This window comes from Gobio gobio (genome assembly GCF_949357685.1).
Source record: "Gobio gobio genome assembly, chromosome: 8".
Taxonomy (NCBI): Eukaryota; Metazoa; Chordata; class Actinopteri; order Cypriniformes; family Gobionidae; genus Gobio; species Gobio gobio.
Window position 1 is genome coordinate 12,061,688 of NC_137114.1, and position 72,089 is coordinate 12,133,776.

Sequence of the window (72,089 nt, forward strand, 5' to 3'; positions counted from 1 at the left end):
CATTGGTTCTCACTGAAGCTCAAACGTGCTGCGTAACACGAGAATGAACCTCATTGGTTCTCACTGAAGCTCAAACGTGCTGCGTAACACGAGAAGGAACCTCATTGGTTCTCACTGAAGCTCAAACGTGCTGCGTAACACGAGAAGGAACCTCATTGGTTCTCACTGAAGCTCAAACGTGATGCATAACACAAGAATGAACCTCATTGGATCTCGCTGAATCTCAAACGTGCTGCGTAACACAAGAATGAACCTCATTGGATCTCGCTGAATCTCAAACGTGCTGCGTAACACAAGAATGAACCTCATTGGTTCTCACTGAAGCTCAAACGTGATGCATAACACAAGAATGAACCTCATTGGATCTCGCTGAATCTCAAACGTGCTGTGTAACACGAGAATGAACCTCATTGGTTCTCACTGAAGCTCAAACGTGCTGCGTAACACGAGAATGAACCTCATTGGTTCTCACTGAAGCTCAAACGTGATGCATAACACAAGAATGAACCTCATTGGATCTCACTGAATCTCAAACGTGCTGCGTAACACGAGAATGAACCTCATTGGATCTCGCTTAATCTCAAACGTGCTGCGTAACACGAGAATGAACCTCATTGGTTCTCACTGAAGCTAAACGTGCTGCGTAACACGAGAATGAACCTCATTGGATCTCGCTTAATCTCAAACGTGCTGCGTAACACGAGAATGAACCTCATTGGTTCTCACTGAAGCTAAACGTGCTGTGTAACACAAGAATGAACCTCATTGAATTTGAATTTGAATTTGAATTTTATTTCACACACTTCATCATTTTAAAGACAAAATTAACAATTAACAATAGTTTCAGAAAGGTTATTGTGTGTAAAAAAGGGAAACCCCAAAGAAGCTACTGAAAGCTTTTAGGAGGGGGCCCCTCCTAAAATTTTCTGAAGATTTGATCTCGCTGAATCTCAAACGTGCTGCGTAACACGAGAATGAACCTCATTGGCTCTCACTGAAGCTCAAACGTGATGCATAACACAAGAATGAACCTCATTGGATCTCGCTGAATCTCAAACGTGCTGCGTAACACGAGAATGAACCTCATTGGCTCTCACTGAAGCTCAAACGTGCTGCGTAACACGAGAATGAACCTCATTGGCTCTCACTGAAGCTCAAACGTGATGCATAACATGAGAATGAACCTCATTGGTTCTTGCTGAATCTCAAATGTGATGCATAACATGAGAATGAACCTCATTGGTTCTCGCACTTCAAGCAAACATGCTTGAGATTAGGCTTGTTTGAGATGCGCCTCGCCTCGCCTGAAATTCAGCCGAGACTAGGCGGCTGCAGTGAGGGGAGGAGTGAAAAAAGTGCAGGCAAGCCGGACAGTTCTCTCTTCTCGTAGTGGATCAGACACCTGCGAGATCAAAGGCGGATATCGCGGGATTCACACTCGTGCGCTTTGTTGCTGATAAACTGGATGTAATTAAAGTTCTGTTACTTTTATATGAAAATAAATATTATGAACAAGACACCCAAAGTTGTTGTTATTTATTTCCATTCGAAATACGTGTTTATCAATCATTTTTACTTTAATTAGGCCTACATACATGTTTGTGTATATATATATATATATATATATATATATATATATATTTTTATAAATATGACAACAATCACATAACCCACAGAGAGATCGCCTTTGTTAGAGAGTTTGGGAATATTCACACATAAAAACATGATATCAGAGTTTTAAAATCAAACATTTTGAAAAAGAACCATACATCACGGTTGTTTAAACCAATAAGCATTAAGCTGTGTCGTCAGCAAGTCGTTTCCCATCATGCTTTTGCTCCGCGCAGTCTATGGAGAGCAGCTGCGCTCGACTGCAAAATCCGACACATCCGCCTTTCGCTCGCGAGAGTTTTTTGACATACGTCGGCATGACATCAGAGCAAGGCGGACCGCCCTCGGACACTTTTCTAACCGGCATGCATCTCGCGCTGATCACCGGTGATCGGTTCTGCGCAGATTTCGCTCATCTCAAACAAGCCTTTTCTGTTTACCACAACTGATGTGTACGTTGTTGAATGAATATATGTGAATAAAATCTTCAGAAAATTAGGCTCGATTCATATGGATTAGTTTTACAATCTCGTTTGTCGTGAAGTCTTGTCAAGACAAAAAAAGAACCAGTAGAATATATGATGCAATATATAAAAACACACTTACTTTAGCTGTCAGTGCCATTATGTGAGGATTTTCTGTCCTGCACATCCTCCTTTGCCTTATCAAGTCATCAGTGTATTTGTCCAGTTGACCGATGAATTTTGATGTCAGCAGAACCGTAGTTATACGCATGAACTCCATACCTGAAATAAAGATGAAAAAGGACACGACAGAATAAACTTCACTTTAAACAAGATTACGTGTTATTTTATGCTTTTTGTTGAATCTGAGATTCAATGTTCGTAATTTAATGTATTGAATTTTCTATGTATTTTAAATCAATCTTTGTAGCACACATATCTTTGTAGGTCTAGGAGGTTGTCCACCATACATATGTCTAAAGGTATCTGTAAAAGAAAAATTGTTGTAGTTAGAAACAAAATGCATACTTTTGCTTATGAAATCACAAAGCCAGCATTAAATTTTAGAGAATTATTAGTACTCTCATATAGGCTACCACCATTATGTTTGATCTACAACATAACTGCTCATGTTTTGCCACAGGACAGCAATGCACGGAGCGTTACATTTTCAAAATGTTAAAAAGAGGAAAAACAACATCCAACCATACTGATAGTCTATAGCAAATAATCTCAGACAGTTTGAATACAATTATTTCATATTCATATAAATACAAAACAAAAATCACACCCAGTTCAATTTAATTAGTTATACGTGTAACACTGTCCAATGATGAGGGACTTGTAGCAAAAAAAAGATACTAACGTTATCTTTTATTTATTAGAACCATGTTCAAGTTAAGTTAGAGGACTAAACAAAAATTTGATAGTCAGTGCATTGGTATTAGTATAATACGATATCAACAGCACTAATAACACAAGTATAAACAATGAAAATAGTCAAATAATATACGATGAATACAAATGTAACTTACCTTGCAATGAGCTCTGATGCAAGCTGTTTTTCCATCTGCTCCTGCTGCTTTTTCTTTGCAGGTGCATTACCATAGACACGTCTATGCGCAGTACTGCCACCTACCGACTGGAGTATGGATCGGCATCATTTCCATTTTCCATAAACGAAACTTTATGCAAACCAATTGAATCTGGCTCGTTTCACAGCTAGCTCTATTTAAAACATATTCATAATTTTTAACTGATTAAATCTAATAGTTTTCAGAATTAACTAATTTACATTGACTCTAAGCAATCTAGCTACATACATTTGAAAAAACATATTATTTAAATAAAATCAAAAGGATGCAGATACTTAATTATAAACTATGCCATGATTCATTTTTTTGAGTGCAGATCAAGTGTACTGAATTTTTTATTCCTAAAACACATTACAAAACACTAACAAACCTTATTACACACACAGACATCAAGAATCAGCATTAAAATCTCAACAATGGTGATGTGTGCATTGCAGCATAAAGCATGTCACCATTGTTGAGATTCATATGCTGATACTTGATGTCTGTGTGTGAGAAAAATAAACCTACAATGTATTTATAAGTAAAAAATCAGAATAAGAATTCTGACCTAGGGCATAAAAAAGATTTGTGCGCAAATGTTTTTTATTTATAACACATTGCCATATTTGGTCAGGCATAAGCCAATTGAATGAATCTACTTTTTTGATGCTTTAAGCTAACCTATTCATCTTTGTTTCTAGTTTTCTTTGCAACAAATTAAGTATGGTTAAGTGTTGCAAGGACCACAAACTCACGTTAAAAGTCAAGAGTCAAACTGCCCAACTAAAGGAAACACTGATCACAATTTATGATCACTTATAATCAATAAAACATCAACATCTAAACCTTTGTTAATTCTCAAAAATAACTTCTGCTGAAATCTTGAGATATTTATTGTCTTCTTTTATCTTCAGTTGATTTCAGTTTGTGTGGCTTTAGGTCAGTTGTAGTTGTTGTGTTTCATTTTCTGAGTGCAAGCATGAAATGAACCAAAATCACATTGTAACATTGATTCAATGCCCTTACCATTAATTTTTGGATGAAATAATTTTTTTTTAACATTAATTGCAGGTGCAAACATTTCAACGCAGTTAACATTGACATTAACATTGATTTAACATAGTTTCAATGGTGGCTTGCTGTCGAGGTACAGAGAGAGTCTTTCTGGATATACACAATAAAAGCAACTAAATTTTCGGGTTTAAATGGTGAATTAGACTTTTTTGTAATTTACTTCATTATTCTTGTGTAGGTTTTGGATATGATATATATTACATTTAGTAGGGTACAACAGGGCTTATGCTGCCTTCACGTGCTATCGGAATTATCGTAAATACGAGTTTCCTATGTAAAAATTACACATGAACCCTTTTCAAAATTTGAATACGATGAGCTCGTTATCACGACTTCAGAAGTGGGAATTATCAAATTTCTGATAGCACGTGAAGGCGGCATTAAGACACACCTTAACACCTTTCTTTAGTGCAATGTTCCTTGTAGTCTTTCGTCTCGTTATCTTGTGTATACCCTGTGTACAGTATATAGCCCTTGTGCTTTGTCAGTCGATGTTTGCTGTTGGTGTTGATGGTTCTGTTCCCTGTGTGCTCTCTGTGTTCCTGTTGTTTGTGTTTGTTTCTTCAATAAACCCTTTGCACATAGATCCACCTCGCCTGCCATCTTTTCAGCTCCAGCATCATTACAAATGTGCTTTTCACTCCTCCCATAGTGTATTATTGCAGATTTTTTTTGTTGTTGTATTGAACACTGATGGAGCAACAGATTTTGTGTGAAAATAAATCATAAAAGTTATAAATCTCATAAAAGTAAAACATCTATTGTGGCGAGGGGGGCCTTTTACCCCACACACAGGGTAAAAGGCTCACCAGCATGGCATGAAGTATTGATACAAATAAATACATTAGCTAAAATAATATGTTTTCAATATTATGTAAGTTAATACTTGTTCAAAACAATCACTTTAGCAAAGTTTGCAATATTTTTTGATACATTATTTTTTGTTCAATAAAAATACAGAAACAAAAATTATTTAAAAAAGATTCTGAAAGCATTGAAGAAGAACCCATAATAATATAGATTTACAGTAGTAACAATAAATTATATTTTATTATATGATATGATTAATATTTTGTTTAAATATGATGGTTCATTATAAATATCTCTGGTGGAAACCCAACTTACTATATGATGTTTACCATCTGAATCTAACCATGTCATTCCAACAAATGGAAAAGTCAGCCAGCTGTTTATTATCACGTTAATTATTGTGCCTTTCAAAAAAAAAAAAAATTGAATTAGCTGGAACACAACTGGAAATCATTAAGACCTTTGCCTCAAAATATAATCATTAATTTTAGTGATTCTCATTTGCCACTTAAATCTACAACATTTAAAAAATAAATAAATAAAATATTAGATCAAATTAGCAAATTCATCTTTAAAAGTGGATGCTGGGCAATCTAGTGGTTTAGATGAAAATAAAATTAAAGGCACCTTTTACCCCAGTGCACATTTAGCCCCTTTGTACCTTATATATTCATTTTTTTAAACGCATTGTTTTTTGGGATAATCTTTGATGTTATAATGTTTTTGTTTGATATATTGTGATAATATATTATACATAAAAAAATGTGTATTTGGACAACACTGAGTTTGATTTAAATGTATTTTGAATTTATAGACTTTCTCGATATTGTTAAAAATTTAAATTTTCCTCTTGTAATAATGCTAATGTGGCTATTTCTGATTGATTGCAGTATAAAAGGACTCTGAATATATATAAAATAATAATGGTCACACCCCAAACATGTCAGTGTTTGAAATTGACAACTCTACATTTTTGTTTTTGTTCTACAAATGTGACCCATACATTCATTCTCAAATAGGTTAGATTTTATTATGAAAACCATTGAATGTCCCATATGCTGTCCTTTGAATACATTGTTAATTTCTTTATCTTGTATGCAAAATTCTTTATCCACAAGCAAAATTGGCATGTCTCCTTTAAGCTTTCCTCTTTTTCTTGCTGAATTTAACTATTTTATTTCATCCCTTAGACTTATAAATAATAAAAAAGTATAAAATTGTTGATGCATCATGACAATTTATTCAAAGATATGACAACCTTATTATTATGCTTTTCTTTCTTGTGTGTAATTACATATTTTGATGCATGCAAATCCAGGATATGTATGTTTTTTTTTTTATCATTATGATTGTTCATTGTAAGAGATACAACCATGCTTCATTTCCCTGATCTTGTATTTATGTATCTGCAATAAAAAGAGAAAAACAAGGAAATTGACAACTATAGCTAAACAGGAGGGGCTTTCTAATTATTCTCTTATGAGCTTGGAGCTTATGAGCACCAACAGTTATGCACTGTAAAACCTAACAGTTGTATGTACTAAATAAAAATGAGTTCACTGCACTCAAACATTACCGAATGTTGTGTGGACACAATGACTGAAACAGAACTCAAAATGAATGAGTTATAGAACATTTCTAGTTCCCAGCATGACAATTGAATAATAATTGCATTGTTAAGTGATTAAACAAGTGATAATATCAAATTGGTGGTGACACCTGATGATAATGAGCAGAATCACTGAAGGAAAGAGAAACACAAGAACTACAACTGATCGGCTGATGTAATTATCGTTATTTAATGACTAAATCACTTCTCTCATTCAGAGTCTTATACTCTGGTTGTATGTTTTTTTGTTTTGTTGTATTATTCATAAAATAACCTATGTGATTCTACAGCACAAAATCCAGGATGGTTGCAGAAATCGAACAATATGCAGTATATAAATGAATAAAATTAATGCACAGAAGGTTTTAATCTACAGCCATTCTTGGACACACACAGACATCAAGAATCAGCGTATGAATCTCAACAATGGTGACAATCAAAAAATATATTCAGATAAACAGATCAACTTTGAACATAAAACAAGCTACAAAAACATCACAACAAACAGCAAAAGTAAAAGCAAATAGTAAGAATCAAAGAAAATTAGTCACAATTCAGATGCATAATTTATTCATGCCGCAATGCATGCTGGGACCCATGAGGGAGTTTTGATCGGTGGTATCCAGCATGCACTGCAGGATGAAGCTTTTCATTGATTGTCACCATTGTTGAGATTCATACGCAGATTCTTGATGTGTGTGTCTAACTAAAGCCATAAAATAAAACTGCGCTACAACTTTTGAGAACTGCATGATTTAAAAATTTTGCATATTCAATTTCCACAATAATGATACATGAAAAGCACACCCAGTGCTGTATCTCGTGCTGCTGGATCATGTAGGCACCATTATGAATAATACAAATATTAAGAACACAATACTGCTATAATCAGAGCATGAGACTCTGAGTGAGATCAGTGACTTAAGCCACCACATGATGATTGTACCATCATCACCTAATCACATTTTCTCTAAGCATTTCTTACCATAACAAATGGGCTTTCTAAACACAAAGTTAAAGCAGCCAGAGGAAAAAAAATGAAATTAAATGTTTAAGGGTGAAGAGCCCAACTAAAGAAAAGACTCATCTCCATTATGGTGACATGATGAATGAATGATCAATTAAACTATTATTTTCATTAAAACAGAAATGACAGAAATAAAGTCAGTCTGGTTAGTAATGTGTGAAGCTGGTAATGCTGTTTGTGGAGTTGTTTAATCCTGCTCTGCTGATATATTCAGAGATTTAATGTCATATTTTATCTTCTGTTATTTCATCTAAAGCTGTGGCTTAAATCAATTGTAGTTCTTGTGTTTCTCTTTCCTTCTGTGATACTGCTCATTATCATCAGGTGTTCATAATTAATGATCATTCATCACTTAATTAATCACTTAATTACTCAACTGCAACATATATTAAGAATCATTTAAAAAAAAGTCTATTAGTGTACTCAACTGAAATGAGCTTAGAGTACTCATAACTGTTGGTTTTTAAACTCAAATTATTTGAGGTAATAAGTTTCCTCAAATGTAATGAGTTTGCTTAACTCATTGGGTTTGACTTTGTGTGTGCTATTGTGAGCTAGCAGTAACTAGCAAGTTCTCTGAGTTAATTTAAAGTTTGTTATTTCTGTTGTTTTACTCATTATAGTGAAGTTTTAGCTGTAAAAATTATTTGAATGCAGTGTAAAGCATTACACTATTAAACATAAACATAAAACATTGGATATTAAGAAATATCCTTAGTTTAGTGGACTCAATTAAAATAAGTTCAGAGTACTCATAACTACAGTTTTTCTTTACTTCAATTAAGTTTGTTAAACTCAATTTAATTGAGGTAATCAGTTTCCTCAAAATAAATGAGTTAGCTTAACTTGTTGGGAATTACAGTGTGTAAATACTGTATGTGAGTTGGTTTCCACATGAAAACAAATATATTATAGGCTAATTTTACACAGCACACGAATTCGTTCAAACTGTGGGAGCGAGTTAATTTAGGGCAGTCACACTTGTTGTAACCAAATGATGTGTAAACGGAACCGTGTTTGGCATTGCGAAATTGTTGTTTTTGGATCATTTTTAATGAACGTGCTGCTGCCTTAATGTACAGCCGCTGTCAATGCACAGCGCATTTTCACAGAGAGAAAACTGTGCACCTGCCTACAGCTCTGCGCGGGGCACTTCCCAATTCCAGCTCCCCTTTCTCCTCCTCCTCCTCCTCCTCCTCGTCCTGCTCGCACCGGGTCACTCTCATTAGCCGTGGATCAATGAGCGGTTTTGTCCAGTGGAGTTTCCCACGTCTGTGTGCTCTGCTGGCAGTCGCGTGGCTCTAGTCAAACAGATCAGAGACTAATTCAATAACATCTGCCCGTGGCCGAAAGCCCTCTGACATCTGCTCACATTCACTGCTGGAGGACGCAACGATACAACTATATCAACTATATGGACTTTTATATAATACAAATGCATGTACCAAAGTTGTCTCATGTTTTATATTTTATACAGTTCATTAATTAGACTTTTTTTTGTTTTTGTTTGCCAAACAATGCCTATCTATCTATTATTTATTCCAGCCATATTACTTGAAAGCAACGGTTCAGAGTGCTGGCTCTGTATACCTCTGGGATTGGATTTGGTTTCGTTTGGGTCTATTAAGGACAGGGCATGAATACGCTCTGGGTCTCAGGTGGTTGACTGTAACAGAACACAAATCCTGGGAATGCCGAGCCACCTTGGAAAACCATCTTGGGTTTTCATGTGACACACAAAACGTGTAGTTTCTGTGTGTGGAACGCCTCTAGGCTGGACATCTGTTGTTTGCTTTGAGTGGGCCTATGTGTGTGTGTGTTTGGGGGCTCATGCATTGAATAGAGGCGGTGACCTGTCATTTGTGAGTGATGGGAGCGAGCGTGTGGGAAAATATCTCAGGCAAAGAGCTTGTGCATTGAGATGCTAATGTCCCTCCTATAAATAAAGGGCATGCGCAGCGCGGAGGGCCTTAGAAACACCCAACACTGAGACAGGAGTGAGTGAAACTCGGTCTATACTGCACGAGATCTTCTCAGGAGATGACTGCTACCAACCTCCAACAGAATGCAGGCCAAAGGCACATCAGCGCCAAAGAGGAGAGAAAGGTAATATTGCAGAAAATCACTACAAAATGTTCTTGAGCATATGAAAGGCATAAACTTAACCTACTTTCCTTTTGACTTTTGCTGGTCTTTTGTTCAGCTACGGAAACCCCTCATTGAGAGAAAGAGAAGGGAAAGAATAAATCACTGTCTAGATCAGCTGAGAGAGACGGTAGTTGGTGCTTTTAGGCTTGATGTAAGTTAAAACGCATGTTTTAAAGTTCCTTACATTCTTGCATGTCACAGATTATAGAGCTAAAAATATTTGTTTAGACCAGGTAATCTTTTGGCAGTACCACTAGACTCATCATAAACTTCTTCTGTTTTGAAATATATAAACAGCAGTCGAAGTTAGAGAAGGCTGATATTCTTGAGATGACGGTGAAACATTTGCAGAATATCCAGAGCAATAGAGATTCTGGTAAGTAAATGTCATTTAGCAAAATTTGCAATAGCCATTATTATTTAACAGTGTTTACTGTATGTTTTGTTTAGTTTTGTTTTATTGCATTGAAATTGAAACGTGAAGTTTACCAATTCCAATTTAACCTTTGGCCTGTTCTGGATTACTGTTAAGGATGTATACCATATAGAACACCAAAACCGATTCACTGATTCATTCATTTCATTGGTGATGTCCAGATTAATGATTACAAATATTTTCTCATCATTTTTCTGTCTCCATTCAAGACCCCATTATGGATGCAGAGGCCCAACAGAGGTACAGTACTGGGTATATCCAGTGCATGCAGGAAGTTCACAACCTGCTACTTTCCTGCGACTGGATGGACAAAACCCTGGGGTCCCGCCTACTCAACCACTTGCTCAAATCTCTACCTCGATCAGCTAAGGACCGCCCTCAGCTCCCCAAGAACTCCCCGACTAGTGATGAGTTGCAGAGTCCAAAAACCTGCCCTCCTTCTCCTGTCTTGTACGAGAGGGCCGCCCAGTCTCAAGATCAGTGTTCTACTCCCATGAGAATGAGCCCTCATCTTCTAGACATGTGGAGGCCCTGGTGAAATATGTCATTTACTAGGGTGTCTGCATATGTATGTTTATCCATACAACTTACTTGGACAATTGTATGTATCGCTTTGTACATGTGTCGACCAAGAATGTATGTGTGAAGTATGCCGCCAGTCTCGGTGTGAATTGACACAGTGCAGTGCTGTACACACACAGTTTTCACTGACTGTGGTAGACCCTCCTCTAATATGTATCTTATAGATATGTTTCACTGCACGCGTGTGTGTGAGGTGGATCTAGTCCAGAATAGCTCCCATTTCAGACCCCCGTCTACTTCCTCTCTGAAGTAAAGCTACTGTAGCCTGCATTGTAGAAGGCCCCTATTAATAATAATTTTATTTATTTAATTAACACTATATATTTAATGAAAGAATTTTCAGTGTTAGAAATCTTTTTAAGTTAAACACATTCTTTAGCTGCTAATACTGTGTAGCCTTTGATTCCCTATTGCTTCTATATAAAGTTTTTTTTTAACAATTATTAATAAAGCAGTGGTTTGTAACATATGCAATATTTCTTTTTGTAATATTTACCTATCCACATTCAAATATATCAATCTTTGTAAAAAGACAGTCTTCATAGACATTTTTGGGGAGAGTATTTAAATAAATATCAAAACAATAAAAGATTGCTGCAGGTTTGATTTTTGTATATTGAGATGTTGGAATTGGAGAGTCCAAAAACCTGCACCTGTTAAATGAAAATAGTTTTGATAATTAATGACTCCAATCACCAACACGGTAGTTCCCAGCCAGCACAGTCATGTGGGGCCCATATGGGCGTCACCTGGGCTGTCTAACTGGGGCCCAGCCAGTTTTGTCCTCAGTTTCCATGTAGGCCCCACATGGGCTAGCCCAGATGAACTGAACACTGCTCAGTGTGCACACTACAGGCTGTTAAATGTAACTGAATCAGTGTTGGAGTTAATGAGATAATTAAGTGATTAATAGAGTAAAGACTGAATATTACTGAAGACTCCTGATGATAACAAGCAGAATCACTGAAGGACAGAGAAACACAAAAGACTTCAGACACAACTTCACAAAAGCATTATCAGCTTCCCTTTTTACCTATTAGATTGACTTTCTGTTATCTTAGTTTTTATTGATAATTCCCACTGAGCAAAGGTGTACGTTGAAAAGACGTCCACTGAGGAGCCAGAATGAAAGTTTTTATGACGTCTGTTTTTGACGTGTTCTGCACGTCCGATATAGACATTCATGGAACCTCAAGGTTAAAAACTAGTTCAAATTGTGGACATATTTTCCATTTGTAATTGCAAAGCAACTCACAGAGAGTGTGTGTTTGTCCAGAAATCATGAAAATAAAAGAAACTTAGCTCACACCTTTAGACACTTTAGAAAACGTATCATCTGTAATTCACACATCTTTGGATCGTGAGAGAATCGTGGGATTCAATCCAGATCTTCTTGCTGTGAGGAGACAGTGTTTCCCACTGAGACACTGGTGCTGCCCTTAATCACAGACATAAGACACACTTTGACTATTTCTGTCAGACGTCTACAGAAGCTCTTACTGAGAATTAACAGAGGTTTAGATGTTGATGTTTATGTTTCATTTGAAGTCACCATTGTGGTGGGAAGCGTTTGCTTTAGTTGGGCTCTTGGTCCCCGTATTTGTGTTAGCTTTTCTTTGGCTGCTGTAACTGAGTGTGTGAGAAACACAATAGTTGTGGCTGAGAAAGCAAAGATAAAGTGACGTCAGGTGTTGTCAGCTCCTTGTTGATGACTAAATCATCAGAAGTCTAGAATCTGATGTTATGCTTTTGAGTTTTGTGTTCTTGTTTGGCAAATAATGTGTTTATATACTATAACCTTGTGAATCCACTGTATCGGGACTAATAGCAATAAAATAATCACTTATCCTGAAAGATGATAAAACAGCATGTGCACATTGTTTTGAGAAAATATTTCACATAGTCACACGCAGACATCAAGATTTTGCTTATGATTCACAACAACGGTGACAATCATAACAAAAAAACTTCATGCTGCAATGCATGATGGGTAGCTTCAAAGTACAAAACTCATGCTTGATTGTCACCGTTGTTGTGAATCATATGCAAAATCTTGATGTCTGCGTGTGACTATGTGAAATATTTTCTCAAAACAATGTGCACCTGCTGTTTTATCATCTTTCAGGATGAGTGAATTGTTTTTTTGCTATTGGTGTCGATACAGCAGATTCACAAGGTTATAGTATATAAACAAATTATTATTTGCCGAACAAGAACCTAAAACTCAAAAGCACAACATCAGATTCTAGACTTCTGATGATTCAGTCATCAACAAGGAGCTGACAACACCTGAAGTCACTTTATCTTTGCTTTCTCAGCCATAAGTATTGTGTTTCACACACAGTTATAACATCCAAAGAAAAGCTAACTCAAGTACAGGGACCAAAAGCCCAACTAAAGCAAACGCTTCCCACCACAATGGTGACTTCAAATTCACCATAAATATCAACATCTAAACCTCTGTTAATTCTCAGTAAGAGCTTCTGTAGACGTCTGACAGAAATAGTCAAAGTGTGTCTTATGTCTGTGATTAAGGGCAGCTCCAGTGTCTCAGTGGGAAACACTGTCTCCTCACAGCAAGAAGATCCTGGATTGAATCCCACGATTCTCTCACGATCCAAAGATGTGTGAATTACAGATGCTAAATTGTCTAAAGTGTCCAAAGGTGTGAGCTAAGTTTCTTTTATTTTCATGATTTCTGGACAAACACACACTGTCTGTGAGTTGCTTTGCAATTACAAATGGGAAATATGTCCACAATGAGCACATTCAAACTAGTTTTTAACCTTGAGGTTCCATGAGCGTCTATATCGGACGTGCAGAACACGTCAAAAACAGACGTCATAAAAACTTTCATTCTGGCTCCTCAGTGGACGTCTTTTCAACGTACACCTTTGCTCAGTGGGAATTATCAATAAAAACTAAGATAACAGAAAGTCAATCTAATAGGTAAAAAGGGAAGCTGATAATGCTGTTTGTGAAGTTGTGTCTGAAGTCTTTTGTGTTTTTCTCTGTCCTTCAGTGATTCTGCTTGTTATCATCAGGAGTCTTCAGTAATATTCACTCATTACTCATTAATCACTTAATTATCTCATTAACTCCAACACTGATTCAGTTACATTTAACAGCCTGTAGTGTGCACACTGAGCAGTGTTCAGTTCATCTGGGCTAGCCCATGTGGGGCCTACATGGAAACTGAGGACAAAACTGGCTGGGCCCCAGTTAGACAGCCCAGGTGACGCCCATATGGGCCCCACATGACTGTGCTGGCTGGGTTGTCAAATTAAAGGGATAGTTCACCAGAAAATGAAAATTAGCCCATGATTTACTCACCCTCAAGCCATCCTAGGCGTATATGACTTTCTTCATATATTAAGTTTTTCTAGTTATATTAAAAAATGTCCTGGCTCTTCCAAGCTTTATAATGGCAGTGAATAGTTGTTTCGTTTTTGAAGTCCACAAAAGTGCATCTATCCATCATAAAAGAATGGATACTGGAACTGGAACGCCAGTCTCTCATGAATTGAGATTACAGTTTGTAGTTTTAAATATGGAGATTTTTCTTACACAAATGCATTGCTTCACTTAAGAAGGCCTTTATTAACGTGTGGAGCACTTTAATTATGTATAGATGCACTTTTATGGACGTCAAAACAGAAACAGCCATTCACTGCCATTATAATGCTTGGATTAGCCAGGACATTTTTAATATAACTCTGATTGTTTTCGTCTGAAAGAAGAATGTCATGGCTTGAGGGTGAGTAAATCATGGGCTAATTTTCATTTTTGTGTGAACTAAATAACAGCATCATAAACAGGCTGTTTATTAGGCATTAGGCGTTATTATAAACATTAGGCATAAACAGACCATTATTAACATTTAGAGAGACCCATAACATCTACTTGCCAATGTGTAGAGCATGCAAAGTCATCCTCCACTCCATTATCAAATATTAAGACATACTTAATGTGAAATTCATTGATACTGTCTAAAGACTGTCTTTTCACTTTTTTGGATTGACTGGTTAACTGTACATCAGAAGACAAACCAATAACAAGTAGTCTATATATCTCTCAAATTCCAATTTCATATATTTGTATGCAAATATTAGGTCAGGTCAAACCAGAACACTAATGATATTTTCATATGGTTAATGATATTATATCCTAATCTACACATGCACACATCACTAGAGTTAAAGAGAAACATCATGTGGACCATTTATGACACTTTTGTAGCCTATTAGTTAGGTCTAGTTTAAAGTCGGGGTTTGGTGTCTATTTTTAATTAATTTCTGAGTACAATGTCAAAAATAATAAATGGTAAATGAACTGCATTTATATAGCGCTTTCAACAGACCAATGGCCATCCAAAGCGCTTTACACATTGCCTCACATTCACCCATTTACACACTGATGGCGGTGTCAGCCATGCAAGGCTCATCCAGCTCATCGGGAGCAGCTGGGGTTAGGTGTCTTGCTCATGGACACCTCGACACTTGGTCAGGTGGAACCGGGGATTGAACCACCAACCTTCCGGTTTGTAGACGACCTACATGAACCACTGAGCCCAATACACAATCTACTCAATTAAGTTGTGGCAACAGATCGCAAGCAATATTGTAAATTAAATTCATCAAATAAGAATTGAGTTGGAATTAATCAAATTCATTCCTTAAAATTAAACCATTTAAAATGAATAACTGCAAATAGCACACAATTGACAGCTGAAGGAAAGAAAAACATAAGAATGACTGAACTGATTTCAGATGCCTTAGATGTAATCAAATGAAGAGATATTACATCTCTCTTACAAACTAGACTGACTTTATTTCTGTAATTTGTCAACAGTTCTTTTTGAGAATTAAAGCAGCACTAGGTAGTTTTTGCTCTCGGGGTCCCCCTACAGTTGGGAAACAGTATTGTCCTCTACTACTGTCGTAAACTCTGTCATCCTACATCAGTGGATGCATCGCACATGCATTTATTGACATGATAATCATGATAGCCCTGAACACTGCAGGAGTTCACATGCAGGTGTTCTGCTTATAGATGATTCTGCTTGCGTCGCGTGTGAAATGTCTTCATCCCAGGTACAGTGGCATATGTTTCAGCCTGTCATATGAATATAATTTCATGGGTTTTATTTTTTTCAAACCCCAAATGATCGCGATTCTCACGTTTACAAGCCAGCGTCATTATAGTAGCCTAGTCTATTGGTTACCGTTTTACGGAATCTATATGATCCTTCAATTCAATGTTTGAGTGGTAGGTAATAACCATATATTGTCAATATTATAATGTCAAGCTACCCTAGATGAATCTGCAAATTTGAAAAATCGATTTGCATTATAGCTTGAGGCAAGACAAATAAACCAATATCACAGACATGTTAGGTATCCTAAAATATGATTTTGTACGTCTTATGTATTTACTTGCAAGAATGTAGCCCCTCCTCCTTCAGCTCACGCCAACGAGCAAACGCTGGCCCAATGTTGATCCTCGTCCTGCCTTTAATTCGATCACTTTCTTGTTTCCTCTTTTTGCTTTCCTCCGACAAAACCTTTGCTTTCTTATTTTTCTGTGCTGCTTCGGCCATGACTATAACATTCGGCAAACAAATGATAGTTTGGCTCGCACGTCCGAATTTAAGGAAGTGGGGGTGGTGGTGGAAGTGACGTATATGCCGTAAAGCAGTCAAATTTTGTAGTTCTTTTTTTTCTCGGGTTACTACCCGAAACCCGAAGTTTAAAAGTACGATTAAAAACGATACAGACCCCGTCAGGCTATGGCAGACGTGTCATTCAACCTATTGTAAGTCGATGTATCATCACAAGAGGTTTGAAAATATATTATAAAGGTTGAAAAGTTACCTAGAAGCTGCCCTTCTTCGCGATTCCATTGTTCAAACTTTAGTTAGTGTGTAATGTTGCTGTTAGAGCATAAATAATACCTGTAAAATTATAAAGCTCAAAGTTCAATGCCAAGCGAGATATTTTATTTAACAGAAGTTCCCTTTCAAAGCCTACAGCGAACGGCTGGCTTGAACTACATCCTGGTACTTCCTTCTTTAATTACGTCAGTAGAGCAGTAGAACAGACTAACCTCCGCCCACAAAGAAACGCGAAAAAGGGGGCGCGGTCTTGTTGCTGTCCCACGTGGAGAAGCGGACGGTCGCGTGGAGAAAAGGAACTGTTGCGTTGAGTGTGTTTATCGCCATGTCATCGAGACGCTGTTATTTTCATCCAGGAGTCAAATCACCTTTGTTTGGCTTTCCCAGGGACGCTGTAGAGATTATTGAACGCATACATCTCCCCGTTAAGAGGCGTGACCTTTCCAACGTGCGCTAAGCTGCTGTCAAATTACAACACAGGAACCGCTTTCACGTGCGCTAAGCTGTGGTCGAATCACAGCACAGGAACCGCTTGCACAATCAGAACTCGTTACGTGTTTCTGAAGGAGGGACTTTATAGAACAAGGAAATCACCAGCCGTTTTTAGGACGGTGAGAACAGCGGTATACAGATAAGTAAATAGTGTGAAAAATACTGTGTTTTTTTACACGCGAAACATGAACACGTGTTATATTGCACACTGTAAACAATCAAAGCTTCAAAAAAACACGAAGAACGGGACCTTTAACAGAGGTTTAGATGTTTATTTTTTATTGAAAATATTTGGTCACCATTATGGTGATTAGTGTTTCGTTTACTTGGGCTGCTTGACTGTTGATTTTTTCAGCCTTACTGTAAAAAATTATTGTGATTTTAATGGTATTTTACTGTAAAATTCTACGGTGAAATACAGTTAATTGATCAACAGAAAGTTTCCGTACTTTATATGGTGAATAACTGTAATAGATTTAACTTTACATTTCGTTTCATTTTACAGTAAAATAGCATTAAATTTACAGTTATTAGAAGTGAAAAAGAATAAGTCATTGTGTAATTTACAATGAAAACCTGTAAATTGACATTCCCAGAATTTCCTGCGTGACACTTCGCATTTGATGTATTTTCATTGCAATAACTATGTTTCTTCTTTGTTTTTTCTAATCACTTATGTACATTAGGGTTTTATGTTACATCTGATATTGTTAAATTAATGTTTATTGCATTTTTTAAATTTCATGTGTTTTACCATGATGGTGTTTAGTGTTTGTGTGAATGACACTGAGCACCTTCTATATATTAGTATTGTCCTCTTAAAAGCTGCTTGTGATGAGCTTTAATTCATCACATGATTCTCATCTCCACTGTGATTGGTGGTTGTCCGAATATATCAAAGGTACATAACAGATATTAGTATTTCAATAGGTTGGTAATTCAACATTACTTCAGTTAATGAAATATGTTTTTTTACCGTAAATTGTTTACATTGTAAACATAATCATTACAATATAAACCTTTAAATTATACGGTTTTTAACTGTAAAATAAATTTAAAAATGTAACCGTAATTATTACATTATAAACCTTTAAATTATATGGTGCTGTCCCTAAAAACCTAAAACGTTACTGCCGTATTTTTTACGGTAAAGTTCTGGCAACCACAGCTGCTGGTTTTTTACCGTATATTTTACGGGGATTTTTTTTACAGTTTTTGTTTGTGATTAATAGTCTTATGGAACTCATTTGTTTAATTCTAACCCAATTTCGAACTTATATGTTACATTTTATTAATAATATTGCTTGTAATCTGTTGCCACAATTTTATTTAGTAGATATTGTTGAGCCTCTCTTCCACCATGATCACGATGTGTCCTTTGTTAGGCCTATATGTTTCTATTTTTATTTAACTTTCAAACATTTCATCACTAATCAAATTTTTTATTTATTTATAAATTTGTAGTTGGTTTGATTATTTTGTATTTGTGAAATATCTAAATTGAACGTTCGAACTAGGATAAATGAATTATTGTAAATTCATTGCTAAAGTATTATGCGTTAATGAGAATTTGGTGGGACAATTGTGCTTAATTGTCAGAAGAATAATCCCAAAAAAAATCTTCATGGTCCATGGTTCATGGTTTTCATGGTTTCATGGCTAATTGTTTTCTATTTAATGTTGTTTGATATATTTTTTTGGTTTGTTATTATTTTGGATTGAACTGTTACCTGGAGAGCTTTTCGTAATAGTCATGATGAATGTTGAACGTTGTCTATTCTGTAGTCAGTCAGTCGAGAGCACCATCGGGCGCCAGAGGAACAGTTGGACACCTGTCGCCCCCCCCCCCCCCCCCCTCTCCTTAGTCTATTCTATTCAACCCTGACTGCCGCGTGCAGCTGCCAACTGACGGCATTACGTTACATCCGCGCGACCCCTCGACCTCTACGAGCACAACTCAATTTTGAACAGATTTCCCATGATCTCAAAACCCTTTTTATCTGAAGTGTTATAACCAACATTGTGCATAAAATGAATGTGAATTGTGCTTCCTTTAAAACTTTGTTTTCATTTTCTAAACCAACATAATAATTATTATTAGCTACTTAGACGGATGAGTTGAACTGGATTTACTTAGATTTACTTATTTACTGGAAAACCATTTCTGGTAAATAAAGGAAGAGTAGTAGGTGTGTGCATAAAATATAAAATAATAATTACATAAAAGAAAACTAAAGGTGGTATACGTGCAATAGTAGCCTACACGTGGATAGATCAGTTGTATCCCACAGTCATGTTAACAAGACTCATAAGAGCGTCATAAGAGAAAGTATAGCCTAACCTGTTTTATAAACAAAAAGACCTCACAGAACTCGCAGCTTCGCTTATGTGCGCTCTCCGAGGCAGAGACAAAGGCGCGCGCGCCGATTGGCTGGAGCGAGCACGCGAATGTTTCATTCATATGCAAATGAGCTCATATAAAACCACACTCTAGCTTCACATCGATAAACTAATAGCCCCGTTTGGTTTGCACACCGCGCACAATAAAGAAGATCAAATATTGCGTCTTTGCTCAGCTTTATTTCACGGAGCGCGCGGTTCAGGACGGCGGAGCACCTGCTTCGGAATGGCCCCCGCGGCTAGACTCAGACACGAGCTCGGTGTGGAGGAGGACGCATTTTACACCGCTAAAGGTGACAGAAAGGTAAGACCATTTTGCGTTGTCATTAAATGCCAAAAAAGAAAACGGAGTCTGTGGTATGACTAAACACACAGCGCGTGTTGCATGTTTTTCTCTTTAGACTCGGAAACCTATAGTGGAGAAAAAGAGGCGAGCGCGCATTAACGAAAGCCTGCAGGATCTCAGGACACTGCTCACTGATAATGATGTAAGTTTATCTCCTCTTTACCGCCTCTATCACTGACAGACGATATTATTGGTAACACTTTACAATAAGGTTCGTTAGTTAACATTAGTTAGTTAACTAATAATGAACTGCACTTATAAAGATTTTATTTATCTTTGTTAATGTTAATTTCAACATTTACTAATGCATTATTAAAATATTGTTATCATTAGTTAATGCACCATGAACAAACCATGAACAGCTCGGATTTTTATTAACTAACGTTAACAATAATGCTGAACAGAGGTGTTGTTCATGGTTAGTTCATGTTAACTAATGCATTAACTAATACAACCTTATTGTAAAGTGTTACCAAGATATTGATCTCACTTTTCCTTCAGTTGCAGACAAAGATGGAGAACGCAGAGGTGCTTGAACTAACAGTGAAACGAGTGGAGAACATCCTACAGAACCGTTCTCAAGGTAAGGTCAGCCAAACTCAGCTGCAATATATGAGGCTGTTGGTTGCAGTGGAAATTATTTATTTAAAGCGTGTGTGTCTGGACTTCCAGAGACTGAATCTTTGAACCAAGAGGCCAGTGAGAGATTCGCAGCAGGTTACATCCAGTGCATGCATGAGGTGCACACCTTTGTGTCCACATGCCCGGGGATCGACTCCATGGTGGCTGCAGAGCTGCTCAACCACCTGCTGGAGTGCATGCCATTAAATGAGGATCACCTTCAGGAGATGATCATGGATCTCATATCAGAGCCTTCCTCCTCCAGTGGATCATGGCCAGCCGGAGAGGCGCTAAGTCCAGGAGGTGTGTCCGACCTGTCTTCGGCATTGTCCCCGTCCCCGTCCAACCCTTCCAGTGAGGATCTGTGCTCCGACCTGGATGAGGCCGAGACCGAAGCCAGCTCAGCATCAGCTGAGGACAGCCTGAACTCCTCCATCATCACACACTCTAAGTTTATGTGGAGGCCATGGTAGAAACACTTCTTGACCATAAATCTTCCTTCATAATCCACTTAATCCTGTATTGGAGCATGCTGGAATTCTTTTGTCATGATTCAGATTTTCATGAGGAAATGGCTAGAGCGTTAGGATTTTATATGACATCATTTTACGGGACAGTATGGAATACAGAGCGACTTGGACATTTTTACGGATGTTTTTCTTCAGATGACTATAAAAGCTTATTTAGAAGTGAATTTTTAGATTCAATTGCCTTAAAGAGTGAACAGTAATGCTTTACATAGACACTATGTGCTTTGTTTTAGTAGGCAGACAGTAGTAGACCTAGTTAAAAAAAAACACTGAAAGTCATATTGAGAGACTGTTGAGTAGATTAAGTGTAGTAGCCATAAAGTATGTTTTAATATTGATTATGTACTTTAGGGATTATAAATATAAAAAAATATATAAATTAATTGTACCATAATTAAGCTTCAGTTTGGTTTTAGATCATAGTATTGCAGCGTCCGGGTCAAGCTGTATAACGTAGTTGCTTCTCTTTAGCTGTCTGTTCAAGTATAGGGTAAACACCTTTCATTTTTCTCTTGACCTTAAACGCACTAAATTTCATGCTTATGCTCTTATGAAAATATCTATTTTTAATGGCTTATAGTGATCTGTGAATTTATTTGATTTGTAAATTAAAAGCTTTCATGTTCATTTGTCAATGGGTTAGGTGTGGACAGAAGGTTGGGGCAGAAGGTTCCCAGTTCCCAGGGGACATGAGTTTGAAGAGTCAGAGTGTGTGTTCAAGATTAGGGACTGTCTGAAGGAACAGGATAATTATTCTCATCTGACAGATCAAAGCTGAGGGATGGAGAGCGCATATATGGATTTAACCATACAGTTACATATTAAATGATTACACTGTTATGTGTATATATCTATAAACTTGAGCCCATGTGTTGGGGAAAGTTACTTTCACTCTGGATCACAGAATGACACAGGACAGGACACAGGAGAAGAAAGTTCAACACTCTTACTTCAGCAATAAAAGCAAAAAAGTCAACTCAAATATGATGTTTATCTAAAGTCATTAGTATGGTTGAAGTGGATCATCGGCAGGCAGCAGCAAAGACATTGATAAATAAAATGAGATTAAAAGTATATTTGTTTGATTTAACACATTTAATTATTGCAGGTTTGCGTTATATTCTGTGTGCATTTCACTGAGTAATACTGAATCTGTTTTTTTGCAAGTGAGATGAGTAAATGCATGCTCACATTTATTCTAGAACTACAATAACATGTTCACACACAATGCCTCAGCACCGATTTCTCTGAACATGAGGACACTGTCAGTCAATAAATGGGACAACTAAGTAACTTGCGTTACTATTTACAAAAGTAACTCAGATATGTTGTTGTAAATGTAAAAGTAATGCTGTACTAGTTATTTGAAAAAAGTAATCTTTTAAAAAACGTAACTTAGATGATCAGTAAAATGCTTCAAAGATTTATATATATATATATATATATATATATATATATATATATATATATATATATATATATATATATATATATATATATATATATATATATATATATATAGCGCCTATATATATATATATCAGTGACTTACAGTGCAATTTATCTCCGGTAAGATTGCAGATAAAGAGTTTCCAGAGATTCTTGATGGTTATTATTATCATTATTGGTCATTATATTATATTCTTGACTTACTGAAGTGCAGAACATTTTAATAATCCTTAAATGCATAATATTGAAAAGAGACTTTATTGTAATTTATTTCATTTAAAACAATTTATTCAAAGCTCATTCGCCATTTGAAAAAGCAATCGGATGCATAACAGATGAAAAGAATAGTGGGTGAGGGGTCAGCTAACTGTTGAGAGAACAGATGGTGAAGAAAACCGATCCCTTGAGACCAAACGGTTTTTACGTCTTGACCAGCTGGTTAATTTGTGAAAATAAAGAAATAAAAGAATAATAAATAAGTAACACTTTTGGGATATAACTTATAGACCCATTTGGAACGCACTGGGGATTTTCTGCTTTAGCTGAGGATGGTTTTGTTTAAGTGGCGCCAAATTAAATAACTAATCAGTTTTTACAACAGAAATGTACCTACTTTAGCTTTTCATCTAAAACAAAATGAATTTCCTATTATCACTGTTTTGAAGCAATCTGTGTTGTGAAAAGTGCTATAGAAATGAAGGTGACTTGACTATTTTAATTATGAAAATATACTTAACAAATAAATAACAATTGATATATTGTTTAGATGACAATTATAAAGTGGTGTTGCTTCATGAATTAACAATCCGTCAAATAGTAAATACTATTAAATAGTAATTGTTTATTCAAATCCTACAATAAAAAAAAGTAGTTTGTTTAGAACCATGTATGCCAACATTTCCCCTTAACTCCTTAAGCTGCATGAGCACGTGGACGGGTTGAAGCACTATTTTTTAGCACGAGTGTAATGTTTGTTAATAGATATTACCAATTTTGTTATTATTATTAATGTATTATTTTGTTAATACATATTACCAATTTTATTTGAGATAATTTGATTGTCACAGGCTTTTATGTGGTTATCCTTAATCAGACAATTAAAACTGCTGACAGAGAACTAGAAGTATCTTTTTATTACAAGGTACGAATAATGTGACATGTTTGTTTCACTACATTTATGAAAAAAGAAAGTTGGAAATAAAAACAGCCACAAACCAAAGACATGCTCATAAAAATGATCAAACAAATTTGAATAAACTAATGTTTATTGACTGGAACCGTTTAAGCAGTCTACAGCAACCCTACGGCTCTTTTTAAGCTTGTTGTACAGTCATTTGCTTCAATACTTCACAAATCAGGAACTAAGATGTAGAGGCCCGTATATTTACACCTTCATAGTATTTCAGGTACAGAAATTCTCAAGACAGTTTAGAGGATTTCTGTCACTGGTGCCAAATGAATAGCCAAATGAGAAGGTAGAAATTTCAATTTCTTTATGACCTACAAAACATGTCTACAAAAATATTGGTTCCCATCACTACACGTCCCTGAACACCCACAACAAATACTTCCTGTGCATGATCTGACAAAAAGACATGTCATGTGTTGTTGGCAGCAGCTCATTTGGCTGGAATGGTCCCCAAACCCAACAGTATGGTGTTGTTTCATTTACTGGTTTGATGCAGTAGTATTGGCCCAATATACTGTTGTGTTCATAATATGTCTGTTTCTCTTTTTATGAACACTATAGTAGATGCTCTACTCCTCATTCCAATGTCAGCTTGTACAAACATAGTCTAGTAATATATGCGTATGTTCTGATGTATGTGCACAGAGCACCATTCCATTGAGGAAAACATTACTGTAGCTACATATTAAAACAGAACAAGAGAAAACTATAAAGAGACAGAGTGCACATTTGAACAGAATATTTGGGTTAATCAGTCAGCTATCTAGCATACTTTTGTCTTCACACACACACACACAGACACACACGCACGCACGCACACACACACACACATACACAAACACGTTCATAATCTTTAACAAATGACAAAGGATATCTGATTAAATACCCCAGACTGTTTACTCAGTGTGTACAGGTGTTCTCCTGTTTTGTCCTGTTGCCCTCTGCTGGCTGAGATTAGTGCAATGTCAAGACACAGATGACCAACTAGGTTGCTCCTTGTCTTCCTGTGACTGAGATCCTCCTCCATCTTGTACCTCTCCTCCCAAAATTCCCAACTCCACATCAGGTATGTCTTCTTCTGGCAGAGCAGAGACATCATTCTCGCAGAACATACAATCCTACACAAACACATGCAAGAGTTGTTAAATTGTACTTTTACTCCTACCAACCAGACTCAGTGTGACGTTAGCATGTCACTAAACTAAGAATACTGGGTGAAATATTGTGTCAACACTTTTCAGTACTAATTAAGATTTCTAAAGAATATTTAGGTAATCTTAATGCATTCTTATCCACAAAATGCAATGCAATGCTGCTGTACATTTTGACCAAAAAGAATCATCTTAAAAAGCAGTACAAGTATTGAGTCACGTAGGGCTGTGCTATATGACAATATGTCTCCACGATCTGCCTTTATCAAGAGATTGTAAGTATCATGGTACATTGCATATTCTATAAGTTGCAGTTAATTGATAATCATCTCCATTGCTGTTACACCCACGTGACAATAATGTTCTTGTCATCACAAAAGTTTATTATTAGCATGAGTTTTAGAATGAGCTAATCTGAAGGCCACACAAAGTGTGGAGGTCTATTGACTCTGCAGAAAGTTGGCGACTTCTGCGCACCATGCTGACCCCGCTCTGTGATTATACGTGGCCTCCCAGCCAGCAGAGCCATGTGGGGCCCAAATGGGTTTGACCTGGGCTATCTAAGTGGGACCCAACTAATTTTGCACCCAGTTTCCATGTAGGCCCCACATGGATTTGCCCAGATGAAATGAACACTGCTTAGTGTGCACACTACAGGCTGTTTAATGTAACACTTAATCAGTGTTGGAGGTAATGAGATAATTAAATGATTGAATAATGATTTTGTATTAGTGAAGAACACCTGCTGTTAACAAGCAGAATCACTGAAGGAAAGAGAAACACAAGAACTACTTCCAGCCACAGCCTTGGATGAAATCAACTGAAGATAAAATACATTACATCTCTCAAGATCTGATTAAACAACATTAGCTTCACTTATTACTAACCAGACTGACTTTATTTCTGTCAGACGTTCGTATTAAGAAGTTCGTATTAAGAATTAAGAAGAGGCTTAGATGTTGATTACTTATTTGAAAGTAATAGTTTGATTTGATGTTACCATTGTGGCGATCAGTGTGTGCTTTAGTCAGGCTCTTGACTTTTTAACATTAGTTTTTCTCTTGACAGCTGTGTCTGTTTGTCATGGCGAGAACAGCAAGAGAAAATATAATCAGGTGCTGTTAGCTGATTGATAATAAGAATATAATCATCATATAATGGCTTAACTCATTGATATTATGTGGGAGGTTTATATGGGTAGTTTGTTATTAATTCTGTTTTATTGTTATGATTCTACAGCAAGAGAATAATAGAATTTAATCAGAACATCAAAAAATTTATAACACACCATTTACATATTTTGGGCTCCTGTGAGTTTTACTCGCACACAGACATCAAGAATCAGCAAATGAATCTCAACAATGGTGACATGCTTCATGGTGCAATGCATTCTGAGTGCATCATACGAAACTTATCCATGGCTCCCAGAATGCATTGCACCATTGAAGCACGTCACCATTGTTGAGATTCATATGCTGATTCTTGATGTCTGTGTGCGAGTAAAACTCACATGGGCCCTATGTAAATGGTGTGTCATTTAATGTTCTGATTAAATTCGATTATTCTCTTGCTGTAGAATCAGAACAATAAAACAGAATTAATAACATACTAGCCGTATGAACCTCCCACATAATATATTGATATTATGTGGGAGGTTCATACGGCTAGTATGTTATTAATTCTGTTTTATTGTTCTGATTCTACAGCAAGAGAATAATCGAGTTAAGCAAATATATAATGATTATATTCTTATCATCAATCAGATTACAGCACCTGATTATATTTTCTCTTGCTGTTCTCGCCATAACAAACACAGCTTTAGAAAAACTAATGTTAAAAAGTCAAGAGCCTGACTAAAGCACACACTGATCGCCACAATGGTAACATCAAATCAAACTATTACTTTCAAATAAGTAATCAACATCTAAGCCTCTTCTTAATTCTTAATACGAACTTCTTAATACGAACGTCTGACAGAAATAAAGTCAGTCTGGTTAGTAATAAGTGAAGCTAATGTTGTTTAATCAGATCTTGAGAGATGTAATGTATTTTATCTTCAGTTGATTTCATCCAAGTCTGTGGCTGGAAGTAGTTCTTGTGTTTCTCTTTCCTTCAGTGATTCTGCTTGTTAACAGCAGGTGTTCTTCACGAATACAAAATCATTATTCAATCACTTAATTATCTCATTACCTCCAACACTGATTAAGTGTTACATTAAACAGCCTGTAGTGTGCACACTAAGCAGTGTTCATTTCATCTGGGCAAATCCATGTGGGGCCTACATGGAAACCGGGTGCAAAACTGGCTGGGTCCCACTTAGATAGCCCAGGTCAAACCCATTTGGGCCCCACATGGCTCTGCTGGCTGGGCTGCATGCCTAGGTGCTTGATTTTATACACCTGTGGCCATGGAAGTGATCGGAACCCCTGGATTCAATGATTTGGAGGGGTGTCCCAATACTTTTGGCAATATAGTGTATAAACCCTACAGATTCATTAGACACTACATGAAAAAAAGGAGAACACAGCATCTAGAGCATGCAGTTACAGAACAGTTACAGTTACTTGTATACTACAAGTATAGTATTGTATTGTATTGTATAGTATTGAATGTCAGCACTTGGATACTGTAAAAATACAGTAGTCCAAATGGAAAAGCCCAAAAGATCAAAGAAAACAAAATAAATAAGCATGTTACAGTACACTCAAAAGTGTTGTGCAACTGCAAAAATCTAAGTCAACAGAGATTCGTTCTGCCTCAGCATCACCTCTTCGTGTTGGGTCTGGCCTGAGGACCACATCACAGGCAATGTCGTCTCTTGCCAGGCAATGGGAAAAACCCTCTAGTGTGCCCGGATCCAGCCTTGACAACACTGTCCACACCTTGCTCTTTCTTGCCCTTATCCTTGTCCTCCTTGTCCACCACCTCTTACTCTTCCTCCTCTCTTTTGTTCCCATCCATTGTTGGTATCAACATTCAGTGCACCTGTGCACTCTACACACAACGACTCAAAATTGTTCACACTTGTTTCTAATGATGTTATCAAACTAACTGTAAAAAAATAAGCCAGTTCAAACAATGACAACTGTTTTAGTTGTGTTTAACTTTTGCCTATCTGTGTTTAGCGCTTTGCAACACAAGTGCATCACAGTGCGAAAAGTGTTTTAGTGAACTGGAGTGTGTTTAGAGTCTAAATGCTTGAACTTGTTGAAGGTTTTGCAGATAGAGTGGTTTATTTGACAAATGGAAATAATAAAGAAATAATTGTGTACTGTACTGAACCGTACCGCTCGGTGGACACAAGCTATTAAAAATACCTGTTTATCGTCCGCCTCTACTTAAACGGTCTACCATTATTTTTTCTTTGATGTTTTGTTACCTTGTAAGGCTAAATTTTAAACAGGGAAATTAGTTTGGCTGTACTGCACAGTAAGCTGCAAAATAGTCTTAAAGCCAACACGAAAAAGAATCATTATAAGATATTTTTCCATATCGCTCAGCCCTAGAGTCACATACCATGACGTTGATGGCATTGGGTAAGCCTCCTCTCCTTATCCAGGGGTGCTGATCAATCAGTTCTCTACGTTGTTCTGAGGTGAAACAGGGCTGGTTCTTCTGCATACGCCTTAAGCGCTCCCGATCTTCCCCCAGAACCTTTTCCGTGTCCCTGTCCCATAACACCCACACTCTTACGACAGAGCTTTTCTGATGAGTAAATACACTTTAAGGAATAGTTCACCCCGAAATGAAAATTCTGTCATCATTATTACTGATTGATCCGCTCAGTTACGATGAGTTCAGTAACAAAATGTTGCTCTCTATTGAAAGTCCATTCCACCAAAACATTCAAGCATCAGAAAGTTAACAAAACATTGTAAATTCACATACATAGAGCACTTTATATACTGTATGATAAGAGGAAGTTCAAATGTGCTTAGCATGTTTGGTTCTCGCACGTCAAGCAAGTACGGTTGAGCTGCCATATTCAATGTGTTCTACATATGTGAATCAATGTGAATTAAAAGCCTAAATTAAAGGGGCCTTTACATTTTGCTTATTGGGTGTACTAGAATAGTTTAACATGCTTTAAAGTTCAAAAATCATTATTTTTCACATACTGTACATTATTGCAGCACCTCTATTCCCTGTCTGAAATGCGCTGATTTCTACAAAGCCCCTCCTTTCGAAAAGCTCAGAGTGCTCTGATTGGTCAGCTGACCCAGTGCACTGTGATTGGCCAAACACCTCAAGCGTGTGTCGGAAATGTTACGATAATCTTGAGCTTCAGCTTCCAAGACTTCTATGCAATTGTAAAACCAACAATGTTGTTGGTTTTACCGTATCAGAGTCAGATTCTGAAAATGTGAAAGATCAAACAGATCGATCTTTGCATGCACAACTTGAGCAGAATATTTCACAGTGATAAGTAGTCTTTGTGTACAGCCAGCGTTGCACTTTTCCAGGTTCAGGAAGCTGTACTGTAAAATACGCTGTACACAAGCAAACTTGTGAGTTGTACTGCTCAGGAACAGCTTTTATTAACCACTGATTCCTAATTGAATCCATTTTCGGAAGGCCAAACAAAGTGATTTTGCTTTCACAACACTACAATGTCCTTGCGTATGCCTATGGGAAGGAATTTCTGATAACACGTCTGGATCAGTGGTCTCTGTTAGAATAAATTCCTTTGTGAGAGACAAACTAACTGTAACTTTGCAGATTTCATACATGCACAAACAGATGTATTACAAACTAAAGAAAAAGGAAAATATTAAAAGGCATCATATGACCCCTTTAAAACGGTTCTTCATATAAAAATGTATCTTGTGTCTTTTCAGAAGACTTGGATTAAACCATTTGATTCATATTTATTACTTTTACAATGTCTTTATGAACTTTTGGAAGTTTGACCATTTTGGTGGAATGGACTTTCAATGGAGAGAGAGAAATCTCGTAGGTTTCATTAAAAACATCTTCATTTGTCAAAGATGAATGAAAGTCTTATGTATTTTAAATAACCTGAGGGTGAGTAAATGACAGAATTTAAATTTTTGGATCATCTATACCTTTAACACCAATTCCCTCTTCTCCCAATAGCAGACAGAACTGACACTCACCTTGGCGGCACTTGATAGTTCATCATGACACAGTCATCATCATCGGCCATAAGTCTACATTCTGGGTCTTGAAGAACATACTTGGCAAGATTCTGCTCCTGTTCCTTCATTATCTCTTTGCTCTTGTGATTGTTCTCTGAGGAGTCCACACTGCCAAAATACTTGCTTGTGTTGCTTCCTGTAACACAAGAAAAAATGAAAATAATATTCCAGCCTGTAGCTCTTTAAATACTATCATTTATAATGTTCTAATTTATGATGTCATGATGATCTTGTTTTTGTATAGTTTTACAGGCTTGGATTATAATATGTGGTAACACTTTACTTAAAGCCTTTATATATATAATACATTATAATTATGCCTTGTAATGCACCTCATAATGCATTGTATGGACTCATGAATAATTTTAATACAGTTATAATACATTATAATACTTATCTATTCATTGAACACACCTTTAGAAAGTATAATGCATTAAAACACATGACAAACAACCAATTTCAGATGTTACAAGGAATGTGCAAATATTATATTGCATGTTAACTTTGGTTACAATTCATTATGAAAAGATATAATGCATTTTAACATACATTATTTATAATGCATTATACATAAAGGCTTTAAATACATTGTTACATTATATTTATATAGTATTTGAATCCATTTCTACTAATAAACCCATATTTAATATTTCCAGCATAACTGCAGAGAAATATAAAATTTATTTAAATATTGACATGTCGGCAGTGTGCAAATCTAGAACCCATCTTGGTGATTTCTATGTTGTTTATCCTGTGCGAATTGAAAATAAACATTACAGATGTCCACCGTAACCATTACTTAAACACATCGATGCAGCACAGAGCTTATTTTAGGTCAAGCAATCGCCTGTCAGTAGTTGTCGCCCTCTGGTGGTCAATGAAGCCACACATTAGATGGCTTTACCTCCTGCTGGTAGTTTAGAAAAGCAACTGCAATCTAGTCACATTTGGAGATCGGAACGGCATTAACCACCAATTATTACATGGAAAAGTGATATGCAACTGTAATTGCAGCAACTATAGGTGGCTTGGACTGTTTCTAAGCAATATACTTGCTTGTGTCTTTACATCACTGGTGTAAGACAATAGTTCTACACACAAGTGCTTTAGGAAAATGTCTTGAGAGGTAACAAAAAAAGAATAATGGTCCAGATTGACCACTTTGGCCCCTATTTTAACGATCTGGTCTGAAACGCATGGCGCAGGTGCACTTAGGGGGTGTCCGAATCCACTTTTGCTAGTTTAACAATGAAAAACCGTGCATGGTCCAAAAGGGTTGTACTTAGTCTCTTAATGAGTCATGGGTATGTTTTGGGCGTAACGTGCAATAAACCAGAGTCTCATCTCCCATTCACCTCGCACCATGGCGGATTCGCAGTTTACATGGCGGAAATCCTTTAATTTGTAATATTTAAAAATGTTTGTGCGCTGCTGCCCTGTGTTTGTAATAAGCAGAGTGTACGCACATTGTGCACCCCCCTATACACTGTAAAAAAAAAAAATCAGGTCTCCAATTGAACATTTTCAAGTGAAACGACAAATTTTTTAGTTGGCCAAATTGAATTTCTGTGAATTAAATTGCATCAATTCACAGAAATTCAATTTGGCCAACTGAAAAATGTAGATGTGATCGGTCACTTGAAAATTTTCAATTGGAGACTTTTTTTTTTTACAGTGTAGGTGCACATTACTAACGCGTCCTTTAAATAACACAAAAAATACTGTGGCATTGACTTTAGACCAGGTTTTTGTTGGTCAATGACGCAGTTGTTTTCAGTTTCTCAAAATAGCAATGCACCAACAGTGCGCCTGAACACACCTCGTTTTCAGACCAGCACGCCCATGGGCAAACAGATGGACGTGAGTGCATTTGCTATTTAAACAGCGTGGCGCTGGACGTGAAAATGATAACTGCGTCATGCTGAAACTAGCAAAAAACACTCGCCTGGCATCGCATTGCGCCGTATGATATGGCCCTTTGTGTCAAATCAGTGGTCTGCTGTAAATGATTTCTTACATAATGTATGATGACAGCCTGCATGTGCTTAGTATTTTTTAAATAAGTTAAATGTGAAGACCTGTTCCACTGCTGGAGGTGTTGCAATCATTGGATGTAGAGCCAGTAGATGCTGACATGGCAGAACCTGTGCCGGAATGAGAGTCTTCCTGCAACAACAGTTCCAACTCGCTGCTGGATGAGGAGTGGTCCCCACAGGGGCCACCGTTACCTGAACAACATGCCTGGAAGAGCCGGAGCAAATCAGGAAAAGGATGGAATTCATCAAGTTCATGATTTGCAAGGTGTGTGTGTGTTCTAAATGTTTCATTTGTTTGTAGCCCTTTACCTGCTGTAAGTCCTCCATTGCAGAAGTGCTATTGATGGATGTGTTGTTTTTGTCCTGTATTGAACTGCAGTTACCCTGGGTGTGAGAGTCCTGCTTTTCCTCCAACTGAAGCAGGTCCAGCTGCAATGGAGAACTACAGCGAGACTCAAACAGTGGAGGGGAGTGAGGGGGTGGCAAAGGAGAAGGACACTCTGTAGACTCAATGACGGAGGGTTTGGGGTCAGATGTCATTCCATACTGGAAATGTGTCTGGGGTGTAAACGCTGGCTGCTGGGAAGTAAAGGAGGTGTGGGATTGAAAGCACTGGTGATTATTGCAGCCTTGAGAGTTTTGAAGGTGCTGTGTGTTGGTATAGGCTTGTTGTGGCTGAAGTGCGTGTTGGCTGGTGTAGACTTGAGACTGCAAGGGTTGCTGGGGCTGAAAGGGCTGCTGGGCATTGTAGGCTTGCTGGGTTTGAAAGAGAGCACTGTAGGTTTGCTGAGTGCCCATCTGTGGCAACATAAAACTGGGCAAAACAAAAGCTACAACTGGCGTGACCAATGGGGTAGTAGGATATGCAGCCACAGAAGGCGTGGCCTGAGTGCTCTGGGACTCTGCTACTCCTGTAGGGGCTTGGGGCGGGGCAACAGAGGGAACTACAGGGTAAAGAGGGTACCCTGGAACCACTGTGGGAAATGGAACTGAAAGCCCAGACTGGGATGTCTCGGAGGGGGACCAAGATGTCTGGTTTAAACCCTGCAAGGGTGGGAGAGGTCTGTGCTGAAACGCAGCATTATCCGAGGAATCCGGATGTTTTGTTCGTGGTCTCTTTGACTTTTTGGTGCGCCAACTTTTCTTGGTGGTTGCCTCTCTAACAGGGGCACCCGGTTTAGCTTTGGATCCATGAACCCCTGAAGCTGCCAAAGAGGCATAGAAAGAGACCAAAAAAAGTGGAAAATTAGTGTCGTGTAGAGAGTATTCTATGGGCTATTTCTAAGAAAAAAACTGCATATAGTGCAAATATATATATATGTGTGTGTGTAATGCCATTACTTTGGTCTTTAGTGTCACATGATCTTAAGAATTATTAGATATATAAAGAATGATTACTATCAATGTTATTATCAATGTTGAAAATAGTAGCTGCATATTATTTGTGTGGACACGTGATCCATTCTTTTCAGGATTCTTTGTTTAATAGATATAGTATGTGGTATTATACAGTCATGATTAATTGGAGCTGTTTGCTGCCAGAAGTAAAGATCCAGATGTGTTTTATCCCTGCCAGTGATAACATGCATGTGTTTTAATGTTTACATACCCTCGACAGTCTGTCCTCGGTTTCTTTGTGTGCTAGGTGGGTAATCCTTCTGGAGGGCTTGACCATTTTGGAGTTCCCTGCAGCGACTGAGAAATGCTTGCTCTTCCTTCTGTGTGTGTGCCGCCAATACCTGTTTTGTGAGTCCCCGCTTCTTATAGGCTTCTTGCTCCACTGTGGGTGGGGAAACCACAGGTGCAGAAGGGGCTGGGCTTTCTGCAGAATCTTCAATGATCTCTGCAAATAACAGTCAAATGACACCTGATGACACAGCACAGACAACTTTAACACAAAACTATTTGATCTTCCTCTCAACACCTGCATTGTTGTGGTGGAAAGAACACTAGAGGTTCCCCATATTGTCTTCACTTGAAGATATCTAACATTTTCGTGCACGACGATGTCTGCACTGAGATTTTGCTAGATTTTATTTTAAAAAAAATGTGCAAGCTGAGCTTGTGGAAGAAATCTGTTGCTATAAATAAATTTACCATATCCTACTTTAAAGAATCAGGTCATTTTCATTTTTGGGTGAACTATTCCTTTCTCACCCCAAGGCCATCCAAGATATTTCTTTTTTCAGCCGAAGAGAAATTAAGGTTTTTAAGGAAAACATTCCTGGATTTTTCTCCATCTAATGCAAGGGAATGAAGCTCACTGTAGTCTATTTTTGATGGTCCAAAATCCATATGTAGGCAGCTTCAAAGTAATCCACACAACCCCAGCCGACAAATAAGGGTCTTGTCCAGCGAAACGATCAGTCATTTTCTGAAAAAATATTAATTGATATACTTTTTAGCTACGAATGTTCGCCTCAGCCCAGCTCTGCGATGTTCGCGTTAACAACCTCTTGCTTGACATATGTTGAGAAGGTAATGTGTGATGTAGGTGGCAAGAGTCACCACACTGTTTACAAGGAAAACGTGCAAAGACTACATGTCATGATCCTTCACACTGATCCTTCACATTTTGAAGCCTCCTCATCAAGTTCTTTTTCCATGTACTTGGGTTCAAAGAGGTAGGGTTGGGTGAAAAACTCTCTCTCTTCTTTTCCTCCAACTTCAAAATCGTCCAACATAGTTGTTTTGGACTGGTTTACCCCTTATTTATCAGTTGGGGTTCAAAATCCAAATCAGTCCAAAATCAGTCCAAAATCCATATTAAGGCAGCTTCCACACGATTACTTGGAAACTGCCTTAATATGGATTTTGGACATTCAAAAATGGACTATAATGCATATGATGCATCTAATGTTCACTTGCATTAGATGGAGAAAAATCTTGAAATGTTTTCCTCAAAAACATAATTTCTCTTCGGCTGAGGAAAGAAAGTCATATACATTTTAGGGGTGAGTAAAGAGACATAGGGCTGAGAGTAGCTAGCGCTCTCTAGAGAACTTTGTCCATTCAGGGCTACGCAAAATGGCGACTTCACTGTAAGGGCACCCGCGGTGTATGTAGATAGAAAAGGCTCATTCTAAGGTAATACAAACATAACGGATCATTATGTAAGGTCTTTATACACCACTGAAAACATAGTTATGTACACTATAATGCATTTCTGTCAATAGATCCTCATAAATATTACACACTGCACCTTTCAATAAAATAAATCAGTTGTGTAGGATTAATCATTAATTAAAAATGCTGTGTGTGATGCATTGGTACCTGATTCTGGCTGTGTTTTCTTGTCCCCCACATGTACAATTGTGCTGCTGTAGGAACACTGAGACACCACACTGTCTGCTTTGCTGGGCAGGTCCAAAGTAGATAAAGGTCCTCCCACAACACGACCTGGGGCAGGACATGATGGAGCCTTTTCATCGGTCTTTACAGACATAGATGATGGCGCCACTATACCAAGAGAATCTAAAAACAAATACAAAAAATTAAAATAGTGATCGAAAGAAGTATCTTTGTTTATTTATTTATTGAAACATTTGCCTTCCAATGTTGTTTGAAAAACAAAGGCAAAATATGAGACTGTACCATCAGAGGCTTTCTTGTCCTCGTCCGAGTTTGAGGAGGTGGTGTTTGAGGAGAACTGGTACTTTCGCTTTACTGTGTTTGGGATGTTACAGCCATCCAAATATCTGTGAGATACACAATTCACAATTGCCTACATATTCAAACAGTACTATGCTTACATCTGAAATGTCTTCTACCTTCCAGACGATATAAATCAATGAGCATGCACTCATCAAGCTGTATAAAACACACACACACACACACACACACACACACACACACACACACACACACACACACACACACACACACACACACACACACACACACACACACACACACACACACACACACACACACACACACACACACACACACACACACACACACACACACACACACACACACACACACACACACACACACACACACCTGATGACACTATCCAGACAGCTGATTTGCTGGTACGAGTACATTGTGTTGTCCTTGAGTTCCTCCATTGTGGCCGGTCCATCTCTGATCAGCAGTGCAGAGTCTTTTTGCTTTACAACAGGCGACCTGAGCCCTGCTAAAGACACAGTGCATCCTCAAACACATAATCACATGAACATTTAGACATTGTAATACTGTAAAATAAGTGTTACTCTAGGGCAGGGGACCTCAAGTTCAGAGGCCAAGAGGGACAGATTTAATACTCAACATAGGGCCACGAATTACAATTTACATTATAAGTTTACAAATGCCGTTTATTTTCTAAGTCTTGCAAGACCTTTAATGGTGTTCCTATTTAAAGTGTCACTGAATGTGGAAATCATTAAAAAATATATAAAAGACAAAGTATCCTTCTATATTATTTATGCAAACATTTGCATTCATACTCAGATTATAAAATAAAAAGTCTTGAGCAAATAAACTTTAAGAAGTCTGAAGAGAATCTGCATTCTATTCTCAAGTAATTTCAGGTATGACTTAGCTGCTCTAAGACAGTTAAACGAGAATGTTGCTTTGACTTTATTACTGTACTATACAGGCACACAATAACACATGCACACACGCACGCACGTGCACACACACATACTCACTGTCCAAGGTCTTTTTCTGTTCCGGTTTGGAGGAGAAGCCTTGCTGCTCCTGAGCCTTCAACATGTGAACCCCTTTACAAATCTCCTGAAATGACCTCTGAAAAACAAGTTTTTAGATGGTCAGGAGTGAACACTTGAACTAAAATAAATATATAAAAGTTAGTGCATAGGAGAATAGTATTCAGGGAAGAAAAATACTATTATATATCAATACGTTTGTCTTTGTTTAAGAGGGTTTTAGCACCATAAATGACCATAAAACAGTTTCTATTTAAAAACATTCATCATTAAATAAGTGGGAGTTCTGGATGAGTATGTGTGTTGAGAAAGAGAATTACCGGTTTGCTTTTGATCCCCTCTTCCTTTCTGCTATTTTCATTGCTCCCGTTCCCACCGTTTGCTGCTTTTCCATTTCCATTACTGTCACTAGAGGACGCTATGCTCAGCAGATGCTCATGGGAGCCATTGCTGCCATGATGACTGCCATAACTACTGGACCCCATACTGTGGACCGGCTACGAGACAGAATTACACAGTGCATTTCATTTTAGACTTTAAACTGAAACTAGCAACTGTGCACTAGTGCACTAGTCAACCAATAGAAAGAGACAAAAATCTGATCTACATGCAAGATCTGTCTTGGTTCTCAAAAAAGAATGTCAAGGCAAGACTGAAGTTTGCTATTCAACACCGACATTAGAAACAAGAACAGGACAGATAAGTCAAAGTGGATTTGCTTAACCACAATTCCAAATGTCATGTTTGGAAATGTTGGTTCAGGTGCGTTTTCTGCTTTGGGGCCCCGCAAACTTGTTATTGTAACGTCAACAAAGAATTCCACATTATACCAAAAAGTGTTTGTGGAGAATGTGAGGCCATTTGTGGAAACTTAAACCTGACTTGCTGTAACCCATCAAATTTAAACTGCCAAAAATGACAGAAATCAAAAGGCCAATGAATAGAAAAGTATCGAAGAGAAGAGAGGGTTTAGTTGTCCAAAATAACATTACTGTCTTTCTCCAACCTCCATACAAAAGCATGACATCCTCTCTTTGCAGTATGCTACTAGTGAGTGAAAGAGAGAGAGAGTGTGCCTGTTATGCGTTTATGTGTGTGAAATAGAGTTTTCACCTGTAGAAGCAGTCTGTGAATCTGTTCAGTTATTTCCGGTATATCTGAATCAATGATCTTGTCCTCTGTTAAAGCAGGAGCTGAAAACACATCCTCATTCATCGGACCCCTACACGTAAAGTATATATCAAAAAGGAATCACAAAAATAAAAATAGATGTTATAGCTACTAGAGTAAATAAAAAAACGTTCTTGTATAGGCCTACATAAGCACTGGTGAAAACTCACATGCGAACTTTGTGCCGTCCGATAACATAGGACACCTTGCGGCTCCATGGGTTCACAAAGCTACACCAGCTCGTATCTAGAGTAACATATTCTCCATTTCTCACACAGAATCGGATAGAGGAGTGATCAAATGGCTGACCAACAAACTGCAGAACTGCAGGAGAAAGAGAGACAATTAGGAAAGCAAGGACAATACTGGGTGTATGAGCCATTCAATTGAATTAGCTAATGTCAATATTGTGACACCTGCTGGATAAAGAATGTTATGCATATGAATAGTTGTTTAAATATCGCATCCCTAGTAAATGACGTAATTGGAGTTGTGGAAATGTGAAAGACGCTAGCAGATGGAAGGTTTTCAATCGTTGTTTACAATAAGTTTGTTTCATTGGATAACTGTCATTGTACTGATTTTTTTCTTCTTTTTTTGTGAATAAACTAAACCATTATATCATACCAGCAATTCACTGTAACGGCCTCCCACTTTAGTCACTACAATATTATGAATATGATTGGATGCAGGCAGCATAATTCCAGTTATTGGTAGTACATAATGATAGTTTAGTCAAACATAACTTTATCTCTCAAAGCAAAAAAAAAAATATGAATAGAGCTAAAAGGAGAATTCGCCTGTCTACGTTTCAGGTGGACATTTTACCAAAATAAACACATCTCTATTGTGTTTGTGTATGACTTTGTTTCCTTACTTTTCCGGTGCACTGCCAGCATTCTAGTTCTGTCACTGGGATGCAGGTGTAACAGAAGAGGTGTACCAATCAGGTCCTGAGGCAGATATCCTAACAGAGGCACTGCCCTGCAATGCAAGCAGGTATTAGGTATGCTTTTTGCTTTTATCCTACCCTGATTTGCAATCCTTATCCTTAACATTTAAGGCAGGATACCAACATAGCTAGATAAATTCCATTCCATTTAATATTTTTTAAAACATTCACATCAAGTGCTTTATCCAAATTAAATGGCATAGGCTACCTCAGTCGTTGCTGTCTTGTTAAGACAAAACTTTGTTATTTGGAGAAAACGGTTATTTAAAATTGACTCTCTCAACCTCTTTTCCCCAAACAGTGGTTTGCTGGAACTGAGGCAATTGTCTCCTGAATCTCTTCAGTTCTGAGATTTAAAAATGCAGCATTACACCACCTGACAAAGTTGCCAAACACAAGGCCATGATGTTTGTCCTAAAGAGTTTTTGTTTTAACCAGAGGAAAATTTTAAATATGTAATGACAAATCGCTGCCTTATTGCTGCAATGTAATCAATCTTATATGATGCATGATACAGTACTTGCAGTAAAAAGAACAGACAACAAACTAGCCTAATATTTTATTCAATCATAGTTAATATAGACTCAAACCTTTCATCAACATCCTGAAACACGCAGTTTGGTGTGTGTGTTGTGGTGAAGATTCTCTTATCAGATGGAATTCTTGGTGCTGCAAATTAGAAAAATACAAAGACAACTTCTTTTATTATCCTAATATTTGATCATTAAATTGATCTTCGCCAATTCATAAAAAAGAGCTTGAAACATAACCACATGAGGGCAACATTGCGTGTGATTACCTTCGTATCCAGAGTGAACTCTCTCAGCCAGTATGAGGCAGCAGAAATGTTCCTCAGAGAGCTCAGAATCTTGAACCTTCATCAAATATGGAGTCATCCTGAAGGGATAGTACTGCAGATCTGCTTCCTTCTCTCTACCACCACTACACACACACACACACACACACACACACACATACAAACATTTTAAAAATAATTTCTAGTCTTGCGTCACCAGCCTTTTGACACTGCTAATAACACTGCTCTACTTCACAGCTTAACAGCCCACTTAGGGCCAGTTTTTTACTAACAGCTTGCACAAACCCTCTTTTGGCATTAGCATACATCACTGGTATTAAACCTCTGTAAAAATGTATTAAATAATGACACTTTTGCACTTACAATTATGAAAGCTTAAAATAAATTTCTCTGACCTGATGCGACAGAAAAAGGATTTCTCCTGCATGAACTCAGTGGATGACGACTCTGAAAAACAAAACAAGAAAACAAAAGAGATGAATGTGAAAGAAATGGACAGAGATAAGGAGAATGAGAAAATCTCCTCACAGACCCAACCATATATACTGAAGACAGAATTTGTCAGTGTTTAAAACTGTTTTGTTTTGTCTATTTTACCTATTTTACCTCAAACCAAATATTGTAAAGTTGTGATTCTTCCAAATAAGAGCTGGTTGGTTTGGCTCAAGGCTTAGATTTCTTGGGGAGAAAATGAATGGGAAAAAAATCCGGAACCAAGATCACTGAAAAAGGGGGTGGTCACTATTATGTACTGTGGCAGGCAAAGAGGAACCTTGTGTTTAGAACTATTTGAAGAACAAAACGAGATATAATTTTACTCATACTTGACCTCAAATAAGAGATGCCCCAATCCAATCATAAGAATTTTAGAATTGTTGGATTCAAGATTTTCACTGGAATTACTGTTCATTTTGCTGCTATTTTATCCATATACACTGCCCTGCCAACAAAAAAAACTTGGATTTAAATAGGTAAATGCTTAATAGTCTATGATTGGATCATTATTGCAGTGATTTTTGTGTTTCTAGTATGTTTGGCAACAGTTCTTCTAACCCTAATTGATGGAGTGTGTAGCCTTTAATTTCTTAAACAACCATGTAGGAAGACACATCATAGCCATATTCCAGGATTTATGATTTAATTTCCATCAAGAGGTGCATCAATGTTTGGTAAAGATCTTGTATTGACAATGTAAGAGCCAAGCACAAACTGTCGCCAAACATAACATGCTAGAACCATAATAATCGCTGCAATAATGATCAAATCATTGACTCTTAAGGTCTATTTAAATCCAAACAGCAACTTTTTTTTGTGGCCGGGCAATGAATATTACAATATTGTTTGTCACTGGCTGTCACTTAAGCATTTACCTATTTAAATCCAAGTTTTTTTTTGTTGGCTGGGCAGTGTATATGGATAAAATAGCAGCAAAATGAACAGTAATTCACAGGGTAATTTACCCAGTGTCAAATTGAGTTCTATTTTGCGTTTCATGCGCTCGAACGGACAAAAGCAGACAGAATTATGTCAAAATGCCTGTTTTTGGCGAGTATCTTTGTAAGCACAGACCGCATCAGGTCTTAAAGTGACAGTAGCCTAATATACCTGCTGCTGTCTGTCATCAATGTTAATCAAAGAAGAAAAGAAAATTACTCACTGCTCTTGACCCATCAACTTTTGTAGCTTTAATAAGGATTAATCTATACTTATTTTTAGGGCTGGGCAAAAAAAATAGACTTTTTGATTAATAGTTTTTTAAAATGTGGTCGATTCAAAATCGATTCTCAAAGCCAAGAATCGATATTTTTACCCCGGGGGTTTCCAGTTGATCCTGCCCGATATCGCATATATGCTTGTCGTTAAGATAAAATCTAATGGCAATCGCATCTAAGGAAGGCACGCAAATAACAGAGATAGTGACGAAATATAATGCATCATCCGGAGCATGAATCAAAGCTCAGATGCCCCTGGAGGAAAAAGCCTCCATAAAAACGGACAGAGTCTGAATGACGGTTGGCTAAATCGCAAGAAATGCTTGTCCTTTACTGAAAATGGCTGAAAATCATCCAATATCCTTTTTATGTTTTAGAATAAGTGTATCAAAATATCCATAAAAACTAAATTGTATTGTATTTAACATAATTGTATGCACTTGAAATATAGAGATGGGTTCTGTTTTAATGTAGGCCTACCCAAGTGTACCTAAAATAAAAAGAATTTAATATACAGCTTTGTGGCTCTTAATTTCTTTTTAATTACCCACTTGTAAACTAATGTTCACTGTTCTTTTTTATAAATATAGTAGGCTATTTGAATTAAATCTATATTCATTGAGTTGAATTGAAATTGAATCCAGAATCGAAAATCGAAATCGAATCGATTTGAGAGCTTGCGAATCGAAATCGAATCGAATCGGAACATCTGAATCGATACCCAGCCCTACTTATTTTATACAGTGAAGACTATGCAGTGTTAGGGCTGTGTGATTAATCGTAATTAGATTAGTAATCGTAATCAGATTAATCAGATTAGAACCCCAAACCTCTGGAAAGCATAACAAATATTCTACCACCAGACCATTAGGAAACATGAACATTAAATGCAAATCTATGTATTTATTCACTGACATTGATTGGGAGGTTCAATGTAATGAAATTATAATGTATTACAATGAATTGCTATTAATTACAGAAAATGCATGATTAATAATTTTTTTTAATCCATTGACAGCACTACAATAGTGAGTATATATCAGTTCAGTGCACTGCACATCGGTAGACTGACCTGTTCCGGTGCACATGCTCCAAGATGGAAGTCTGTATGGAGTTGTAAAACTGTAGAACACACTGACATCACGAGGTGCCAGAAACTCCACAAACTTTCTGTCTTTGAACTCATCCTTTCGGCAGTTCAAGATTCCTGCAGCTTGTTCCGAAATGTACACGATTTTCCCCGTGATCAGGGACACCGCAACTGCAAAAATATCCTTCACACAAAAAAACACAGAAACAGTTTCATACATTGCGTTTATGTTCTTCTGTCACATAATGAGGTCAGGAACTGAACTGTGCCTATGTCCAGCTGCCAAGTTCAACTAAACCACCAAAATGCAAAAACCTGTTTTATGGTGGACTTAAAAACATGAAACGTAAGCCAATTTTTAAAAATAAATATATAGAAATTATACAATACTTCCCAACAAGTCTTATTTTAGAGTAAGAACACTGTTGTATGTTATAGATTAATCTGGGATCTGGGCTCTGCATATGCAGTCCATCACATGTAGTCTAGGACTATGCAAAGATGTTTATTCCCCCGGTTTCAAAGACAAAGATTAATCCTAGTCTCAGACTAAAATGCATGTTTGAGCTGTTTTAACTGAAAACAACTCACAATGACAGATCTTAAAATATGCGCGTTTATAAAAGCTACTTAAATGTCTTTATTTAACTAAGGCCTAATCCTGGTTTTATCTAAGCCCTGTCTGTGAAACCAGGCCATTGTGTTTTAAATGATTTTGACAATGGGACACTTAAGGCCTTTGCACACTGAGTCCGAAATTTTCGCATGCGTTTTTTCGTATTCATAAGGTTTACAGGGACTTGATGTGCTATAATTATAGGTGTGATATAATAATATTTGTAGTATTTTTGATACAATAATATTTGTATATGTAGGTATCTGAGCACTGGCGATTCATTCACCACCATTGCCAGCAGTTTTAGGTTGGGCATCAGCACTGTAGATGGGAAAAACGGATGCGAAAAACGCAGAAAATCGAACCTGTTCCGATTTTTTTTTTGACGGACGAAAGTTTCGGAGGCAGTGTGCAAGCGTAATTGACATAACGTGAGGTCGAATTTATTTTTTGATGTGCGAAAATTTCGCATGCGAATTTCGGACTCAGTGTGCAAAGGCCTTTATGTTTGCAGAGAGTTTCTGAGCACATGAGTAAGAACTGTTTAAAGGTGTGTGTGTGTGTATGCAACTCACAGCATTTTTGAGTGTATATTCTGAGGTAATACTGTTTATTTCTTCAATGGTGTATGAGGACACATCCAGACCTGAGGGCTGACTGTCATTGATCATAAGCATCTGATAGTACTCTTCATTAGCTGCAAAAACAAAGAAAAACATGCAAAGCTTAAATATACGGATTCACAGACACATAAAAACTGTAGAAATTAATTTGTTTGTGGTTGTCTGACCTTTTACTTGTTTGATGCAGCGCAGGGCGTATCTGAGAGTGTGAAGTGTGCTTGCCCGGCCCTTGCTGCGCTTGTCGGGAGGGAGGTGATATTTCAGCTCTTTTAGGGACTTAAAAAGCTCCTTCTGAGTCTTAGCCTTTGCTGACTGTTCACTACTGCAGAGACAACACACATGCAAAATGATAACTATTAATCCCACTGTACTTAAAGGGGTCACTGCAGTTTTACAATATAAAACAGGAATTAAGACTCCCTCACCAGTCCAAAAAGAGGAGCTAATTGACTGAAGTGGTTGTATATGTCGTATTATAGCTATTTAATGACTGTGGTTGTGTTACCTGCAGCCGCTGGTTGATGGGTTGTCTTGCTCTGAACTGATCAGGCTGAAAGCATTGTTGCTACTGGGAGGGGAAAGACTTTGAGAGTTTGAGCTGTAGAAGAAAAATAAGAAGTGAAGAGAACAAATATAAGTGAGACACACACACAAAACAATTGGAGAGGTCAATTCAAGTCACCTTTATTTATATAGTGCTTTTTACAATGCTGATTGTTTCAAAGCAGCTTCACAGTGTTAAACAGAAAAATAATGCAACAGAATTTGATTCGGCTGTACAGCCACTCTGGAGAAAACCGTGATGACATCCAGTTCAGTTCAATTATCATATAGTGACAATGCGGGCAGATCAGTAATGTAGTTTAATATTTAGTGTCCCCAACTGAGCAAGTCAAAAGTCAAAGGCGACAGAGGCGACGGTGGCAAGGAACCAAAACTCCATCAGGTGACAGAATGGAGAAAAAAACCTTGGGAGAAACCAGGCTCAGTCGGGGGGCCAGTTCTCCTCTAACCAGGTCAGGGTATTATTATCAAGAGCTTACACTGTAAAAAATGATTGTGATTTTAAAAATGCTACGGTGAAAAACAGTTGATTGGTTAACAGAAAGTTTCCGTACTTTATATGGTGAATAACTGTAATAGATCTAACCTTACATTTCATTTAATTTTACAGTAAAATACCGGTAAATTTACAGTTTTTAGAAGTGAAAAAGAACAAGTCATTGTGTAATTTACAGTGAAAACCCGTAAATTGACATTCCCAGAATTTCCTGCGTGACACTTCGCCTTTGATGTATTTTCATTGCAATAACTATGTTTCTTCTTTGTTTTTTCTAATCACTTATGTACATTAGGGTTTTATGTTACATCTGATGTTGTTAAATTAATGTTTATTGCATTTTTTTGTGTGAATGACACTGAGCACCTTCTATATATTAGTATTGTCCTCTTAAAAGCTGCTTGTGATGAGCTTTGATTCATCACGTGATTCTCATCACCACAGTGATTGGTGGTTGTCCGTATATTAAAACTACATAACAGATATTAGTATTTCAATAGGTTGGTAATTTAATATTATTTCAGTTAATGATATATGTTTTTTTTACCGTAAATTGTTTACAGTGTAAACATAATCATTACAATATAAACCTTTAAATTATATGGTTTTGAACTGTAAAATAAAAAAAATGTTTAACCGTAATTATTACATTATAAACCTTTAAATTATACGGATTTGAACTTTAAAATAAAAAAAATGTAACCGTAATTTTTACTTTATAAACCTTTAAATTATATGGTGCTGTCCCTAAAAACCTAAAACGTTACTGCCGTATTTTCTATGGTAAAGTTCTGGCAACCACAGCTGCCGTTTTTTTACCGTAAATTTTACGGGGATTTTTTTTACAGTGTATATAATGCTTTATTCTATGTTAGACTGCTTGTTTTGTCAAGGCTCTCAAAATAAAGGGAGGAGGAAAGGACAGAGAATGCCACTTCTTTACACCTTTTTTGTTATCTTGTTGGAAATACACAAAAAAATCACTTTGCCTATATAATAAATAGTATTCATTGAACAAAAAGTGTTTTTACAAATTAGTATATAGAGTTCATTTCTGTTATTAATATTTGCATCACACACACACACACACACACACACACACACACACACACACACGCACGCACGCACGCACGCACGCACGCACGCACGCACGCACGCACGCACGCACGCACGCACGCACACACACACACACACACACACACACACACACACACACACACACACACACACACACACACACACAAACTCAGGGCTTCAATCACTTTGGTTTTAGTGGACACATGGCATTATTGGAATTGTGAAATAAATGTTAAAATTACTGTATAGTAAAAATGTAATTATAATACAAGTTTGTTTTATATTAAATAATAATAATAATTATTATTATTATAATATGCAATATCACTCAAGCAAGCATGCTGTTGTCTAAGTGCAATAATGTGCACACTGAGAGGGGGCTCATGCGCCTGAAACACATCCTTGTTGTCAAGCCCTAAATATTCCTGCAATCGTTCTAGTCTTCGTCTTGTTGGTAGAATGTTTTAAAGCTACACTGTGTGATATTTTCCCCCATCTAGCAGTTAAAAGGTATATGACCATCCAGTGAATATTAGTTTCTCTTCCTCTCAATTCCGATTTTGTTTTAACTCCTACGGTGGCCGATTTAGTCCAAGATTAATATGGCTTCCAGTTCAACCTCGTCCACATTCGACATGGTGCCATCGAGTGTTAAAACGCGAAAGGCGAAGCTTGAATTTACGGGTATGTCCCTCTTTGGCTGATGTACTTTCAAGATGGAGGGGCAACATGGCGACCCGCATTCAAACCCATTACCCGTATGTATTTTCAATGGCATATTATAAACTTACGAGAATACTTTATTACTTGAAAGAAGTAAATATACATTAATGAGCACATATATTTTTGAAATAACTAAGTGTTTTTAGCTAAGAATAAACTAAAAAAGTTACACAGTGTAGCTTTAAGGTAATATACAGTTCAGATTTTAAAATAATTTCAAGTTAAATCAGTATCGAATGTATACATAATTTATTTGGTGAGAAGCTGTGCAATAGATGAGATCACTGTACATTCTCCCTGACCACCCCATCAGAATGTATTTTTTCCTATAGTACAAACAAAGTGGAAAAGGAGGATGCTATTTTGTTTTTTGCTATGTTTAACAGAACCAAGACATGCTGTTGTTGTTATTATTGCATCTCTGATTCATCCATACTTGCGTGAGTGCCAGCTGTTAAAGGGGGGTCACACTACACTTTTTGTTCCATTGACTTCCATTCATACGCATGCAAAGGCATCAGATCGCAAACGCAAGCTCATTCCAAAGTTCAAGCCTGGGGAACTCTGAGCTACGAATTTGCATCATGTGAAGATGTGTGCCCAGTAGAAGATCGATACGTCAAGGTGTGACATCATTAAATAAAAAAAATTATATTTTTGCAGTAAAGTCAAATAGATTGTATATTTTTTACATTTTGAGTGTATTACTATTTGTTATATGCTGAATTCATGTTAATGAAAAAGACACTGCAGTCATATCACGACCGTTGCGATGTCCAAAGAAATTTTGCATGCTTAAAGTGTGACTGCGGCTTAAGTCGTCGCCTGTGTTGTAAAGTGTTCACTATTTTGGGGGGCTGAGCAATAAAGAGAGGGGTGTGTTTGTTTGGGTGTCGATTTCACTTTCAACAGCAACAGTGTTTCACAGAAACGTTTACTGCACCGTTAAGACTTTTTAATACTAAATGAATCTCACCTTTTGTTACTCCCTGATGATGCCATGGTTCCATAATCTTTTCCGTTTCCACTGGAACTCCCCACAGACTCATTTCCGTGGGATTCATTACTTTGCGACTCGTTACTGTGAGATTCTGTGCCACTTCCACTGGAGCCGTTTCCACCCATCTCCATGTCCTCGTGTGTTTGAGGTCTGGGAGACGTGGGTGGGTCATGACTGCTGTCACTCCCCTCAGAGGCCCCGCCCATGCGGTGCAGGTGAGACATGGAGCCACACAGGGACTCCGGCTCCCCCTCCTCAGACGCTCCTCTGTACATGTAGGGCTTAGGCTCTGTCTCACCTGACATGGACACGGTGGAGCTTTACATTTCAGGTCAAACGTCCCCAGAACACATTACATTCTCGTAGCTGTGAAAAAGACATATGGTAAGATATTATATTTATTGATTATGGAAGTCAAAGTGATAATATTGATTATGTGAGTCAAAAACTTGATGTTAATTTTTCTGTCTTTATCAATTAATTCATTCAAAAATACATTAAAATGCAATTCATTCAAACAATGGCTTATACACTGCTTTTATAACAAGCATGTTTTTACATTTTCAATTAAAATTAGTTAATGACAGGGTGATACAGACCCTCATGACTGTATAAATTAATAAAGAGCTGTTCCAAAAAAAAAAAGTTCTTTAGTCAGAATGGACAGAAAATTCTCACTGGCTTTATTCTTCATGCTTAATGTGTCATTTGTTCAGAATCTGTAGTGCTCATAAAAGTGATAAAGATATTGTGAAAGACATGATGGGTTTTTCTTATTCTTACCCAATGAGACCATTTGTAGAATTACTAATTCATATCTCTGAAATATCAAAATGCTCCTTTGTCGATACTTTTAAATGTAGTATTGTCTCTAATTAAAAACACAATTTGAAGTTGATCAAAATCCTGACTTTTTAATGAAAAAACCTTGCAATAAAAATATTGCCATTGTTCTCCCCTACTTACTTGATACTATAAATAACCTTTTTTGTGATGTTCATTGTGCAAACACTACATATTAATTTCAACAGGTAGATATTTCACCATTAACAAACATTTTATTTCATATTCTTAGGTGTGCTGCTGGAGTAAGAATCAAAAAATGGGCAGCATTCATTAACAAACCTCCAATTGATATAGTTCCAGTCAATCAAAACCTATATGCCAAACAAAGGCAAACCTCCAGCTACATATTGTTGTCTATTACTTTCTATTTATGGCTTTATTTTGAGGCAAGTATTTTTACTTTTTGCCGTGGGAATGTAACTATAATAATAATAATAATAATGATATATATATATATATATATATATATATATATATATATATATATATATATATATATATATATATATATATATTTTTTTTTTTTTAGTGTTCTTTATCTTACAGATGTAGACTGCAATTTACTAAAATATGACATTAATAATATTATTAATATACCAATGCAAATATAATGGAGATAAAGACTATGCATGAAAACATTAGCACCGTTTTTGAATATGGTTTTACAGATTTAAACACATTTAAACACACGTTGACCTGCGATGCACTGCACGGTACACTGACACAGTTATGTAAAAGTCGTGCTACCACCGATACCGATTCGTTTTAAAGATGCTCTTAAGTGACATGCTCCCAGTAATACGGAAAAACGCGTATAATATAGTGTACATATTGTATACATAGTGTATTATAATCAGTACACCTCAAAAACATAGGAATACTAAACAAAACAGAACGATTTAAATACCTGCGCATGCGCAGTCCGCGAAAGGTTATGCAACAGTTCTTGTTTGAATGTCTATGTTATAAAAAGAAGTAGTCTAAAGTCACTAACCTGCAAGAGCACGCTTTATCCACGTTTAATCCCAGGTATTTGGTCGTATCAATGTTTTCCAGGGATACTTTTGTCAGAGTGAGACACGCAACTATCCCGGCATACTGTACAATTCCTCACCGCCGGTCCCGATTACCTCTGAAAGCAGTGGCTCACGCGCCTGACCTCAATCCTGGCTCCTCCCCTTCCACTTTCCTATTGGCTGCTGCACAAGGGTTCCCATGGAAATCACCGCTGAGTGACGTCAATCCACGCTCATTGGTGTATGGCTCCGCCGGTCTCTTTATGTAAACTGCACGTGGAATCCCACGCTGATGTTATGTCGTGGAAAGTGGAGTAACCACATAAAGTTCAAAACTACGGTGCCGTTTCTGCCCTATATGAAGAGAAAATATGATTCGTTATTCCGAGTACTAATGTACTTAATTATGTTAACCTCCTGGGTGCCATTATATTTTAGGTAATTTCTCTGACGCCATACATGTCACAGTTTTAAGTCTGTATGTCCTGTAAGAGCACATTCAGGGCTTTTCGGGGATACCAAATGTTTTGAGGTTTCGCCATGAAAAACTTCTCCTTTGGTAAAATTACTGAATGATCATTTAAATCTGACACATTTTCAATTGGAAAATTGGAAACAACATCTCAGGAAAATGTCAAAATATGACTTTCTTTTACAAAAGGTCCTCAACCGCGACTTAAAGCATGTTTATCAGGCATTTTGGGAGACACAACAAGTGAATAGGGAAAGCAATTAGCTACATATCAATGTTCCTATAAAATATTAGATATTATTATGAAATGTTGGCAATTATTACTCCCATTATTACACTTCTTTTGTTGCTCCAAGAACACATTAATATGCAATGACAGTGTAGAGACTTTGCATTGGCCATTTTACCCACATATTGCATAACATAGTAAGGAATCATATTTACAAAACAAAGTTTGGTTAAAAAAAAAAAACCTTCCCATTGTTTTTGCTTGCACCTGTCATTTCATGTCATTTCATTTTTTAATAAACAAATGAGTCCTGGTGTCCACTTACGAGGACATAGCATAACAACAACAACAAAAAGTTTCAATTTGTTTCTTATGCTCTAAACAATGTAATGACATGAAAAATACTCAATTCAAAAGATTTTTGAAGACATAGTCTGGACCCTAAACTGTAGGTTTGGACTGACACATTCACTCTGTTGTATAACGCCACAGGAGACACACCCACACATACATAAGACTGGCTCAGACACCCAATAGGGCTCCAGGCTAACCAGTGCCACTAAGTTTTACAGACCAGAGGCCCGTTGCACAAAAGTAGAATTAAGACATCCAGGATAAATGACTGAGCTGAGCTCAATGAAGCCAAAACAAGTGCATCCAGGCTTAATTGGTTGCACAAAGACCAAGCCAGGATGAGCAGACACGGATTCATCAAGCCAGGTTAAACCAATCTTGGATAGGTGCGCGCTCACGGCTCACTCAAATAGACCCGCCACCGATCACAGATTCACTGATTCACCATGGCAACTAGAGCGGCGTACTTTTCCCCGTTGGAGGCATAAATCCTCATGGAGGCATACGAGGAGGTAAAAGACATAATTAAGAAGAAAGGCAACACCGCCACAGTGATAAAGCAAAGAGAAAAAGTATTGCAGACCTCCTGAATGCGTAAGTAGTGCACAATTACACACTCACCGCTCTGCTGAAACATCACAATTACAATCCAAATAGTTAATTCACATCTCCAAAAATGCAGTTGTACACTGATTATGAAACAGTTTAACTTTTAATTGAAATGGACAACAGATATGAGTGAAATTGTGTAAAGTAACCCCATCACACTGTATAAGGCTTTGATAAATTATTATCAAAGGCTTACATAATTACTACGCTCAGTAGTACAGTTTAATCTTAGCCGTTGTACTCTGCTTCTTATGCTGTCCACCGATTTTTTTTTTTTTTTTTTGGCCTCTTATGATGTTTGTGCTGTATACTGTGTGTAATACAAGCTTGCAGGGAGGCTACTGCTTCCATTCATTTGTCTGTTCAGTTGATGTGTATGGATTTGTCCTGCATTTACCGCAGTGTGCAGACAAGCGGGGTGTGTTTTATATATTTATATATATATATATATATATATATATATATACTGTATATATAATCTCTATCTTTGAATGTGTATTTATCCTTTTGTTGTATTGTTGAGTCACTGTGTGACTTCAGTTTCGAAAGGAGCTGATGGTTTACCTGCTTTGTTTTATCCTTATTCAATAAAGGAACCTAATGTTACACTTTGTGTTTTTATATTTATATGGAATGTGTATTTTATACGACCGAGTATTAGGGCCACACTGAGGAAGAAGGAAAAAGTCATACATTTATGAGGCTGGTTCTTTCTGCGGAAAAGATGCATATTCTTTTTACAGTCCTGATACTTATGACAATGTGACGCTGATGTGCCAAAAGATTAAGTATGTCCTTGTTTGTGAAACCATACTGAAGAAGAATTCCACGAAATGCCCCACAGCTGTCATTTTAACAACCGTCTTCCTCTAAAACAACGGGTTACAATATTATGACTTAATTTTTCGAAGTCTGTGACTTTTCTTTTTTTTCCTCTGTGGCCCTAATATTCTATCATTTTTATATATAGCCTTATAGTCTATGGGAAACAGTAAATTATCTAATGATAGCAACATCATCTAAAAATCATAATTTATCCAAAATTATTGAAATTATGATCACAAACGTTTAAATAATGACAGTGGGTCTAGTTATATGTGATAACAATGTGTAGTGGGCAGTGGAATAACTATTGGTTTCCGTTTGTGGTGACTGCTGACTGACATAAGGGATGAGATTAAATAGATCCTGGAATTTAGCCTGGTCTGGAGCAGGCTAGCTCCACAGAATAAATCTCCACGGTAATTTATACCATAACTTCCAACTGCCACCCTATCCAGCTTTAGTGCAACCGGATCACGGATAAATTGAGCCAGGATCACCAAGATATCCCGGCTTAATCCCTTATCCTAGTTTTGTGCAATAGGCCCCTGATTTAATCATAAAGGTAGTTTAATCATAACAAAAATTTAATTCAAATTAAAACAATTGTTTTTCATTAATAAGTGCAGTCACTAATAATATTACATGTTTATTTCTTGGAAATGCACATTTGACAGTAAAGCACTGAGCTTGAGTTGAGAAGCAGATAAAATTAACTTTTATTAACAACAGTAACAAAAAAATATTATAGGGAATTTTTTAAAATATTCTACTCTGATTAAATGTAGCATTGTTAGACAAAAACCTTGATATTCAACATAATACACTGTCATAGAAAGATCACTATTTTCCAGAGACACAAAATTAGATTACCTCAAAACTGAAATAAATTTGTGAAATAAATAAATTGACATATATATAAAGGAGAAGTACCCAGCCACCACAACATTCAGCCAGCTAGTGTGTTTAATCAATGTTTTTTCAACACACGGGAAATATAATCATCACACATACACGTGATTGTACAAAATAGACAATATGTACAGGTATGTACTGTATACAATGCAAGGGAATGCGAATAAGAGGTATAGTGTGCTAAATAAATAAGAGTATGAATAGTGATCTGTAGTGAACATGTTTATTGCCCAGTGGGAGCATTTAATTGTTCATGAGGTAGATGGCCTGAGGAAAGAACATTTTCTTGTGCCTGGTTGTTCTGGTGCTCTCCAGAGGAAGTGGCCTGGTGTGAGGGGTCCAGAGTGAATTTGCCAATGGAGTCAATGTTATTGTCCCACTTCTGGTCCTGAGAGATGGTAGAGCTCAGGAACTGCTGCCACGGTGCTGTTTATGATGGTGCTGGGGTGTTTCTCCTAAAGTCCACAATCATCTCCACTGTTTTGAGTGTGTTCAACTCCAGGTTGTTGTGACAGCCAAACCTCCGGTCTGTAATCAGACTCGTCACTGTCCTGGATGAGGCAAAGGAGTGTCATCTGCAAACTTCAGGAGGAGTCTTTTGCAGTGCAGTCGTTGGTGTATAGAGAGAAGAGAAATGGGGAGAGCACACACCCCTGGTGTGCACACACGCCAGTGCACATTGTACAGGTGTTGGACGGGAATTTTAAGTCGCACTAGCTGTCCTACAGTGATCCTGTATACAGAGCAATGAGTGCATATAAAAAGCATTCACCCCTTTTTCATGTATTGATTTTTCACTACAGTATAGGCAACAGGCTAATAGGGATAGTTTACTTTAGGTAAAGGGTGTTGTGCCCTTTTCATGAGAATCCATGAAAAAAAAATGTAGCCCAGCATTTCAGGCTCACAAAGGATATTCTTATTAGATAATTTTTTTACACTCATGTGCAGGTCCCCTCCCAAAAAAATATTACTATTAAACATTTGGTTAGGCTCTTTATTTCGACATTTAAATTTTTTTCTTAATTTTTATCGTTGTGATGGGAAAAGGCAGAAAAGCGAGCTTGGCAACAGATGGATTCGAACCCAGGTCAATCGGGTCAAAACACTGAATCTATGAGCATTACTCTTTACTGACTACACCACTGAAGGTGCTAGTGCAATAGCGCATCTCGTTTTAACCTGTTACACTTTGATCAGATCTGGATTCTTTGATACATAAAAAGTTTAAAAAGAGCAGCGTTTATTTACCGTACAAATGTTTTGTAAAAATATACACTACCGTTCAATGTTTGGGGTCAGTTTTTCTTCTTCTTTAAAAAAAAAATAGATTTTTTTTTTATTCTGTAGGGATGTGTTAAATTGATGAAAAAAGTGATAGTGAAGACTTATATTGTTAGAAAATAATTTCTTTTTAACTTTTTATTCATCAATAAATCCTGAAAAAAGTATCACAGGTACATTTTTATTGAAAGTAAATGCCTTTCCGATGTGATTTGTGATGGGAAAAGGCAGACAAACAAGCTCAGCAACAGGTGGATTCAAACCCGGGTCAATTACATCAAAACACTGAATCCTTGAGCATTACACTTTACTAACTACACCACTGAATATGTCGTATGAAGAAGAGCGTCTTCCTTTAACCTGTGATACTGTGATCAGATCTGGATTCTTTGATACATAAAAAAGTTAAAAAAAGAGCAGCGTTTATTTACAATTCAAATATTTTTTAACAATATACACAACCGTTCAAAGTTTGGTGTGAGTTTTTCTTCTTTAAAAAAAAAGAAAAAAAGAAAATAATTAATACTTTTTATTCTGTAAGGATGTGTTAAATGAATGAGAAAAGTGATAGTAAAGGCTTATATTGTTAGAAAAGATTGTCTTTTTAACTTTTTATTCATCAATGAATCCTGAAAAAAAGTGTCACAGATAAATTTCTATTGAAAGTAAATGCCTTTCCGATGTGATTTGTGATGGGAAAAGGCAGAAAGGTGAGCTCGGAAACAGGTGGATTCGAACCTGGGTCGATCGCGTCAAAACACTAAATACTTGAGCGTTACACTTTACTAACTACACCACTGGAAACATAGAATAAGGAAGGGATTTTGTGTTTAAGCTGTGATTCTGTGATAAAATCAGGATTCTTTGATGAATGATAATAAAAAAAACTGTTTATTTACAATACAAATATTTTGTAACAATATTCACTACCGTTCAAAGTTTGGGGTCAGTTTTTCTTTAAAAAAATAAAAAATAAAAATTGTATTCAGTAAGGATGTGTTAAATTGATGAAAAAAGTGATAGTGAAGGCTTATATTGTTAAGATTTTTATTTTGAAATGTTTAACTTTTTATTCGTCAATGAATCCTGAAAAAAAGTATCACAGGTTCAAAAAAATATTAAGCTGAACAATTTTTTCCATGATATAATAATATAATAATAAATATAATTAATATAATAATATAATATAATATAATATAATATAATATAATATAATATAATATAATATAATATAATATAATATAATATAATATAATATAATATAATATAATATAATTAATATAATATAATATAATATAATATAATAAATATAATATAATATAATATAATATAATATAATATAATATAATATAATATAATATAATATAATATAATATAATATAATATAATATAATATATAATATAATATAATATAATATAATATAATAAATATAATATAATATAATATAATATAATAATATAATATAATATAATATAATATAATATAATATAATATAATATAATATAATATAATATAATATAATATAATATAATATAATATAATATAATATAAATATAATAATGTGATGTGAAATTAACTAACTAACTAACTAACTACCTGCATGGTATGTGATGTCAGAGATTATTTTTGCCCCAGGGTTACAACCTTTATTGAGGTTTATTTGAACCCTTTATTCAGTACAGTTTATGGCTACTGTACTGGGGCGTTGGGTGATGTGTTATGTGCTGTAGGAACTATTTTACACCAGGTATAGCTTATTGCGACTGTAACTGGGGCGTTAGGACCCACTCAGACCTCAGGCTGATCAGACCTGTTGGCCTCTCTAACACCTCTTCCAGCAGCTACCCAGTCTCCCAGGAGGTCTCCCATCCAGATAAAGACCGGGCTCAACCCTGCTTAGCTTCGGAGGGGTTGCATGCGAAGGCTTCAGGTTGACCGCTGCTGGCTGGTGCTGTTGGCCTCCTCAAGCATCTCTTCAACCACAGACCCCCTTATGTAACAAAAATATACTGCAGATATCAAGACGGTCAGTTTCATTTCCAGATTTTTAAAATGGTCTCATTACAAGGTTCACGCATTACTAACCAGACTGACTTTATTTCCGTCAGACGTCTACAGAACCTAAACAGGTTTAGATACTGATTTTTCATTGAAAATAATATTTTCGTTTGAAGTCACCATTATGGAGATTAGTGGTTGCTTTAGTTGGGCTCTTTTGACCCAAGACTTATTAACATTAGTTTTTCTTTGGCTTCTGAAACTGTGTATTATGGCAAGTATTGATGATGACAACACATTATACTGGCTTGTAGTTGATGATGTAGTTGTTATCATGTTGTGGCCCTTTTTGGCTGTTCTTCTGAAAATCATTGGTTATAGCCTTGTGACTCTACAGCAGTGTTTTAGGCAGATTAACTTAACATTCATATTCATTCTGGTGTCCGGTTTTTAATAACATATCACACAATAAGCAGTTCAAACTTGTGCATGACTTACACACACACAGACATCAAGAATCTGCCTATGAATCTCAACAATGGTGACATGTTTCATGCCACAATGCATTCTGGGAGCATCATGCAAAACTCATCCATGGCTCCCAGAATGCATTGTGGCATGAAACATGTCACCATTTTTGAGATTCATAGGCTTTTTCTTGATGTCTGTGTGTGAGTAAATTTCACAACAGCTCAAAACCTTCTCGTCCAACATCAGTGCATGACCTCACAAATGCGCTTCTAGAAGAATAGTAAAAAAATACCACAAACACACTCCTAAACCTTGTGGAAAGTTTTCCCAGAAGAGTTGAAGCTGCAAATGATGTGCCAACTCCATATTAAACCGTACAGAATAAGAGTGGGATGCTATTAAAGTTCATGTGCATGTAAAGGCATGTGTCCCAAAACTTTTGGCAATATAGTGTATGTAAGGGGATTGTGATTGAGTGTAAAAAGAGCATCTCAGTCTTTGCAAGCAAAGATGGGGTATTGTGCGAAATATCATGTTGTCAAACAATAATAAAAAAAATCTCAATGCAAGATTGCGAAGACTTTAAGTCCTTTGCTATCTACCATACATGATATTGTGAAAAGATTAAGGGAACCCAAAGAAATCTCAGTAAATGTATAGGGCAAGCCAGGAAACCTCTGTTGAATGTGCTTATTGTGAGGGCTTTGTGCCCTCAGATGGCATTGCATGAGAAGCCATTATGCTACTGTTTTCCTGTAGCTCAAACAGTAGAGCGTCACGCCAACATCATGGGTTCGATTCCCAGGGAAAGCAAGAACTGACAAAATGTTAAAAAAAATGTGTACCTAATGAAATGTAGGTCGCTTTGGATAAAAGCGTCTGCCAAATGCACAAATGTAAATGTAAATGTACTGTGTTAAATACAGCCACATGGCTCGGGAGTACTTTGAAAAACCATTGTCAATTAACACAGTCTGCCGCTGCGTCAAGAAATGCAACTCAAATCCCTGTTACACAAGGAGAAAGCTATACATCAGTTCAATGCAGAGATGCTGCAGAGTTCTTTGGGCCAGAGCTCTACTCAGATGGTCTAAAAGAAAATGTGTGCTGTGGTCAGATGAGTCCACATTTCAGCTTGTTTTTGGGAAAAACGGAAATCAAGTATTCAGTTCCAAAGATGAAAAGGACCATCCAGATTTCCATCAGCGACAGGGGCAAAAGCAAACATCTGTCATGGTGGGGGTGCCACCATGTCATCAATGCAAATGGCAATGGTGACTTGCAGGTGTGTGACGTGGAGGCATGTTGGAATTGTACAGAGACATTTAATGACACCAAGATGACATCTTTCCTGGGAAGCAAGCCAATGCCAGGCCTCCTTCTACACGTCCTACAGAGAGGTTTCACCGTACAGTGGCTGTGCTTGACAAGTCTGCTTGCAATCCAGATCTGTCTCCTATTGAAAATGTATGTCCCATCATAAAAAAGAGAATCAGAAAACGAAAACCACGGACTGTTGAGCATATGTCTTATATCAGGCGAGATTGGGCAAATATTCCACATGTAAAACTTCAATTATAATCCTCAATTCCCCAAACATTTAAAAAGTGTCATGAAAAGGAAAGGTGATGTGACACAGTGGACACATACCTCTGTCCCAACTTTTTTTGTGTGTGGCAGCCATCAAAATCAAAATTTGTTTATATTTACAAATATTGGTCAGTGAAAACATAGTTTTTTTTGTTCTTCTGAAAGTTGGAAGAGAATGAACAAATCACAGATTCTTGATGTTATTATATTTTACAAAATGTCCCAACTTTTGGTTTGGGGTTGTATTTTGTTTGGTTCGCTTCGCGAGCAGACTTGCACGCATCCACGACAAAACTGTTCACAAGCTTTTGGGATTTAATTTTGGTTGTTGTGTGTTGAAATAAATAAACCCACAATCTCTGAATCCCTTCCGTGGCGATGGAAAAGGATATTTACAATGACAACAATAAAACTTTTTTCACATTTAAACGTTTCCAACAAACAAAAGGATTGACTTTATTCAGCTGGTGGAACACATTTTTATGTGGACATTTCTACCATGTGTCGGCTGAAGCAGCAGCAGCTGTTTTCATGGTAACCGGTAAACGGAATTCTGCAAATCTAGTGAAAACAAATGATCATGCGATGCAATAAAATAGCTTCTCTTCCCTGTAAACGATGCCATGGAGAATGTTTTTGCCTTTAAATTACATATTCCCAGTCAAAGACAGATAAACAGATTCTTGCACCTTTTGTTATTAATTTAATGGCGAACCCATCATGCAATGCAGCGTGATGTAGCTTCACATTCACTAAATAGCTGGCATAGAGAAGAACAGGTTCTCCAAGACCTGCATTAGATAGAAAAAATAATTCCATGATACTTTACATCTGCATATATACAGTGATGCCAGTAACGCGTTACTCTAATCTGACTACTTTTTTCCAGTAACGAGTAATCTAATGCATTACTATTTCCAAACCAGTGATCAGATTAAAGTAATTTATCCAAGTCACTGTGAGTTATTATTTTTGTAATTTTCCTTAGTAAAAATATATATTTTTGCTTTCTTCTTGCGTCTCGGGGAGAGTATTTATGTTAAGTGAAGTCAAGAAAGAAAGTCTTTATTAAATTTTTTATTAAAACATGTTGTTTTTTTTCAGGAAATATTTTTTAATTTCAACTTAAAATGTCAGGAGATACATTTTTGAACGTTACTGTTAAAAATGCAAAAATGGCAAAAATGGTTGTCATTTTTATGTTGAGGTGGCAGGGGTGTTGTCGGCAACTGCTGAATGTAACTAAAAAAGTAACTTCTAATCTAACTTAGTTACTTTACAGATTTTTTTATTTTAAAAGTAACTACGTTACTTTTTAAAGGAGTTATCAGTAATCAGATTACTTTTTCAAAGTAACTGTGGCAACACTGCATATACACTCACCTAAAGGATTATTAGGAACACCATACTAATACCGTGTTTGACCCCCTTTCGCCTTCAGAACTGCCTTAATTCTACGTGGCATTGATTCAACAAGGTGCTGAAAGCATTCTTTAGAAATGTTGGCCCATATTGATAGGATAGCATCTTGCAGTTGATGGAGATTTGTGGGATGCACATCCAGGACACGAAGCTCCCGTTCCACCACATCCCAAAGATGCTCTATTGGGTTGAGATCTGGTGACTGTGGGGGCCATTTTAGTTCAGTGAACTTATTGTCATGTTCAAGAAACCAATTTAAAATGATTCGAGCTTTGTGACGGTGCATTATCCTGCTGGAAGTAGCCATCAGAGGATGGGGACATGGTGGTCATAAAGGGATGGACATGGTCAGAAACAATGCTCAGGTAGGCCGTGGCATTTAAACGATGCCCAATTGGCACTAAGGGGCCTAAAGTGTGCCAAGAAAACATCCCCCACACCATTACACCACCACCACCAGCCTGCACAGTGGTAACAAGGCATGATGGATCCATGTTCTCATTCTGTTTACGCCAAATTCTGACTCTACCATCTGAATGTCTCAACAGAAATCGAGACTCATCAGACCAGGCAACATTTTTCAAGTCTTCAACTGTCCAATTTTGGTGAGCTTGTGCAAATTGTAGCCTCTTTTTCCTATTTGTAGTGGAGATGAGTGGTACCCGGTGGGGTCTTCTGCTGTTGTAGCCCATCCGCTTCAAGTTTGTGCGTGTTGTGGCTTCACAAATGCTTTATATGCTGCATACCTTGGTTGTAACGAGTGGTTATTTCAGTCAAAGTTGCTCTTCTATCAGCTTGAATCAGTCGGCCCATTCTCCTCTGACCTCTAGTATCAACAAGGGATTTTCGCCCACAGGACTGCCACAGGATGTTTTCCCCTTTTCACACCATTCTTTGTAAACCCTAGAAATGGTTGTGTGTGAAAATCCCAGTAACTGAGCAGATTGTGAATACTCAGACCGGCCCGTCTGGCACCAACAACCATGCCACGCTCAAAATTGCTTAAATAACCTTTCTTTCCCATTCTGACATTCAGTTTGGAGTTCAGGAGATTGTCTTGACCAGGACCACACCCCTAAATGCATTGAAGCAACTGCCATGTGATTGGTTGATTAGATAATTGCATTAATGAGAAATTGAACAGGTGTTCTGTTGTGAACTTCTGTTGTTTCTTGAAGTAGAGACCAGGAGACGTCGGGATCAAACAGAAGTGATTCTTTTAATGAGAACTCTCTGTGCTGCAGGTCGTCCGAAAACAGTCTGATTTAACAGTACAAAATAATGCAATTTATCTACATTTCAGGGGGAGGGGTTATACAGCAGAGGAGGAGACATTCAAACAAAGGAATGCATATGTTGTATAAAGGACACACCCTACTATGAAATCCCTACCAGTTCCCATTGAATCAGCATAGCTATTCGCATGCTGATACTGGCCAGGAACTCAAATTCCAAGAGCCATCCCAGAGCCATTAAAGACAAAAGGGGAAACGTCTGGGCTCCGAAAGGTGGGATCTCAGTGATCTGAACACAATAGAGAAAACAGGTCTGGCAGGAAAGGAGACTCTTGCTAGAGCCTCTGAAATCAGTAAAACAGGTCTGGAAGATTTGCATAGCAGACTAATTCATCCGATATCATCATTTTTACCTAAAATGCTAAATGCAATGTACTTTCTAAAATTTGTAATCCCACAGTTTCTAATAATCCTTTAGGTGAGTGTATACCAGTGCAGCTGTGTAAGGTAAAAGTCATCAGACTCTCCTTTTTTAAAACAGATTTCAAGTCTTAAAATACTCTAATACTATTTCTATGCATCTAAGGTACTGTGTTAAGTCAGTTATTTATTTATATATTTTGCTGTAGTGTATCTATAGGAAACATCTGTTTACATTTCCAAACATTCCTTTTGCAATTAACTGATAATAACCAACTAATAATCCAGTGAGATCAGAGTCTGACAACAGCCGGAATGAGAGCCTCCAGCCTCCAGTTGCAATTAAAAAAATCTTTGGAAGATACCACTGAACATTTATTTAACCATAGCAAAAGTAAATTTCTTAAGTTTATTTTTCATCTCTGTTTTTTGTGTTTGTTTAAAATAAGACAAATCTGATATTATTGTAATCTTATATCTGTTATTTATCAGTTGAGATTGTTCTTTAATGCTGATCTAACCAGTAGAAAACAAGAGCCGGGTTTAAATCCCAGTTGAGCAGGCGGGGCATGTTGTCACAATGAGCCCCTATTAGAACTGTGCTGTTATATTCAATGCTTTTATGAATTATTTTGAGAAACCATGAGAAAAAGGTGCATAAAGACTGAGAGTCAATGTTCAGAAATTATTAATTAGGGGTTCAAGCACGAAGTGCTGAAACCCTATTGTAATTGTACTGATTTTTATTAGGGGTTCAAGCACGAAGTGCTGAAACCCTATTGTAATTGTACTGATTTTTTAGGGGTTCAAGCACGAAGTGCTGAACACCTATTGTATTTGTGCTGATTTTTATTATTATTATTAGGGGTTCAAGCACGAAGTGCTGAACACCTATTGTATTTGTGCTGATTTTTATTATTAGGGGTTCAAGCACGAAGTGCTGAAACCCTATTGTAATTGTATTGATTTTTAGGGGTTCAAGCACGAAGTGCTGAAACCCTATTGTAATTGTATTGATTTTTATTATTATTATTATTATTATTATTATTCTCCGCTAAAACGCATCGTGCAGCCCAAACCGTAAGGGCTGGAACTTTGAAACTTTGTCAGATGGTAGTACACAAATCGAGGAGAGGTTATCAAATTATGAGCCAGATTGGCCTATAGGTGGCGCTATAGCAATCAATTGCGCAAAACTGCTCATAACTCCTAAACCGTATGTCGTAGACTCAAGTGTCTTATATCATTGGAAAGCTGAATACCTGACGTAAAAAATGTATATCTCCGATTTCATTTCCGCCATTATAGATTTTCCGCCATTTTGAATTTTGTCAAAAAACTACTTTTGCGAACTAGTCCCTGGATTTTTGCCCGATCGGAACCAAACCAGTGCAGAAATGTTCTCTGGAGTATGAGTATCAATAATTATCGAAAAAAAGTTGAAATTTCTATTCACGATCGCTAAGGGGCGGAAAACGAACGTTGTGGGAGGAGCCTATTTTACTAAAATGGCTATAACTCAAGAACAAAATGAGATATCTTTACCAAACTTTGTACACATGTGTATGGACTGAGTCTTGGGTCACGATAAAAGAATCGCGACGATTGAACACTTGGTGGCGCTATAACACGAAAAAAACATGAAAATGGCTATAACGACCCGACCGCTAGTCCGATTGACTTGAAAATTGGTATGCAGTGTCTTGGTCCAAGGTACCATATATGTCTATGAGGACATTGGCGTATCTCAAAAAACATGGCTGCTATTGGCCAATGAAGTTTGAGCACCTCTAAGACAAGGTTAACGGAGGCTGATCGGAATGAAACTCGGTGGGCATGTTTGACTCATGGACTTAGAGGTCTGTAAGAATTTTGAAAGAAATCGGCCACTAGTTGGCGCTAACGAGTTTTTTGGCTCTGTAATCACGTGGTGTTGCACACATCAACCAAATATACACATCATATGATAGGGCTCCTCATACTGAACAACTTTTCCTCTAAAAGCATTGCTGTCAATCAAATCGTTCATTAAATATTTGCGATTATGTTTAAAACCTACTTTTGCGAACTAGTCTCTGGATTTTTGCCTGATCGGAAACAAACCAGTCTAGGACAATTCTCTGGACTCTCTAGATCAATAATTATCAAAAAAAAGTTGAACTTTTGCATTTGAATGCCTATAACAGGGTCATTTAGAAGAGGGGCGTAGCAAAATACACTCAAAAGCATATAAATCCTAAAGGAAAACTCAAAACTTCACGAAAATTATGTATATGTAACATAACATGCTGAAAAAGCATGCAAAGTTTCATGGAGATCGGACCATAGGTGGCGCTATAACTGTTAAAAAGCTTTGAAAACCATGTATTCCTATGGTGAAATGCCTGTATTGGCTGTAAATGGTATTCTCCATCTCTGTAATCAGGTGGGGTTAAAAACATCCACATAATATGCATAAATTATGATAGATCTCCTCATACTGAACAACTTTGCCTCAAGAACCAATACTGTCAATCAAATCGTTATTTAAACATTCACAATTATGTTAATAACCTACTTTTGCAAACTAGTCATAGATTTTTCAACCTGATCAGAACCAACCCAGGGCAGTACAATTCTCTGGACTCTTTAGAGCAATAATTATTTTTTAAAAAAGTTAAACTTTTGCATCTGAATGGCTATAACTGGGTTATTTCAAGATGTGGCCTTGACCAAGTGTCCCCAAATGCCTATATCTATTCAATGAATGCTCAGATATTCTTAAAAACAAGTCAGAACATGTGTACTATGCCTCTAAACAAGCATGAAAATTTTCAGACAGATAGGACCATATTTGCCTCTATAACAGTTAAAAAGCTGAAAATTATGAAAATAATGGTATATTAAGCCAATAAGTGGTCGTTTGCTGCCCCCCGCTGTTCATTTTATTGTACTACACTCTAATATTGATATACAAGTCATTTTCAGCTTTAAATAAATCACTATTTTAACATTTGCTATCACATTTAGTTAAAATTAATCTATTAAGTATTACTATTGACAATTGTCACATTGAGAAATGTGAATCTTGAAGGAGACTTGCAGGAAACATTTTGTTTACTGCAACATCATAAAGTTCAAATGTCTGTAACTACAACAAAATGTGTGTGTGTAGTCCTATGTTTCTGAATACATTTTTAAAAATCTGATTAATAGTTACAAAGAGCTATGTGAAATGATTATAGACCATAGCATTAAAAAAGTGTGTGTGTGTCTGGCCTTGACCAAGTGTCCCCAAATGCCTATATCTATTCAATGAATGCTCAGATATTCTTAAAAACAAGTCAGAACATGTGTAATGTGCCTCCAAACAAGCATGACAATTTTCAGACAGATAGGACAATATTTGCCTCTATAACAGTAAAAAAGGTGAAAATGACAGAGTTCATATGAAAATAATGACCAATATGTGGTCTTTTGCTGCCCCCCGCTGTTCATTTTATTGTACTACACTCTAATATTGATCTATGGTTATAGATACATGGTTAATCATAGTAAATAATACTAGAACGTGGTGCATTTCACAAAAAAATGTGACATGCTTATAGACCATTAAAAGATATTTTCACAATAACATATCTCAAAAATATTGTGTGTGTGTGTGTGTGTGTGTGTGTGTGTGTGTGTGTGTGTAACCATGCATAATGGAACAACTGGTTTGAAGCCTGTTTCAGAGCCTATTTTACTAAAAGGGCTATAACTCAGGAACGAAATGAGATATCTTCACCAAACTTGGTACACTTGTGTATGGGATGAGTCTTTGGTCAAGGTAAAAAGAATTGTGAGGATTGAACACTTGGTGGCGCTATAACATAAAAAAACATGAAAAGGGCTATAACCACCCGACTGCCAGTCCGATTGACTTGAAAGTTGGTATGCAGTGTCTTGGTCCAAGGAACCACGCATGTCTATAAAGGAAATTGGCGTAGCTCAAAAAACATGGCCGCCATTGGCCAATGAAATGTGAGCACTTATTAGACAAGGTTAACAGAGGCCGATCGGAACAAAAGTTGGCGAGCATGTTTGACTCAGGGTCCTAGAGGTCTGTAATAATTTTTTAAGAATTTGGCCACTAGTAGGCGCCAATTAGTTTTATGGCTCTGTAATCACGTGATGTTTCACATATTCTCACAATATTGATATAATTTGATAGATCTCCTCATACTGAACAACTTTGTCTCTAGAAACATTGCTGTCAATCAAATCGTTCATTAAATATTTGTGATTATGTTAAAAACCTACTTTTGCAAATAAGTCCCTGTTTTTTTGCCCGATCGGAACCAAACCAGTCTAGGACAATTCTCTGGACTCTCTAGATCAATAATTATCAAAAAAAGTTTAACTTTTGCATTTGGATGGCTATAACAGGGTCATTTCGAAAAGAGGCGTGGCAAAAAACCCTCAAAAGCCTATAAATTCTAAGGGAAAGCTCAAAACTTCACGAAAATTGGTGGCCATGTGTGAGATTAGATCCTTAACAAGCATTAAACATTTTATAGAGATCGGACCATAGGTGGCGCTATAACTGTTAAAAACCTTTTAAAACCATGTTTCCTATGGTGAATTGCCTGTAAATTGAATTTTCCATCTATTATTTCAGCGTTTAAAATCTTGCTAAATAAAACTTAATGTCTTTTGATGCTTGTGTGCTTAAAGGCCTTAAAGGCTTGAACCCCGCTAAATGCTGCTTGCAGCTTTAATTATTATTATTATTATTAGGGGTTCAAGCACGAAGTGCTGAAACCCTATTGTAATTGTATTGATTTTTATTATTATTATTATTATTATTATTATTCTCCGCTAAAACGCATCGTGCAGCCCAAACCGTAAGGGCTGGAGCGTTGAAACTTTGTCAGATGGTAGTACAAAAATCGAGGAGAGGTTATCAAATTATGAGCCAGATTGGCCAATAGGTGGCGCTATAGCAATCAATTGCGCGTAACTGCTCATAACTCCTAAACCATAAGTTGTACACTCAAGTGTCTTATATCATTGGAAAGCTGAATACCTGACTTAAATAATGTATATCTCCGATTTCATTTCCGGTATGCAAATTTTTCCGCCATTTTGAATTTTGTTGAAAAACTACTTTTGCGAACTAGTCCCTGGATTTTAGCCCGATCGGAACCAAACCAGTGCAGAAATGTTCTCTGGAGTCTGAATATCAATAATTATCGAAAAAAAGTATACATTTCGCTTCAAGGTCGCAAGAGAGTGGAAAACGAATGTTGTGGGAGGAGCCTATTTTACTAAAATGGCTATAACTCAAAAACAAAATGAGATATCTTTACCAAACTTGGTACACATGTGTATGGGCTAAGTCTTTGGTCACGATAAAACAATCGCGACGATTGACCACTTGGTGGCGCTATAACACCAAAAAAACATGAAAATGGCTATAACCACCCGACCGCTAGTCCGATTGACTTGAAAATTGGTATGCAGTGTCTTGATCGAAGGTGCCATATATGTCTATGAGGACATTGGCGTATCTCAAAAATCATGGCTGCTATCGGCTAATGAAGTTTGAGCACCTCTAAGACAAGGTTAACGGAGGCCGATCGGAATGAAACTTGGTGGGCATCTTTGACTCATGGCCCTAGAGGTCTGTAAGAATTTTGAAATAAATCGGCCACTAGTTGGCGCTAACGAGTTTTATTGCTCTGTAATCACGTGGTGTTGCACACATCAACCAAATATACACATCATATGATAGGTCTCCTCATGCTGAACAACTTTGCCTCTAGAAGCATTGCTGTCAATCAAACCGTTCATTAAATATCCGCGATTATGTTTAAAACCTACTTTTGCAAACTAGTCCCTGGATTTTTGCCCGATGGGAACCAAACCAGTCTAGAACAATTCTCTGTGCTCTCTAGATCAATAATTATCGAAAAAAAGTTGAACTTTTGCATTTGGATGGCTATAACAGGGTCATTTATAAGAGGAGCTTAGCAAAATACACTCAAAAGTCTATAAATCCTAAAGGAAAACTCAAAACTTCACGAACATTTTTACGTATATGTAACATAACATGCTGAAGAATCATGCAAAGTTTCATGGAGATCGGACCATAGGTGGCGCTATAACTGTTAAAAAGCTTTGAAAACCATGTATTCCCTATGGTGAAATGCCTGTATTGGCTGTAAATGGTATTTTCCATCTCTGTAATCAGATGGGGTTAAAAACATTTACATAATATGCATAAATTATGATAGATCTCCTCATACTGAACAACTTTGCTTCAAGAACCAATACTGTCAATCAAATCGTTATTTAAACATTCACAATTATGTTAATAACCTCATTTTGCAATCTAGTCCTAGTTTTTTTTTGCCCGATCGGAACCAAACCACTGCAGTATGATTCTCTGGACTCTTTAGAGCAATAATTATTTAAAATAAAGTTAAACTTTTGCATCTGAATGGCTATAACAGGGTTTTTTCAAGATGTGGCCTTGACCAAGTGTCCCCAAATGCCTATATCTATTCAATGAATGCTCAGATATTCTTAAAAACAAGTCAAAACATGTGTAATATGCCTCTAAACAAGCATGATCATTTTCAGACAGATAGGACAATATTTGCCTCTATAACAGTTAAAAAGCTGAAAATTATGAAAATAATGGTATATTAAGCCAATAAGTGGTTGTTTGCTGCCCCCCGCTGTTCATTTTATTGTACTACACTCTAATATTGATGTATAAGTCATATTCAGACTTTAAATAAATCACTATTTTAACATTTACAATCACATTTAAATAAAATTAATCTATTAAGTATTATTATTGACAATTGTCACATTGAGAAATGTGAATCTTGAAGTAGACTTGCAGGAAACATTTTGTTTACTGCAACATCATATAGTTAAAATGTCTGTTTCTACAACAAAATGTGTTTGTGTGTGTGTGTGTGTGTGTGTGTGTGTGTGTGTGTGTGTGTGTGTGTGTAGTCCTATTTTTCTGAATACATTTTTAATAATCTGATTAATAGTTACAAAGAGCTATGTGAAATGATTATAGACCATAGTGTGTGAAAAAGTGTGTCTGTGTGTGTGTGAGTGTGTGTGTGTCTGTGTGTCTGTGTGTCTGTGTGTCTATGTTTCTGTGTTTCTGTGTGTGTGTGTGTGTGTGTGTGTGTGTGTGTGTGTGTGTGTGTGTGTGTGTGTGTGTGTGTGTGTGTGTGTGTGTGTGTGTGTGTGTGTGTGTATAAGCATGTATAATGGAATTAACATGGAAGACCAATTTGATATTTAAGTGAAGCAACTGTGAAAAGACTTTATTAATAAGTAGAATGTCCAGCAGAGGGCAGCAGAAGACCACTTATTGACTCACTTTCCTTTTAAAGTTTGATTTTCCACAGTATTTTGCACTAAAGCAATTACTATTATAACACAATCATATTTTGTCAGAGTTGACACTTCACAAAATCACTAGCAATGTGGTAAATCATGATAAATCACATTAGAAACATGGTAAATCATGGTAAATAATACTAGAACATGGTATATCATGGTAAATTATGCTAGAACAGGGTAAATCATGGTAGACTATGGTAAATCATGCTAGAAACATGGTTAATCATAGTAAATAATACTAGAATGTGGTGTATTTAAAAAAAAATGTAACATGCTCATAGACCATTAAAAGATATTTTCACAATTACATATCTCAAAAACATTTTGTGTGTGTGTGTGTGTGTGTGTGTGTGTGTGTGTGTGTGTGTGTGTGTGTGTGTGTGTGTGTGTGTGTGTAACCATGCATAATGGAACAACTGATTTGAAGCCTGTTTTAGAGACTATTTTACTAAAAAGGCTATAACTCAGGAACGAAATGAGATATCTTCACCAAACTTGGTACACATGTGTATGGGCTGTGTCTTTGGTAACAGTAAAATTAATTGTGAGGACTGAACACTTGGTGGCGCTATAACATAAAAAAACATGAAAAGGGCTATAACCACCCGACTGCTAGTCCGATTGACTTGAAAGTTGGTATGCAGTGTCTTGGTCTAAGGTACCATGCATGTCTATGAGGAAATTGGCGTAAATCAAAAAACATGGCCGCCATTGGCCAATGAAATTTGAGCAGCTATTAGACAAGGTTAACGGAGGCTGATCGGAACAAAACTTGGTGAGCATGTTTGACTCATGGTCCTAGAGGTCTGTAATAATTTTTTAAGAAATTGGCCACTAGTAGGCGCCAACGAGTTTTACGGCTCTGTAATCACGTCATGTTTCACATATTCCCACAATATTGTTATAATTTGATAGATCTCCTCATACTGAACAACTTTGCCTCTAGAAACAATGCTGTCAATCAAATCGTTCATTAAATATTCGCAATTATGTTAAAAACCTACTTTTGCAAACTAGTCCCTGTTTTTTTGCCCGATCGGAACCAAACCAGTCTAGGACAATGCTCTGGACTCTCTAGAATAATAATTATCAAAAAAGTTGAACTTTTGCATTTGGATGGCTATAACAGGGTCATTTAGAAAAGAGGCGTGGCAAAATACACTCAAAAGCCTATAAATTCTAAGGGAAAGCTCAAAACTTCACGAAAATTGTTATGCATATGTGAGATCACATCTTTAACAAGCATGCAAAGTTTTATGGAAATCAGACCATGGGTGGCGCTATAACTGTTTAAAACCTTTTAAAACCACGTATTTCCTATTGGAAATTGCCTGTATTGACTGTAAATGGTATTTTCCATCTATTATTTCAGTGTTTAAAATCTTGCTAAATAAAACTTAATGTCTTTTGATGCTTGTGTGCTTAAAGGCCTTAAAGGCTTGAACCCCGCTAAATGCTGCTTGCAGCTTTAATTAGGGGTTCAAGCACGAAGTGCTGAACACCTATTGTATTTGTGCTGATTTTTATTATTATTATTATTATTATTATTATTATTCAGACCTAAAACGCATCGTGCAGACCAAACTGTAAGGGCTAGAGACTTGAAACTTGGCCAATAGGTAGTACAAAAATCGAGGAGAGGTTATCAAATTATGACCCCGATTGGCCTATAGGTGGCGCTATAGCAATCAATTGCGCAAAACTGCTCATAACTCCTAAACTGTATGTTGTAGACTCAAGTGTCTTATATCATTGGAAAGCTGAATACCTGACATAAAAAACGTACATCTCCGATTTCATTTCCGGTATGCAAATTTTTCCGCCATTTTGAATTTTGTCAAAAAACTACTTTTGCGAACTAGTCCTAGGTTTTTTGTCCGATCAGAACCGAACTAGTGCCAAAATGTTCTCTGGCGTCTGTCTATTAATAATCATTGAAAAAAAGTCATAATTTGGATTCACGGTTGTTAGGGGGCTTAAAATTGATGTTCAGGGCGGAGCCTATTTTACTAAAAAGGCTATAACTCTAGATCAAAATAAGATATCTTCACCAAATTTGGTACACATATGTATGGGCGTGGTCTTTGGTCACGATAAGACAATCGCGACGATTGGCCACTTGGTGGCGCTATAACATGAAAATAACATGAAAAAGGCTATGACCACCTGACCATTAGTCCAATTGACTTGAAAATTGGTATGCAGTGTCTTGGTCCAAGGTAGCATATATGTCTATGAGGAAATTGGCGTATCTCAAAAAACATGGCCGCCACAGCCAATTAAATTTGAGCACCTATTAGACAAGGTTAACAGAGGCCGATCATAACGAAACTCGATGGGCATGTTTGACTCATGGTCTTAGAGGTCTGTAAGAATTTTGAAAGAAATCGGCCACTAGTTGGCGCTAACGAGTTTTGAGGTTCTGTAATCACGTGGTGTTGTACACATCCCCGAAATATGCATATCATTTGATAGATCTCCTCATACTGAACAACTTTGCCTCTTGAACTATTGCTGTCAATCAAATAGTTCATTAAATATTTGTGATTATGTTTAAAACCTACTTTTGCGAACTAGTCCCTGGATTTTTGCCCGATCAGAATCAAACCAGTCTAGGACAATTCTCTGGACTCTCTAGATCAATAATTATTGAAAAAAAGTTGAACTTTTGCATTTGGATGGCTATAACAGGGTCATTTAGAAGAGGGGCATAGCAAAATACACTCAAAAGCCTATAAATCCTAAAGGAAAACTCAAAACTTCACGAAAATTGTTATGTATATGTGACATAACATGCTGAAGAAGCATGCAAAGTTTCATGGAGATCGGACCATAGGTGGCGCTATAACTGTTAAAAAGCTTTGAAAACCATGTATTCCCTATGGTGAATTGCCTGTATTGGCTGTAAATAGTATTTTCCATCTCTGTAATCAGGTGTGGTAAAAAACATCCACATAATATGCAGAAATTATGGTAGATCTCCTCATACTGAACAACTTTGCCTCAAGAACCAATACTGTCAATCAAATTGTTATTTATTTATTTATTCACAATTATGTTAAAAACGTATTACCTAAAATTGCCACCAGATGGCAGCAGAAGACCACTCATTGGTTCATTCTGCTTACTAAGCATATTTAAACTTTATAAAATCATTATAATAAATGTTGCAAATGACATTTTGTCAATGTTTATCAATTAATTTGTTCATTTGATTAATGTTTTTACAATAATTATTAAATTACAATTAAAATAATGCCTGAAAATATGTTTTAAAGGGGAAAACCTGGAATAAGCTATTTGTTACCCATCATTTATTTCAAATATCTATATCTCCAACAAAATGTGCATGTGAGTTAAGCACGTTTGAAGACATTAACTTGGAAAATGTGCC

The 72,089-nt window shown here is 36.8% G+C and overlaps 3 protein-coding genes across 6 annotated transcripts; 2 read left to right on the plus strand and 1 right to left on the minus strand.

Annotated features, from left to right (window-relative positions):
• Positions 1-9,711: 9,711 nt before the first annotated feature.
• Positions 9,712-10,793, plus strand: her8.2 (hairy-related 8.2; the record flags this gene model as incomplete). The annotated part of the gene is made up of 4 exons (XM_079823250.1): positions 9,712-9,777; positions 9,875-9,970; positions 10,117-10,195; positions 10,465-10,793. The coding sequence occupies 4 exons, from the start codon at positions 9,712-9,714 to the stop codon at positions 10,791-10,793; spliced, it is 570 nt and encodes a 189-aa protein (XP_079679376.1).
• An 8,887-nt stretch (positions 10,794-19,680) lies between these two features.
• On the plus strand, positions 19,681-22,186 carry her13 (hairy-related 13). The gene is made up of 4 exons (XM_079823601.1): positions 19,681-19,926; positions 20,024-20,110; positions 20,470-20,551; positions 20,641-22,186. Exons 1-4 carry the CDS (start codon positions 19,849-19,851, stop codon positions 21,060-21,062), a joined length of 669 nt encoding a protein of 222 aa, XP_079679727.1. The 5' UTR covers positions 19,681-19,848; the 3' UTR covers positions 21,063-22,186.
• A 1,491-nt stretch (positions 22,187-23,677) lies between these two features.
• On the minus strand, positions 23,678-49,636 carry LOC307130720 (period circadian protein homolog 2-like). 4 transcript variants are annotated; one of them, XR_013817076.1, is made up of 23 exons: positions 49,457-49,636; positions 47,593-47,982; positions 44,262-44,354; positions 43,924-44,078; positions 43,709-43,830; positions 42,500-42,701; positions 40,111-40,162; positions 39,698-39,840; positions 39,489-39,567; positions 38,824-38,930; positions 38,117-38,270; positions 37,890-37,998; positions 37,097-37,273; positions 36,759-36,855; positions 36,109-36,241; positions 35,698-35,801; positions 35,377-35,577; positions 33,713-33,946; positions 32,413-33,302; positions 32,146-32,308; positions 30,026-30,203; positions 28,425-28,613; positions 23,678-24,875 (listed from the first exon to the last, which is right to left on the minus strand). XR_013817076.1 is itself a non-coding variant. In XM_079823845.1 (23 exons), exons 2-23 carry the CDS (start codon positions 47,919-47,921, stop codon positions 24,723-24,725), a joined length of 4,032 nt encoding a protein of 1,343 aa, XP_079679971.1. In that variant the 5' UTR covers positions 47,922-47,982; positions 49,457-49,605; the 3' UTR covers positions 23,678-24,722. The 4 variants fall into 4 exon arrangements, 2 of the variants coding, with proteins under 2 accessions (XP_079679971.1, XP_079679970.1); XR_013817077.1 differs by having other exon boundaries at positions 32,413-33,308; positions 36,109-36,244; positions 49,457-49,605; XM_079823845.1 differs by having other exon boundaries at positions 28,425-28,575; positions 32,413-33,308; positions 49,457-49,605.
• Between the last annotated feature and the right edge of the window lie 22,453 nt (positions 49,637-72,089).

Excerpts from the sequence above, each read along its gene's own strand:
- LOC307130720 (XM_079823844.1), bottom strand. The coding sequence starts at position 47,921 with ATGTCAGGTGAGACAGAGCCTAAGCCCTACATGTACAGAGGAGCGTCT. Across the intron at positions 33,947-35,376 it reads GAAAACACAGCCAGAATCAG|AGATCATTGAAGATTCTGCA; the intron begins GTACCAATGCAT and ends TGTTATTTGCAG. Across the intron at positions 33,309-33,712 it reads CCGAGGACAGACTGTCGAGG|CTTCAGGGGTTCATGGATCC; the intron begins GTATGTAAACAT and ends CCTCTTTGGCAG.
- her13 (XM_079823601.1), top strand. The coding sequence starts at position 19,849 with ATGGCCCCCGCGGCTAGACTCAGACACGAGCTCGGTGTGGAGGAGGAC. Across the intron at positions 20,111-20,469 it reads CACTGCTCACTGATAATGAT|TTGCAGACAAAGATGGAGAA; the intron begins GTAAGTTTATCT and ends CTTTTCCTTCAG. Across the intron at positions 20,552-20,640 it reads CCTACAGAACCGTTCTCAAG|AGACTGAATCTTTGAACCAA; the intron begins GTAAGGTCAGCC and ends CTGGACTTCCAG.